Below are 68709 nucleotides of genomic sequence, written 5' to 3'. Positions count from 1 at the left end.
GTCATGAGCTCCGTGCTTTGCTTTCTCCTCTTCTGGAATTCTGCTGCTCTCCTTGGTATTGAAACTGCACTCCTTGGTAGGTGAACTTGGTCCTGGCTGGATTTCTTGTTGATCTTCTGGGGGAGGGGCCTGTTGTAGTGATTCTCAAGTGTCTTTGCCCCCAGCGGAGTTGCACCGCCCTTACCAGGGGCCGGGCTGAGTAATCTGCTCGGGTTTGCTTTCGGGAGCTTTTGTTCCCTGAGCGCTTTCTGTAGAGTTCCGGAGGGCAGGAGTGAAGATGGAGGCCTCCCAGTCTCCAGCCCAGAGGAGCCAAGAGCCCGGGGCCCCACTCTTCAGTGCACCCTCAGAGAACAGTGCCCAATTACTCCCATCACCCTGGCCTCCGGCAGCGCTCCGAGCTGACCGAGCCTGCGACTGGTTCAAGGTAACCCCGAGTTTAGTGCTCACTCCTTGGCTCTGTCTCTGTAGCCGGCTTCCCCATTCTAATACCTGTAAACTCTGCAACACTCAGACACCCCCGATCCTTCTGTGACCCTGTGGGACCTGAGGCCATGCTGACCCCGCGTGGGCTTCACCCCGGTTAAGGCTCTGGAGCGATGTCCCTCAGCAGAACAGACTTTTAAAAGTCCTGATTTTGTGCTCCATTGCTCTGCCGCTTGCCGGGAGCCGGCCCCTCCCCCCACGGTCTATCTTCCTGTCGCTTTGGATTCACTTCTGCACCAGTCCTACCTTTCAGAAAGTGGTTGATTTTCTGTTTCTAGAATTGCTGTTCTTCTCTTTGATCTCCCGTTGGATTTGTAGGTGTTTGCAATCTTTAGATAAGCTATCTAGCTGATCTCCCGCTACCTGAAGTAGTCTCAGCCTGCTACTTCTCCGCCATCTTGACTCCGAAACCTAAAGCTGTTTTTTTATTGTGGTAAGAATGCTTAATATGAACCCTACCTTATTACCAAATTTTAAAATATGCAACACAGTGCTGTTCACTAAAGGCACAATTCTGCACGCAGATCTCTAGAATTTATTCACCTTGCAAAACAGTAACTTTTTACCTGTTAAATAACTAAAGCTGGTTTTAAATTGTGCTCCATAATTTGTAACCCTTGGAGCTTGTTTAATCAGGAGCTGCATTTTAATAAAAGCCACAGATGATCAGTATGTGAAATAATTTTTCCAGAAACACTTCTTTAAAGAACCTGTATTATTTTTCCAGAGAAGAATACAAGAAATTATTTTTTTAAAAGATTTTATTTATTTATTTGACAGACAGAGATCACAAGTAGGCAGAGAGGCAGGCAGAGAGAGAGAGGAGGAAGCAGGCTCCCTGTGGAGCAGAGAGCCCGATGTAGGGGTTGATCCCAGGAACCCGGGACCGTGACCTTAGCTGAAGGCAGAGGCTTTAATCCACTGAGCCACCCAGGCGCCCCAAGAAATTGTTATTTCATAAAGAAATAAAAGAACCCAAGAAATAATTATTGGTTTTGGAAAGTGAATTATGAAACTACAGTATATAGTAGGATTCTTTTTCTCTCAGTCTTATTGAGATATAATTGACATACAACTTCGTATAAGTTTAAGGTGTATAGCATAATGATTTGATATATGTATACACTGAAAAATGTTTGCCATCCATCACCTCACCTAGTTGCATACCTTTTTCTTTGTGATGAAAACTTTTAAGATCTACTCTCTTAGCGACTTTCAAATATGTGATATCATATTGTTAACTGAAGTCATCAAGTTTTACATTGTATCCCCCAGAACTAATTTATCTTATAACAGGAAGTTTTTTATGTTTTGACCACCTTCACCCAATTCCCCCACCCTTCATCCTCTGCCACTGGCAACTACAAATATGACCTCTGTTTCTATGAGTTTGATGTTTTAAGATTCTATATGTAAGTAAGATCATATAGTATTTGTCTTTGTGACTTAATTCACTTAGCATAATGCCCTCAAGGTCCATCCACGCTGTCACAAATGGCAGGATTTCCCTATTTTTTATGGATGGAATACTATTCCATTACATACACACGCACAGACATATCACATCTCATTTTCTTTATCCATTCATTTGTCAATGAACACTTATGTTGTTTCCATGTCTTTTTCAGATAATTTGTTGTTAGTATATAGAAATACAGTAGCTGCACTCCAACCAGTCTTAAAGGTTCACTTGCTTTAGGCTTATGCACACTTTACTTGCTGACCTAAATCCCTTGATCTGTAACAGAACTAACTTGTGTCTCTGAGAATTGCAAACCACTGGCCTTGAGGAGTGAAGGACCAAACTTTCCCAGAAGATAAGCCCTGACCATATTCAAAAACAACTGCCACAGATGCCAGTAAGTCTGTTCAGGGTCATGCTGACAATACGACTAAGTGCCTGGGCACCTGCTTGTCCTTTGGGTAGCACCCTTCCTTTAAAACATTTTCCCATGCCTTTTCCCCCATGCCTTTCCCTTTAAAACCCTCTGGCTTTAAAAAAAAACTCCCTTTAAAGGTTTAAAGGAAGGGGAATATGGTCTTTTAGACATTAATCCACCATCTTCCCACGTTGCTGACTTCCTGAATAAAGCAATTTTCCTTTCCCACCATGACTTGTCTCTTGAGTAATCAATTTTTGAGCTGCAAGCAGGCAAACCTGAGTTTGGAAACAGTTCTCTGTCCTGTAACAATACTACTGATTTTTATATGATGATTTTTATATCCTGCAACTTTACTGAATTATTTATTAGATTTAACAGGTTTTTTTGATGGAGACTTTAAGATCTTCTGTATTTAAAAATCATGTCATCTGTAAATAATTGTTTTCTGATTGTTCTATAGATCCATTGTTCCTTGCTTGGTATCTTGCTGTCTTCTTTTGTAATTTGAGGCTTTTTGTAGCTTTGTGCTCTCTTTTGTCATAATCATCTGTGTAACAAACTACACATTTTCGTAATCATTGTGTAACTACAGGGTTTTTTTTTTGTGGTTTCCATGATGCTTACATAAAATCTTATAACACCTTATTTTAAGCTGATAACTACCTAACTTTGACAGCATTCCTAGACTTTATACTTTTACTGCAGCAACCTCACATTTTAAGTTATTGATGTTACAATTTAACTATTTTTATATTGTGTATACAATAGCAAATTGTTATAGTAATGGTTATTTTTAATATATATTTTTTTAAAGATTTTATTTATTTATTTGATAGAAAGAGAGAGAGAGCATGAGTGGAGGGTGGGGGCTCAGAGGGACAAAGAGAAGTAGACTCCCCACTGAGCAGGGAGCCCAATGTGGGGTTGATTCCAGGACCCTGAGATCATGACCTGAGCTGAAGGCAGACACTTAGCCAACTGAGTCACCCAGGTGCTCCATTAATATATTAATATACTTGGTTTTTAACTTGTATACTATAGTTGTAAGTAAATTACACATTGCTATTAAAATATTAGAACATTGGTTTTGACTCTGTGTTAAACTTACCATAAGTTTTACTCCTATATTCATGTTTTTATGATGTTAATGAACATTTTTTATGTCCACTTAAAGAGATGCCTTTAGCAATTCTTGCAAGCAGGTTAATCCAATTATTTCTAAAAAATAGAATGCATATGCATAGGACAAGACTGTTAGGATAAATGGTGAGTTTTATTTGCAGATGATTCCCAAAACATTTTAAACACTAGATTTTGTCCCAGTTTCATCTAATAATACAGTAAAATATCAATCAATATAATCCACATATGAACTCTTTGGGGTCCTCAATATTTTTTAAATATTTATTTATTCATTTTTAGAGAGAGCGAGAGAGAGAGAGAGAGCACATGAGTGGGAAGGGCAAAGGGGGAGGTAGAGAGAATCTCAAGCAGACTCCATGCTGAGCACAGAGCCCAGTGTGGGGCTCAATCTCATGATCCTGAGATCATCACCTGAGCCAAAACCAAGAGTCAGATGCTTAACCAACTGTACAACTCAGGTGCCTCACTCAAGGGTCCTTAATAATGTTTAAAAGGCAAAAGTCTCCTAAGATGAAAAGTTTAAGAACTGTTGCTCTAGGTGAACCTCAAACATTCCATATATGTTGGGTATCTGTGTTGTCCTCTAAGCCCTAAAAAACAAGAATCCTACATAAGCTCTATGACATGGGTTTGCAAGAAGGGCAACTGGAGTGAGGATCAGAAGCTCTGAGTCCCAATGTCTGTGCCATTGTGATTATAATGTGCACATAAGCTCGGTGTTTGGTATCCTGAGCCTCAGAAAGACCAATATATTACAAGAAACACAATGATAAATATGCTGGGAAAGATGCACAGAAGAGTTTCCTGGGTCCTATAGCCAGAGGCATTGCCAATGACAGGACATTGGGTGAGTCAATTCTTGTCTACAGGCGCAAACTAGGATGAAATTGTAGAGCCTGCCCAGTTCTCCTGGCATGTTGTGGAGACCCACAAAATTCCAGCTAGGCAAGCACTCTTGGTTCTCAGCAGGGTAAGAAGGAAGGAAAGAACTCTCTTAAGGCCAAAGAATTATTTTAAGTATAGATGAAAAAGTTTAACAAAACAAAAGGAAAACTGCATTCAACTTTTACTCTGATATACTGAGAAGGAAAGGAATGAGCTTTGTTGAGTGCAAGGTCAACATTAGATCTTATTACTAATGCTCCTTATTGAGCTCTATTAATGTAAGTAGAATACAAAGGTCACCTCAAATAATAGTCCCCTTTCTTCTAGAGAATTAGGAAAAACCAACATTACCCAGTGCATGTGGCATGATTTCTTTGGGTTTTTTACTTTATTGCCAGATTTTGTGAGGGAAATTATGTTCTGACCATTCTTATTCTCTCAGAGGTAATTTGGCTTTTTAATCTTTTCCTTTGCCTGAGGTTATTTTTAGGTCACTGCTCTTGAAGGAGATGTTTTAAAGTTAGAAGAGAAAGTTAATATGAATATAATTGGAAAAAATACTGACATTTGGATTTTTTCCCTATTTTGGAGACCTGCAGGGGAAAAAGAAAAGAATCTGAGCCTATTTTGTTTTTTGTTTATTTATTTCTTTTTAAGCTGTAAGTGCTTTATTTTTTATTGTCATTATTATTAATTCCAGCATAGTTAACATAGAGTGTTATATTAGTTTTAGGTGTACAGTATAGTGATTCAACATTTCCATATATTACCCAGTGCTCATAAGTGCACTTGTAATCCCCACCACCTATTTCACAAACACCCCACCTACCTCCCCTCTAATATCCATGTTTGTTCTCTATAGTTAAGTTTATTTATTGCATTCTCTCTCTCCCTTTCCCTTTGCTTGTTTGCTTTGTTTCTTAAATTTGACACATATGTGAAACCATGTGGTATTTGTCTTTCTCTGACTGACTTATTTCACTTAGCATAATACCCATTAGTTCCATCCATGTCAATGCAAATGGCAAAATTTCATTCCTTTTTATGGCTGAATAATATTCTTGTGTGTGTGTGTGTGTGTGTGTGTGTGTGTGTGTGTGTGTTTCACCTCTTTATTCATTCATCTAACCATGGACTGATTCTATAATGTGGCTATTGTAAATAATGCTGCTATAAGCACAGGGATGTTTGTATCCCTACAGACTAGTACTTTTATTATTTGAGGGGGCAGATACCCAGTAGTATGATTACTGGATCATATGGCCATTCTATTTTCAACTTTTTGAGGGGCCTCCATTCTGTTTTTTACAGTGGCTGTACCAGTTTGCCTTCCCACCAACAGTGCACAAGCGTTTCTTTTTCTCCACATCCTCACCAACTCTTGTTTCTTGTTTGATTTTAGCCATTCTGACAAATATGAGGTGATCCCTCATTGTAGTTTTGATTTGCATTTCCCCAATGGGTGATGTTGGGCATCTTTTCATGTGTCTGATGGACATCTGGATGTCTTCTTTAGAAAAATATCTGTTCATGTCTTCTGCCCATTTTTAAATTGGATTATTTGGCTTTTGGGTGTTGAGTTGTGTAAGGTTTTTTGTTTTGTTGTTTTGTTTTTTTAGATAGTAACTCCTTATTGGGAATGTCATTTGCAAATATCTTCTCCCATTTAGTACATTTTGTTGTTTTGTTGATTGTTTCTTTTGTTGTGTAGAAGCTTTTTATTTTGATGTAGTCCCAATGTCAATTTTGCTTTTGTTTCCCTTGCCTGAGGAGATATATCTAGAAAGATGTTAGTTATGGCCCATTCTAGAGAAATTATTGATTTTGCTCTCTTGTAGAATGTTTATGATTTTAAGCCTCACACTTAGGTCTTTAATCCATTTTGAGTTTATTTTTGTGTATAGTGTAAGAAAGTAGACTATTTTCATTCTTTAGCATGTACCTGACCAGTTTCCCAGCACCATTTGTTATAGAGACAATCTTTTTCCCATTGGATATTTTCCTTGCTTTGCCAAAGATTAATTAAACATATAATTATGGGTTTATTTCTGGGTTTTCATTTCTGTTCTAATAATCTATGTGTGCATTTTTTGTGCCAGTACTATACTGTTTTGATTTCTATAGCTTCGTAGTATAAATTGAAGTCAAATTGTGTAGCTTGCTTTGGGTAGTATAGACATTTTAAAAATATTTGTTCTACCAATCTATGAGCATGGAATGTCTTTCCATTTCTTTACATCATCTTCAATGTTTAATAGTTTTCAGAGTATGGGGAGGTTTTTTTTTTTTTATTACTGACTCAATCTCTTTGCTGGTAATTCGTTTGTTCAAATTTTCTATTTCTGCTTTAGTTTTGGTAGGTTATGTGTTTCTAGGAATTTTTCCATTTCTTCTATGTTGTCTAGTTTGTTAGTATATAGTTTTTCATCATATTCTCTTACAATTGCTTATATTTCTGTGACATTGATTTTTATTTCTCCTTTCATTTGTCATTTTACTTACTTGAGTCCTCTCTAATTCTCTCTCTCTCAATATCTCTCTCTTTTGATGAGTCTGGCTACAAGTTTATCGATTTTGTTGCTCTTTTAAAAGAAACAGCTCCTGGTTTCATTTATCTGTTCTATTCCTTTGTAGTTCCTATATCATTTATTTCTGCTCATGGTTCTTGATTTTCTTTGGTGACATAATTGTATTCCTTTATTTTTTGCTTATCTGTTAGTGTTTTTGATTTGTGGTTACTATTTAGTTAATATATAACCTCTGCATATAACAGTATGTATTAAGCTGATGGTTGCTTAATTTTCAACTCATTCTTTATTCTTCTCCCCTCCATGTTTCATATATTTTGTATATGTTACATCCTTTTATTTTATTAATCCCTTGACTGATTTTTGCAGAAATAGTTATTTTTACTGCTTTATTGTTGTTTTTACTTTTCATATTCTCCCTTATGGTCTTTTCTTTCCATTCAGAGTCCCCTTTAATATTTCTTGTAGGGCTGGTTTAGTCATCATGAATTTGTTTGTTTTTTATTTCTCTGAGAAACTCTATATATTTCCTTCTATTCTGAATGATAGCCTTGCTGGATAGAATATTCTTGTCTGCAGATTCTTCCCTTTCAGTACATTGAATATATAAAGACACTATCTTCTGGTCTGCAAAATTTGTACTGAAAAATCAGCTGATAGCCTTATGGAGTTTTTCTTGGTACATACCTGTCATCTTTTCTCTTGCAACTTTTAAAATTCTTTATCACTATTTTTTGTCATTTTAATTACCATGTGTCTTGCTATGGACTTCCTTGGGTTAAAATGGTTGGTGAATCCTGGACCTGAATCTGGATATCTGTTTCTCTCCCCAGATTTAGGGAGTTTTCAGCTATTACTTCTTCGAATACATATTCTGTCCCCTTTCTCTCTCTTCTCCTTCTGGGACCCCTAGGATGAGAATGTTATTATGCTCAACAGAGTCATTGAGTTCTCTAAGTCTATTCTCATTATTCAGTATTTGTTTTGTCTCTTATCTGTTCAGCTTGATTGCATTCCATTAATCTATCCTCCAGGTCATTTATATATTGCTCTGCTACCTGTAGCCTACTATGTATTCTATCTATTGTATTTTTAATTTCATTTATTGAGTTCTTCATCTCTGATATGTTATTTTTTTTTTACCCCTGATGTCTTTCACCTTTTTCTGAAGTCCAGTAAGTAACTTTATAATCATTACTTTAAATTCTCTATCAGGCCTACTACTCATTTCTGTTTCACTTAGATCTCTTGCTGTGATTTTCTTGTGTTCTTTCATATTTCTCTGTCTCCTCATTTTGTCTACCTCTCTGTGTCTGTTCTCTGTGTTAGGAAACTCAGCTATGTCTTCTGCATTTTAAAGTAATGGGTTTCTGAAAAAGAGATCCTGTAGGGCCTTGCAGTGCAGTGTCCCTTTTCATCAGAACCTAGCAGTTCAGGGGAGACTCCTATTTGTGTTGCTTGTGCCCTGCTATTGTGTCTGAGTCACTTTTCCTTTCAGTCCAGACTTCTGCACTGACTCCCTATCTGTTGAGGGCTGTGCTTGCTGTGTTAGTGAGACTAAATGTGGGCTGACTCTGAGAGGGTGTGACCACAGGAGGGCTGGAGAACAGGGTGGTGGTTTTAGCAAAATTTGCCAGGAGCTGCTAGTCCTAGGCTTAATCCTTGAAGTGCTGTGGCATGCATTAGCCACAGTGGTGGTGGTCAGGTGTACAGCAGCTGGACAGGGCACGGTTCACATTGCATTAGCAAAATTCATGCTGATCCGCTAGTCCTAGGCAGAACCCCCCAAATCATGATGGCTGCTCAGGGCTTGGTGTGTTGGTGCAGTGGCTGTGCGGTGTACCCAGTGTTAAAAAGAAAGCTGCACTGAGCCCAGGATCAAGGCATCAAGGCCAGCAGGCTTGGAGTCGGTGAGTCCTTAACGAGAACTCATGGGCAGGGCACACTTCTAGTCAGTTGAGGAGCAGGTGTCTGTGTAGTGCTGCCTCGTGCAGGTGGCTCTGCGTTTAAACTTGGTGGAGTAGGAAAATGGTGTGTATCAGCTCCTTTGTTCCTGGAGAAGTCCCCCAACTTGCCCTGAAACCCTTATAAACATATCTCTCTTACATTTGTCCCAAGCATTGTGCTAACTGTGGATTCTATGTTGAGTTTTTGTGGACTGTTGTCTTTTTATGGATGGGAATACAGCTATCACTGGCTTTCCTGGCTAGCTCAGTGCTAAGTCAGCTGGCTTTTAAAGCTCCAGGCTCTAAATCATGCTGGTTATACAAACACAGAATTCAGCCTCTCTGGTTTTCAAAGCCAGACAATATGGGGATTTGTTTTCCCCATGGCTTCCTGGTGCTTTCCCTTCTGTACAACTACAGCTCCCTCCCTACTGAAGGCAGCTCCTGGCCAGTTTCTGCCCTTCATAAACCTTCTGATATGGCTTCTTCTCGACATTTAGTTGTGGAGTTTGTTCTGCCTTTCTTTGGATTACTATGCAGTTTATTTACTGGGATGTGAGTGGCACCTAGTTATAAGCACGAGATGGGGTGAGGTTAAGCTCCTCCTACTCTGCCATCTACCTGGTACCTTCCTATTTTGTTGTTCAATAGCATCTGAATTCTAGCACATTCTTTGCACAACAAATGAATTTCCCCATTTTTGTGACTCATTAGCCAGTAACTATTTACTGACCACCCACCAGTGACAAAAGAGCAGTGAAAAGTAACATGATAAATGTAATAAAAGGCTTCAGGGTCATGAAAATAATGATGTAGTAGTTAAGCTGCAACTTAATAGCTACATAACCTTATGTAAATGACTTTATTTTTTAAATAGTTTCCTTTCTGGATTATAGATGAAAATGGTGAAATAAGATGCCATACAGAGTGCTTAGCATAGTGCCTGGCACATGGAAGATAATTAAATCTGCCTTCCCCTCAACCTTGGTTTTTGTGCTCATTGCTACAACTCCTGGTACTTGCCCACCAGATTGTGTTCTATTGTGAAAAAGATAAGCACATTACCAGTATTGTCATTCTCCTAGGTTGTTGTTTGGGTATCTATGTTAACAATTCAGCATAGGCACCGTTATCAGTTAAGGTTTAAACTGGCTAGTACCTGGACCACAGGAAAATGCTGTGTATAAGGGAGAATTGATCAAGTGTTAAGAGCACAGTCACTGAAATTAGACAAAATTATATGGGAGTTCTGGCTCTGTCACTAATTAGCAATATAACCTCTGAAAGTTTTCTTAACTTTGTCAAGTCTTGGTTTCTCCATCTATCAAATAAGGATAATATATCAGGGACTTTACAGAATCAGGAAGGAAATAAGCATACATTTACATTATATATAAATTTTGGCACCATTTTTGTGTTGTAGAATGATTAGGGAGATACAATTGGGAAAAGGATGAAAATACCATCCATTTCCATTAAAAGATGTGTGTACATTCCTGCTTCCTGTTTTTGTACCCTCTTGGTCAGCAGCAAAGAAGCAAGAGAATTTCTATCCTTCAAATTACAGAGAGACACATTCCTACAAAAGAACAAAGCAAAATAATGATTCTGCTGAACAAAACACCATAATGAGAGGTAGAAAATCTGGGTCCCAGGGCTATATTCACCACATTCCTACCTTATGACATTGAGTATGTCACTCCACCCCTTCTTACTTCCATCAGAAACACTAATACCACATAGCCCTGATGGTCATCCGGAAAAAGCATAATGAAGAGAGGCTTGTTCTATTTTTTTTTTTTTTTGTGGGAAGGTTTTTTTTTTTAATTTAATTTCTTTTCAGTGTAACAGAATTCATTGTTTATGCACCACATCCAGTGCTCCATGCAATACGTGCCCTCCATAATACCCACCACCAGGCTCACACAACCTCCCATCCCCTGCCCCTTCAAAACCCTCAGATTGTTTTTCAGAGTCCATAGTCTCTCATGGTTCATCTTCCCCTCCAATTTCCCTCAACTCCCTTCTCCTCTCCATCTCACCAGGTCTCTTTGTTATTTCTTATGGTCCACAAATAAGTGAAACCATATGATAATTGACTCTCTCTGCTTGACTTATTTCACTCAACATAATCTCTTCCAGTCCCATCCATGTTGATAAAAAAGTTGGGTATTCATTCTTTCTGATAGAGGCATAATACTCCATAGTGTATATGGAGCACATCTTCCTTGTCCATTCATCCGTTGAAGGGCATCTTGGTTCTTTCCACAGTTTGGCGACCCTGGCCATTGCTGCTATAAACATTGGGGTACAGATGGCCCTTCTTTTCACTACTTCTGTATCTTTGGGGTAAATGCCCAGTAGTGCAATTGCAGGGTCATAGGGAAGCTCTATTTTTAATTTCTTAAGGAATCTCCACACTGTTTGCCAAAGTGGCTGCATCAACTTGCATTCCAACCGGCAGTGTAAGGGGGTTCCCCTTCCTCCCCATCCTCTCCAACACACGTTATTTCCTATCTTGTTAATTTTGGCCATTCTAACTGGTATAAGGTGGTATCTTAATGTGGTTTTGATGTGAATCTCCCTGATGGCTAGTGATGATAAACAGACACTTCTCCAATGAAGACATATGAATGGCTATCAGAAAGGATGAATACCCAACTTTTGTAGCAACATGGATGGGACTGGAAGAGATTATGCTGAGTGAAATAAGTCAAGCAGAGAGAGTCAATTATCATATGGTTTCACTTATTTGTGGAGCATAACAAATAGCATGGAGGACATGGGGAGTTAGGAGAAGGGAGTTGAGGGAAATTAGAAGGGGAGGTGAACAATGAGAGACTATGGACTCTGAAAAACAATCTGAAGGGTTTGAAGAGGTGGGGGGTTGGGAGGTTGGGGGAACCAGGTGGTGGGTATTAGAGAGGGCACAGATTGCATGGAGCACTGGGTATGGTACAAAAACAATGAATACTGTTATGCTGAAAATAAATTAAAAAATGATTTAAAAAAAAAAGAGAAGAGAGAAGAACCACATGGTCCTCTTTTTGATGCAGAAAAAGCATTTGACGAAACCCAGCATCCATTCCTGATTAAAACCCTTCAAAGTATAGGGATAGAAAGAACATTCCTGAACGTCATAAAATCTATCTATGAAAAACCCACAGCAAATATCATCCTCAATGGGAAAAAACTCACAGCCTTCCCGTTGAGATCAGGAACACGACAAGGATGCCCACTCTCACCACTCTTGTTCAACATAGTATTAGAAGTCCTAGCAACAGCAATCAGACAAGGAGAAATAAAAGGTATCCAAATTGGCAATGAAGTCAAACTCTCTCTCTTCGCAGATGACTCATGTCAACTTTACATGGAAAACCCAAAAGACTCTAGCCCCAAACTACTAGAATTCATACAGCAATTTAGTGATGTGGCAGGATACAAAGTTAATGTACAGTTGCTTTCTTATACACTAACAACGAAAACACAGAAAGGGAAATTAGAGAACTGATTCCATTTCCTAGAGCACCAAGAACCATAAGATACCTGGGAATAAACCTAACCAAACAGGTAAAGGATCTGTACTCAAGGAACTATAGAACACTCACGAAAGAAATCAAAGAAGACACAAAAAGATGGAAGAGCATTCCATGCTCTTGAATTGGAAGAATAAACATTGTTAAAATGTCTATACTGCCTAGAGAAATCTACACTTTTAATGCATTCCGATCAAAATTCCACTGGTATTTTTCAAAGAGATAGAGCAAACAATCCTAAAATTTGTATGGAATCAGAAGAGCCCCAGAATTGCTAAGGAAATGTTGAAAAAGAAAAACAAAACTGGATGCATCACCTTGCCTGATTTCAAGCTTTACTACAAAACTGTGATCACCAAGACAGCATGGTACTGGCATAAAAACAGACACATGGACCAGTGGAACAGATTAGAGAGCCCAGATATGGACCTGCAACTCTATGGTCAAATAATCTTTGACAAAGCAGGAAAAAACATACAGTGGAAAAAGAGAGTCTCTTCAATAAATGGTGCTGGGAAAATTGGACAGCTATATGTAGAAGAATGAAACTCGACCATTCTCTTACACCATACACAAAGATAAAGTTGAAATGGATAAATGACCTCAACATGAGACAGGAATCCATCAGAATCCTAGAGGAGAACATAGGCAGTAACCTCTTCGATATCAGCCACAGCAACTTCTTTCAAGATATGTCTCCAAAGGCAAAGGAAACAAAAGCAAAAATGAACTTTTGGGACTTCCTCAAGATCAAAAGCTTCTGCACAGCAAAAGAAACAGTCAACAAGACAAAGAGGTAACCCATGGAATGGGAGAAGATATTTGCAAATGACAGTACAGACAAAAGGCTGATATCCAGGATCTATAAAGAACTTCTCAAACTCAACACACACAAAACAGATAATCATGTCAAAAAATGGGCAGAAGACATAAACAGACACTTCTCCAATGAAAACATACAAATGACTGACAAACACCTGAAAAAATGTTTATCATCATGCTTGCTCTATTTTATTCTAAACTAATTCCAAAGCTAGAATAATTAAAATGAATGCAAGTATATGTAATTTAGTAAAATAGAATAGAAAGTCCAGAAAGAGATCAAATTATTTATTTTGAAAGTGGCATTTTCAAATTACATAGTAAAGAATTTTTAAATTATTTTATTAAACATTCAAAAGAAAATAAAGTTATATTTCTTTCCTCACAGCATATTATGTAGGATATAATGTCAAATGATAACAGTATTTAAAGTAATATATTCATTAAGATGCAAATATTTAATAAAAAAGCAAACAAAACCTCTATTGCACCTATACATACAAAACATTTGGGAAGTACTTCCTTGAGTTGTTTCATTTGAATCGTGAAGTTTGCCTGATTAGTAATGAGGTGTACAAATGATAACTAAAGATGGAACATGCTCAAATTCAATGCATTGTTTCCACCATAGTTTGAAATATATCAAAAACCATACATTCTATTCGAGACATTTTTTCCACTTCTTGGTGGCAAAGGCTGTCCAAAGAACTGTTTAGTTCTCAATTTACATTTTTTAAAGATTTATTTATTTATTTGTGAGGAAGAGAGAGAGAAGCGGGAAGCTGAGGGAGGGGCAAAGGAAAAGAATCTCAAGCAGACTCCATGCTGAGCATGGAGCCTGATACAGGGCTCGATTTCACAACCCTGAGATCATGACCTGAGCTGAAATCAAGAGTTGGATGTTTAACCAACTGAGCCACCCAGGCACCCCTTCAATTTACATTTTAAAGATGAGGAATTAATTGACATTGGGGAGGTTATGTGTTTTAATGAGCACTGGGTATTATGTAAGATTGATGAATCACAGACCTGTACCACTCAAACAAATACATTATATGTTAATTAATTGAATTTAATTTTTTTAAAAAAGGAAAAAAGTTGGGGAATTGTTCTTTCAATATCTAGGGCCTCATACTTCATATATCCTTTCCTTTATTCATGTAATAAAGGAACACTCAATAAACTAAGTGCCTAGTTTTTTTCACTGTAGAATTTTAGGTGGTAGTGAGGGTGTTATGCCAAGTAATAATCAGTTATGCCCCTTGATACTGAAACTGTTTTATTGCCTTAACCAAAGAGTGTAGAGAATGTCAGTTTTGGGGGAAGGAAGAGATGTCTTCGTTAGTTACTTTTTGTTCCTCCAGTCACAGAAAATCACAACTGTCTAGGGAGGTACAACTTAATAAAAAAGATAAAACATTTAACAACCAATTGTTTCTGTGGCTGGTTAAATAAAGATAAAACATGATCATTTTTAAATGTTTTTCTTCTGACAAAATTTATTTGATATGGTCACTTTTTCAGAAAGTCTGATGTCTGAATGTAAAATGATTCTTTGAATTGCCGATAATGTATGCAACAACCATCTATGAATTTCCCCTTCCAATGACCAATTCCTCCAAAGAACAAACAGCTTTTCTTTTCCCATTATTTACTTACAGAGTTTGTGTCTATCAGATTTCTTGGGTTCTGGCTGTTTTGTGATGTACATACTCCTGTTAGCCTTCCAACACCCTGGGAGATTATCCTGCCTTAATCACCTTAATGGGGGAAGCATCTGGCTTCTTTAAATATCTGCTTTACTTTGGGGATTACTGCAGGCTTTAGCTCTGATTTATACCTTCTGATTAATGACATTTTTGTAATTCCTAGACTAATATGGGTGCTTGAAATTTGACTATGCATCTTGCTCCAATAATTAATCACTGGAGAAGTACTATTTAATGATTTTTTAGTGAATATATGTTCATCTGTTTGTATAATAAATGCTTCCTTATCATATCCTCTCCTTTAGTTTATAGTTTTTACTACACAAGTAGTATTTGCATACCTAACAAAATTATAAATAAGGAAAAAATAATAAAACACTTGAGTCCTTCCAGCTATAATCAGTTAGCTTTTTGGTATGTGATTCCAGTTTTTCTCTTTGCAAATAAACTACTATTTTTCAAAAATAAGATCATGCTTCTCTAATTTCCCTTTCTGTATTTTCATTGTTAGTGTATAAGAAAGCAACTGATTTCTGTACATTGACTTCGTATCCTGCCACATTACTGAATTGCTGTATGAGTTCTAGTAGTTTGGGGGTGGAGTCTTTTGGGTTTTCCATATAAAGAATCATGTCATCTGCAAAGAGAGAGAGTTTGACTTCTTCATTGCCAGTTTGGATAACTTTTATTTCTCTTTGTTGTCTGATTGCTGTTGCTAGGACTTCTAATACTATGTTGAACAAGAGTGGTGAGAGAGGGCGTCCTTGTTGTGTTCCTGATCTCAACGGGAAGGCTGCAAGCTTTTTCCCATTGAGGATGATATTTGCTGTGGGTCTTTCATAGATAGATTTGATGAAGTTCAGGAATGTTCCCTCTATCCCTATACTTTGAAGCGTTTTAATCAGGAACAGAAGCTGGATTTTGTCCAATGCTTTTTCTGCATCAATTGAGAGGACCATGTGGTTCTTCTCTCTTCTCTTATTCATTTGTTCTATCACATTGATTGATTTGCAAATGTTGAACAATCCTTGTAGCCCAGGAATGAATCCCACCTGGTCATGGTGGATAATCTTTTTAATGTGCTGTTGGATCCTGTTTGCTAGGATCTTGTTGAGAATCTTAGCATCCATATTCATCACTGATAATGGTCTGAAATTCTCCTTTTTGGTAGGGTCTTTGCCTGGTTTGGGGATCAAGGTAATGCTGGCTTCATAGAAAGAGTCTGGAAGTTTTCCTTCTGCTTCAATTTTTTGAAACAGCTTCAGGAGAATAGGTGTTATTTCTTCTTTGAACGTTTGGTAGAATTCCCCAGGGAATCCGTCAGGTCCTGGGCTCTTGTTTTTTGGGAGGTTTTTGATCACTGCTTCAATCTCATTACTAGATACCAGTCTATTCAGATTGTCGATTTCTTCGGGTTCAATTTTGGGAGTTTATAGTTTTCCAGGAATGCATCCATTTCATCTAGGTTGTTTAGCTTATTGGCATATAACTGTTGATAATAACTTCTGATGATTGTTTCTACTTCCTTGGTGTTAGTTGTGATCTCTCCCTTTTCGTTCATAATTTTATGAATTTGGGCTTTCTCTCTTTTCTTTTGGATTAGTGTGGCCAATGGTTTATCAATCTTATTGATTCTTTCAAAAAACCAACTTCTAGTTTCATTGATACGTTCTACTGTATCTCTGGTTTCTACCTCATTGATCTCAGCTCTAATCTTGATTATACAGAAAAGGAAATTAGAGAAGCGATTCCATTTAGTATAGCACCAAGAACCATAAGATACCTGGGAATAAACCTAACCAAAGTGGTAAAGGATCTGTACTCGAGGAACTACAGAACACTCATGAAAGAAATTGAAGAAGACACAAAAAGATGGAAGACCATTCCATGCTCTTGGATCGGAAGAATAAACATTTTTAAAATATCTATACTGCCTAGAGCAATCTATACTTTTAATGCCATTCCAATCAAAATTCCACCAATATTCTACAAAGAGCTGGAGCAAATAATCCAAAAATTTGTATGGAATCAGAAGAGACCCCGAATCACCAAGGAAATGTTGAAAAACAAAAATAAAAACGGGAGGATCACATTACCTGATTTCAAGCTTTACTACAAAGCTGTGATCACCAAGACAGCATGGTACTGGCATAAAAACAGACACATAGACCAGTGGAACAGAGTAGAGAGCACAGATATGGACCCTCAACTCTATGGGCAAATAATCTTCGACAAAACAGGAAAAAATACACAGTGGAAAAAAGACAGTCTCTTCAATATATGGTGCTGGGAAAACTGGACAGCTATATGTAGAAGAATGAAACTCGACCATTCTCTTACACCGTACACGAAGATAAAATCAAAATGGATAAAAGACCTCAACGTGAGACAGGAATCCATCAGAATCCTAGAGGAGAACATAGGCAGTAATCTCTTTGATATCAGCCACAGCAACTTCTTTCCAGATATGTCTCCAAAGGCAAAGGAAACAAAAGCGAAGATGAACTTTTGGGACTTCATCAAGATCAAAAGCTTCTGCACAGCAAAGGAAATAGTCAACAAAAGAAAGAGGCAACCCACGGAATGGGAAATGATATTTGCAAATGACAGTACAGACAAAAGGTTGATATCCAGGATCTATAAAGAACTCCTCAAACTCAGCACACACAAAACAGACAATCATATCAAAAAATGGGCAGAAGATATGAACAGACACTTTTCCAATGAAGACATACAAATGGCTATCAGACACATGAAAAAATGTTCATCATCACTAGCCACCATGGAGATTCAAATTAAAACCACATTGAGATACCACCTTACACCAGTTAGAATGGCCAAAATTAGCAAGACAGGAAACAACATGTGTTGGAGGGGATGTGGAGAACGGGGAACCCTCTTCCACTGTTGCTGGGAATGCAAGTTGGTGCAGCCACTTTGGAGAACAGTGTGGAGATTCCTCAAGAAATTAAAAATAGAGCTTCCCTATGACCCTGCAATGGCACTACTGTGTATTTACCCCAAAGATACAGATGTAGTGAAAAGAAGGGCCATCTGTACCCCAATGTTTATAGCAGCAATGGCCACGGTCGCCAAACTGTGGAAAGAACCAAGATGCCCTTCAATGGACGAATGGATAAGGAAGATGTGGTCCATAGACACTATGGAGTATTGTGCCTCCATCAGAAAGGATGAATACCCAACTTTTCTAGCAACATGGACAGGACTGGAAGAGATTATGCTGAGTGAAATAAGTCAAGCAGAGAGAGTCAATTATCGTATGGTTTCACTTATTTGTGGAGCATAACAAATAGCATGGAGGACATGAGGAGATGGAGAGGAGAAGGGAGTTGAGGGAAATTGGAAGGGGAGGTGAACAATGAGAGACTATGGACTCTGAAAAACAATCTGAGGGGTTTGAAGTGGCAGGGAATGGGAGGTTGGGAGAAACAGGTGGTGGGTATTGGAGAGGGCATGGATTGCATGGAGCGCTGGGTGTGGTGCAAAAATAATGAATACTGTTATGCTGAAAATTTAAAAAATGTAAAAAAAAATAAGATCATGCTTTAATAAATACAGATCTCTGATATTTTTTAATGATGCACAAATTTAATGTTGTGGGAATATTGTAAATTATTTAACTAATCTATTTTTGGATATTTGGAATATTTCTAGTTTTTTTAGTTATAAATAATGTTGCAATTAACATATTTATACATGTCTTTGTTCACTTTTGTAAATATTTGTTGGATATATGTTTATTAATTTATCATTCAAAATTATGATCATTTATATTTTAATAGACATTGCCAAATGACCACTAAAAGGAATTATGCCAAATCATCCCCTTCTATCTCCAATAGTATATGAAATTGCCTGATTCTCAGCCAACAGTAATTTTCAAATTTGACTGCACATTAGAATCACCCAGGGAGCTTTTTAAAAATTATCAAAGCCCGTGTTCCTCTCCAGACCAATTAAATCAGGAGTTCTGGGAACAGGAACTTGAGCATTAGTATTTTCTAAAAGCTATCTATATGACTATAATGCAACCAGGTTTGAGAATAACTATTCTATACCTTCAACAAAAATGAAAAATATTTTTTTCATACCTTCAAATTCTACATCTAGAAACTTTCATAGAAAAACACCTGTACAAATGAGTGTGTGTACAGTCCAGGACTCTGGTTTTGACTGAAAGAAAATAAGGCAAGAGAAATGAAAAGGATGGCATTAAAAATGCAGAAAATAATGAATTTTATATTTGTATTCAAAACTCCTACTTGGGGTGTCTGGGTGTCCCAGTCAGTTAGGCATCTGCCTTCGGCTCAGGACATGATCCTGGCGCCCAGGGACTGAGCCCCACATTGGGTTCCTTGTTCAGAGGGGAGTCTGCTTCTCCCACTCCCTCTGCTTCTCCACCCAGCTTGTGCTCTCTCTTGCTCTGCTCTTACAAATAAATAAATCCCTACTACATTATTCTTCGGCCTTGTGTGTGACATACTTATGCAAAAGTGGAATTTATGTAATTTCTCAGACTATGTATTTGAAGATATTATATAGAGCCTTTGACAAATTATGTAAAGCCTAAACACTGGGGAATCTTTTGGTGAACATGAAAAAAATTACTACTGAAAAAACATAGTAGACACTGACACTGTCAGTGTTACAAATATGCAGAAAGGCAATTCAACCACCAGATGCCAGTTTCCTTTAAAAGCCAGATGGATGGATATCTATAGAAGTGACTACAAAAAAAATTTAACTGGGGAAACCCTTTCCCAAACACATTCTTACTCATAACCCCAAAGTGCAGCTGCTTTATGTATGGCGCACACATACAGATCCAACCCAATCACCCACCACCTGAACCTCTGCAGTGCCTTCTGAGGCATTTTCAGGTAATGAAGAAGTGGTTTGAAAACCACTGTTTGGGGGGAAAGTATCCCACCTGGTATACTGGGAATGGGTTACAGGTGTGCCAGAGATACTTCTACCTTCAGTGCTTGAAGTGATTGGAGTAGGGAATGGGGTATTAAAATAACTGGTAGTGATGTCTTTAATGGAAAACAGATGGTTCTGTTTATCCCAGCACAAATATCATTTTCTATGTGTACCATGACATGATAAAGAATTGGAAGCTCTGATTCAGAGAAAAGAAATATTCAGTGTATAGCCACGGGCATACAATAATGGTCCTGGTGTCCTTGTGTGACTCAGAAACTTGTTCTGAAGGCAGTTCCAATGTTTCAAATCATAGCATAAGTGTATGGCTTTGCATGGGGACAATTGTAAAAGACAGTTCATGTGCACTTACATTTTGATGTTTGTGAAGGGAGATAACCAATCCCATATCATAATGTCATTATATAGAATCAAGATGGTTCTGAAAAAAAAAGATTATTTCTTCATATTCTTAAGTGAGATAATTTACAATTGCACCAAAACCATAAGATACCTGGGAAAAAAACTAACTAAAGAGGCATAGGATCTGTATTCTAAAAGCTACAGAACACCTAGGAAAGAAACTAAGGAAAACACAAAAAGATGGAAAAACATTTCATACTCATGGATTGGAAGAATATTGTTAAAATGTCCACACTATCAGAGCAATCTACACATTCAATGAAATCTTTATCAAAATTCCATCACCATGAGAGACTATGGACTCTGAAAAACAATCTGAGGGGTTTGAAGCGGCGGGGGGTGGGAGGTTGGGGGAACCAGGTGGTGGGTATTAGAGAGGGCACGGATTGCATGGAGCACTGGGTGTGGTGCAAAAACAAGGAATACTGTTATGCTGAAAATCAATCAATCAATCAATCATAAAAAAAGAATATAAGAAAAAAAATTCCATCAACATTCTTCACAGACCTGGAACAAATAATCCTAAAACTTGTTATGGAACCAGAGAAGATTCCAAATAGCCAGAGGAATGTTGAAAAAGCAAAGCAAAGCTGGTGGCATCACAATGTCAGACTTCAAGCTATATTACAAAGCTGTAATCATCAAGATGGTATGGTACACCAGTACCAAGAAATGAACTGTTACAGCTTGCATTCCCATCAACAGTACAAAAGGGTTCCTCTTCCTCCACATCCTTGCCAACATTTGTTGTTTCCTGATTTGTTAATTTTAGCCATTCTGACTGGTGTTAGGTGGTATCTCCTTGTGGTTTTGATTTGTATTTCCCTCATGCCAAGTGATGTTGAGCATTTTTTCATGTTGTCTGTTGGCCATTTGTATGTCTTCTTTGGAGAAATGTCTGTTCATGTCTTCTCATTTCTTGATTAGATTGTTTGGTTTTGGGGAGGTGTAGAATGTGATAAGTTCATTATAGATCTTAGATACTAGCCCTTTATCTGATATGTCATTTGCAAATATGTGCTCCCATTCCAAAGGCTGCCTTTTACTTTTCTTGACTGTTTCCTTTGCTGTGCAGAAGCTTTTTATCTTGATGATGTCCCAATAATTCATTTTTGCATTTGCTTCCCTTGCCTTTGGAGACATGTCTAGCAAGAAATTGTTGCAGCCAATGTCGAAGAGGTTGCTGCCCAGTTCTCCTCCAGGATTCTGATGGATTCCTGTCTCACATTTAGGTCTTTCATCCACTTCTAGTTTTTTCTAGGGATGGCATTGAATGTGTAGATTGCTCTGGGTAGCATAGACATTTTTTAAAAAGATTTTATTTATTTGACAGAGAGATCACAAGTAGGCAGAGCGGCCTCCCCGCTGAGCAGAGAGCCCAATGCGGGGCTCAATCCCAGGACGCTGAGATCATAACCTGAGCCGAAGGCAGAGGCTTAACCCACTGAGCCACCCAGGCGACCCTAGCATAGACATTTTAACGATATTTATTCTCCCAATCCATGAGCATAGAATGTTTTTCCACCTTTTTTAATTCATTTATTTGAGAGAGAAAATGAGAGAGGGAGAGAGGGAGACAGCATGAGAGGGAGGAGGGTCAGAGGGAGAAGCAGACTCCCCACTCAGCAGGGAGCCTGATGTGGGACTTGATCCTGGGACTCCAGGAACATGACCTGAACCAAAGGGAGTCACTTAACAAACTGACCCACCCATGCACCCCTTTCCAACTTTTTGTGTCTTCCTCAATTTCTTTCATAGGTGTTCTGTAGTTTTTAGAGTACAGACCATTTGGTTAGGTTTATTCTTAGGTATCTTATGGTTTTCGATGCAATTGTAAATGGGTTTGATTCCTTATTTTCTCTTTCTTCTGCCTCATTGTTAGTAAATAGAAATGCAACTGAGATTAAGAATCTCTTATGGGTTGCTGGATGAGGGGGGTGGGGGGTGGGGTAACGGGGTGATGGACATTGGGGAGGGTATGTGTTGCAATGAGCACTGGGTATAAAACTGATGAATCACAGACCTGTACTCCTGAAACAAATAATACATTAAATGTTAATTGAATTTAAGAAAAAATAAACACATCAGAGGGACTAAATCATAAAAAATAAAAAGATAAACAAGCAGTACCAAAAAAAAAAGACATTAAAAAAAAAAAAAAAAGAAATGCAACTGAGTTCCTTGCATTGATTTTATATTCTGCCATGTTGCTGAATTCCTGTAGGAGTTCTAGCAATTTTGGGGTAGAGTCTTTAGGGTTTTCTATACAGAGTGTCATATCATCTGTGAAGACTGAAAGTTTGATTTCCTCCTTTCCTTTTTGGATGTCTTTTATTTCTTTTTGTTTTCTGATTGCTGAGGATAGGAGTTCTAGTACTCTCACAACAGAGGTAAGAGTGGACATCCTTATCCTGTTCTGACCTTAGGGGAAAAGCTCTCATTTTCCCCCCATGAGCTAAATTCAAGGGGCCAGATGAAATGAGATCCCCTACTCTTCCACCACATTGTCTCCCTCTACCTTAAAATACTTTTTATTGAAGTGTAATTAACATAGTGTTATATTAATTTCAGGTGTACAGTATAATGATTCAATAATTTTATACATTACTCAGTGCTCATCATGATAAGTGTACTCTTACCCCCTTTTATCCATTTCACCCATCACCACTATCCCCCCTCTCCTCTGGCAACCACGAGCTTGTTCTCTGTACTTAAGACTTTTTTTCCTTCCTTTTTTTGATTTGTTTCATTCCTTAAATTCTACATTTGAGTGAAATCATATGGTATTTTTCATTCCTTGACATATTTTAGAGCTTTCCACAAGTACTTAACTGGGGTGTGGGGAGTAGAGTAGCAAGTCTCCCCTTCCCACATGGACGATTAACAATTTCTGGAGAAGAAAAAAATACCTCAGGATTTTTATACTCTATTTTATTTTGGGTAACAAGACCATGACAGCCAAGTTTAGTTTGTTAAATGAGGTATTCAACATACACAAACAGTTTGCATGTTTCTGCTGTTCTCTCCTTTAAGGAAACCTTGGCAATGACTATTGAGGGGAACATGGCACCTCTAGGAGATAAGTAGCCAGAGCTTCTTTCAGACATTTGCTGACAGGGTACATAACTCTTGAGAGTAGTTGTCCAGAGTAAGCTAAGGTGGCCCCATGACCTTTTAAAGCAAAACCTGCAGGTTGATTTACTGAAGACTTTTATAAACTCATGATTAATTATGATGCTATTCTGAAGCTTATCTAAGAATGACCAATCTCTTTAAGTACATAAAATACAATTAATTATATAATCTTTACATAGCTGTGACTGGAAAGCAGTTTTGCTCACTGCAAAGCTTGTGCTTGTTTCATTAATAATACCTATTCTTTCCTGAGCTTTACTTGTGTGTACATATCACATGCTAGTCTACTGATTATAGCTGTTGCCGGAGTGTGGGTCCATAACACAATTCAGGACAAAATTCGGTAAAATAATGTCAGCATAGCTAAACTCTTCACACTTCTCTTTTCAATTTAGTTCACAGAGTGTAAAGCGATACAATTTTTCCGGTTGTCAGCCGGTGGTGCTTGTGAGGGCCTGAATCTGAAGATCACTGGGGAAGAGTGGCAATGAGGGGGGCATAAGTAAGATAGGGAAAGTGATATATACATATATATACTCCACTCCCTTCTCACTAGGTGATGGGGTCCATCCTCACATCTCTAGAATTAACCCAATAGAATACAGAGGTGTGATTCAATTGTCACATTCATAATATGGAATATTATGTAAACTTTAAAATGTTATAAAAATGACAGAGAGAGGTTTCTTTTTCTTTTGCCCCTCAGAGTAGCAAAGACTGATAATATTGATAATTTCTGGCAAGTATATGAAGAAAGAGATATTCATGCTCCATAGATTGAGTGGATATATTTTAGAAGTCAGTTGGCCAGTATGTCAACATTTGTAAATATTCCATGAGAAGAAATGCAGCCCCTGACATCTAGGAGCTGGCCTGGCACTCACAGCAAGGCCTTGGTATTCTCTTATTGGATATAAACAACTTCACAGAACATTAATATCAGATAAAGTCACTCTATGACTGTGAGGTCTCAAGAGTAAAACAACACCACTGTGTAATCATGTATGAATACTGGGAGACATCGTCCAAATCACAAAAATAACCAAACACCGCCCCCTTATTCTGGCTAATATGAGTGACTTCTGCTTCTTTACCTATCACAACTGTAACCCTGGCCTAGTCTTCCCCATTTGTAAAGTAAGATTTATTTAAATAGCAGATCATGCTTCAAGTACTCATGCTTCCTGACAACTTTCAAACTACAGCAAAGCCACACTTCCTCAAATCCTCCTCTAAGTCACCAACACAAGTCCTAATCCTGTGATAATTCATTTCTAAAACCCTCTTATTGAAGTATCACATGCTTTGCCATAGGACATGTTCTTTCTCTCTGCAACCACGCTTGTTCAAATACAGGCATATTCCTGGTGGTGTTTGGCTGGCGAGCATTGCCATTCACGATCTTTGACAAAGGCGTTCAACTTCAAGGAATCTCTCATACAGAAATATTCAAAGAGGCATAAAGATATAAATGGGGATACATCAATTTTCACAGAAAAATATGAATATGAAAGAATATACCAAAAAGTGTGTTGCATAAGTACAAAATGCTGCTGAGAGAAATTAAAGGAAACCAAAATAAGTAGATCTATTTTGTTTATGGGTCAGATGATTCAACACTGTTAAGATGTTAGTTCTATTTAATCTATTGATTTAAAACTATCTCAATCAAAATTTTGGCTGGAGTTTTTGTAGAAATGGATCAGCAGATTCTAAAATTTATATCTAAAAGCGACAGTAAAAATAACCAAAATGACTTTGAAAAATAACAAACTTAAAGGACTCACATTGCCTGATTTTAAGACATAAAACTACAGAAATCAACAGTGTGGCACTGCAATCAAGATACACAAGTAGATCTACAGAACAGAACAGAGTCCAGAAACAGATCCATACACAGAGGGACAACTGATTTTTTTGACAAAAATGCAACAAAGACAACTCAAGGGAGAAAGAAGTCTTTTAAGTGATGCTGCAACAATTGGATATCGCTATGCCAAAAAATGAACTTTGACTTAAAACTTGGACCATATACAAAATCTCAAAATAGACCAGACCCAAATGTGAAACCTAAAGCTATAAAACTTTTAGAATATAGGATAAAATCTTTGCAACCTTGGTTAGGCAATGGTTTCTCATAGGTAACAGCAAAATACAACTGGTAAAAGAACTGCTCTTTATCAAAATTTAAAACTTCTATTCTTCAAAAGTCATTTTTTAAAAGATTTTATTTATTTATTTGACATAGATCACAAGAAAGCAGAGAGGCAGGCAGAGAGAGAGGGGGAAGCAGGCTCTCTGCTGAGCAGAAAGCCTGATGTGGGGTTCGATCCCAGGACCCTGAGATCATGACCTAAGGTGAAGGCAGAGGCTTAACCCAGTGAGCCACCCAGGTGCCCCCAAAAGTCATTTTTTAAGAGTTAAAAAAAATCCATAGACAGGGAGAAACTATTTGTAAAACATATATCTGATAATAGACTTGTATCCAGCCTATATAAAAACAACTTTTACAAAACAACCAAAATGAACCACCCAGTTTGTTTGTTTTTTTAAAAAGAGCAAAACATTTACATGAACTTCACCCAAGATATATGGATAGCAAATATACATATGAAAAGATGTTCAACAACATTTCTCATTAGAGAAATGCAAATTAGAACTATGATGAGAAAGAAAACAGAGGCAGTGAAGTCTTGGGTATCAGTCTGAACAATATTTTCTTGGACCTATCTCCTCAAGCAAGGAAAGCAAAATTAAATTAATGGGACTATATCAAACTAAAGCTTTTTTTTTAAAGATTTATTTATTTATTTGGCAGACAGATCACAAGTAGGCAGAGAGGCAGAGAGAGAGGAGGAGGCAGGCTCCCTGCTGAGCAGAGAGCCCGATATGGGGCTCCATTCCAGGACCCTGGGATCATGACCTGAGCCGAAGGCAGAGGCTTACCCACTGAGCCACCCAGGCGCCCCCAAACAAAAGCTTTTGCACAGCAAAGGAAACCATCAGCGAAATGAAAAGGCAACCTACTGAATGGGAAAAGATGTCTCTAATGGTAAAAGTGGTAAGGGGTTAATATCCCAAATACACACACACACACACACACACACACACACACACACGCTCATATATATACATATAATGTATATATATATAAACTCATACAACTCATACAACATATAAAAAAACAAAACACAATCCAATCAAAAAATAGGCAGAGGACCTGAATAGATATTTCTCCAAAGAAGACATACAGATGGCCAACATGAGAAGTTGCTCAACATTACTGTTCTTTGGGGCAATGCAAATCAAAACCACAGCATTAGAGTGGGAGACATACCATGAGAGACTGCAGAATCTGGGAAACAAACTAAGGGTTTTGGAGGGGAGGAGGGTGGGGGGGTTAGGTGAGCCTGGTGGTGGGTATTAAGGAGGGCATGTATTGCATGGAGCACTGGGTATGGTGCATAAACAATGAATCTTAGAACACTAAAAAAATAAAATTTTTTAAAAAACCACAACATCAGTTTACACCAGTCAGAATGCCTAGTATCAAAAAGAAATAACACATATTGGTGAAGATGTGGAGAAAAGGGAACCCTGTTGCACTGCTGATGGGGATATAAAATGGTGCAGCCACTATGGAAAACAGTATAGAGGTTTTTCAAAAAATTGAAAATAGAATTATCATTCAATCCAGCAATTCCTCTTTTGGGTATTTATCTGAGGAAAATGACAACAGTAACTCAAAAAGATATATACACTTCTGTGTTCATTGCAGCATTATTTACAGTAGCCATGATATGAAAGCAACCTAAGTGTCCATTGATAGATGAATAAAGATATGGTATACATACAATGGATTATTTTACTCAGTCATATTTTACTCAGTCATACAAAAGAATGAAATCTCGCCATTCGTGACAACATGGATGGACAGAGAGAGTATTTTGTTAAGTGAAATAATTCAGACAGAAAAAGTGAAATACTATATGGTATCATTTATATGTGAACCTAAAAAACAAATGAGCAAAAACATTAACAGGCTCATAGATACAGAGAATAATCTGGTGGTTGCCAGAGGGAAGGGGGTAGGAAGGGAATTGGCAAAATAGGGAAAGGGGATTAAATGGTACCAACTTTCAGTTATAAATTAAGACACAAGGATATAATGCACAACACAGAGAATAGAGCTAATAATGTAACCACTTCATATGGTGACAGATGGTAGCTAGACTTATCATGGTGATCACTTTGTAACACATATAAATGTTGAATCACTATGTTATATACCTAAAACTAATACATCATTGTATATCAACCATACTTAAATTTAAAAACAACTACAATGAGATACAGCTAAAATTAAGAAGACCGACCATATGAAGTATTAAAAAGCATCTGAAGAAATCAGAATTCTCACATACTGCTGCAGGAATGTAAAATAGTACAACCACTTTGGAAAATGTAAAAGTTAAATGTACCTACCATATGCTCTAGGCATTCCACTCCTAAGTATTTACCCAAGAGAAAAGCAAAGCACATGTCCACAGAAACAGTTGTATACAAATGCTCATAGCAGCCTTTATTTGTAATAGCCCAAATCTGGAAACACCCCAAATCTCCATCACAGGTCAATGGATGAACTGTGATATAATCATAGAGACTACTTGGAAATAAAAAAGCAATGAACTACTGATAAACATAACAACATGGATGGGTCTCAAATAATTATGCCGAGTGAAAGAAGCCACACACCCCTGACCCACTCCCCTAAATATATACTGTATGGCTCCATTTATATAAAAATTTCAGAAAATGAAAACAATTGTATATTGTCAAAAAACAGATTAGTGGTTGCCTGGAGACAGGGAGACATAGGGAAATGTGGTAGGGATAAAAAGGGGTATGAAGAAACTCTGGGGGTCATGATGGGTATGTTCAGTATCTTGACTGTGGTGATAGTTTCACCTATGTATACATACATCAAAATGTATTAAATGGTATACTGTAAAGATTTCTTTTTAATGTAGAGACAGAGAGCATGAGCAGGGAGGGGCAGAGAAAGGAGGAGAGAGAATCTTAAACAGGCTCCACACTCAGTGCAGAGTCTGATGCAGGGCTCAACCTCACCAATCCTGAGATCATGACCTGAGCTGAAATCAAGAGCTGGAGGCTTAACCAAATGAGTCACCCAGGTGCTCCCAAATTATATACTTTAAATATATAAGGATTAATGTATGTCAATTGTATATCAATAAAGCTATTAAAAAAAAGCTTGTGGTAGATCTGCATAATACTAAGTTGGAAAGATAATTATAAAGATGAGGCAAGTTGCAGAATACTACTCTTGTTTTTCCAAAAAACTAAATGTGTGCATATTATTAAGAGGAACATGCATGGTGCACTTGGGTGGCTCAGTCGGTTAAGTGTCCGCCTTCAACTCAGGTCATGATCCCAGGGTCCTGGGATCGGGTCCCACATCGGGCTCCCTGCTCAGTGGGGAGCCGGTGTCTCTCTCTCCCTCTGCCTGTCATTCCCCCTGCTTGTGAGCTCGTTCTCTCTCCGTATCAAAAATAAAATAATTCTTTAAAAAAAGAGGGACATGCAATGAAATATTAGGGCACTATGCACTAATTGTTCACACAGAAGAAACATTAAGTGATTAAAAAATATGTTATAGAAGCACATTTATTGATATGGAAAGATGCCCAAAATATATAGTCAGGGGGGAGAAAGTTACAAATAATTTACAGTATGATCTTGTTTTAGTTTCATAACTACTGAAAAATCTCAAAGCATATAACCTAGTATTTTCACACATTCTCTTCAGTTTACACCAGCAGTTGTAATTCCTACCATGAGTTATCTGATAAAGGCTGAATAAGGGGAAAACACTAATTCCTCTTACATTAAACAGCCTACAGCAACTCCTGCCTTCTTTACATGTTGAGAGCACATTCAGCAATTCGTCTGTATATTTATGGATATATGTGAGTGCTATTATCTTTTTGTGTGCATATGCTTTATTTCTGCAATTACAAATTTCAATGACATTTTCTTTTTTTTTTGCCATTAGAAATAGATCCAAGCAAATAATAATGAACAAGTTTACCCTACTTAAGATGAACTGGTTCACTATCTTAAGTAAAATGTTAAAAAGTTGCCCATCTACACAAGATTAAAATCAACAGATGTTTTCAGCTTACAATGCAATACTCATTTGATATTTCAAAAATGGTCTAGCACAAACCTAGAGACTGTCGCAGGTAATGTCATGTTAAAGATGTGATTTTATAATGTACACACTGGTAACATTCAAAACATTATGTAAGGCTCTTTAGGAATACACAGCCTATTAGATTGTTCAAAGCATTCACTTTTATTTCTGGCTCATTTTACATTCTTTCAATAATTACTTTAACTTCACGGAAAATGGCCATCAGTGTATTGTAACTCATGTGATCGACAACTACAACTGAACCCTTTCTGATATGCTCCTTTATGTTAATAAATATGGCCACAGCACTAACGAGATTGGCTTTTGCCTCTTTCTGGTTAAAGATGAGTTTTAATGCTGCTAAGGCCTTTGTATTGATCATATCTCTGGCTGCAGCTGGATTTTCAGACATATTCAAAAGTACTTTTAAAACAAGATTTCTGGTTTTACGATTTCCCAAGGATAGCAAATGGAAAAGCTCTGCAAAGCAATTGGCAACAATGTGGTGATGGTTAGAATCAGCCGTCAGTTGTCCTAGTATCTTTAATCCAGATTGCTGTCCGGGTGAGTTCAAGGGAAAAGACATGGTTTCCTTACACATATGCTTAACATGTAATTCAATCTTGCGTTGTCTCTCATCCCCAGAAGGAGGATTCAGAGTAATTACGGCCTTCTTTCTTATTTCAGAGGAAGGAAAACTGAGCAAGCTTTCAATAAGCGTCACTACACCCACCTCATTAATAAACTCTTGGGCAAAGGGATGAACATTAATGATCCCCATTGCAATTTGAGCTATTTTATGAATAAGAGGATCAGTAGTTGACTTAAGTAAGGTAACAAGTTTTTCAAATTCCTTAGAATCCATGTAGCATTCCATTTTGCAAGGGCAAGCAAAAGGCTTAATCCCATTCACTTCCCTGATTCTGATTTGGCGTCTAATCTCCTCTATAGTCTGGATGCAAGGGCCAGAACCAAATGGGTACTCAGGGACAGGCTGTGAGCATGAAGTAGTGCTCCTAGATGGGCATGTTGTTTCCACAGGCAAAGAAGGGGTATTTTCCTCAGCTGAGGCCAGGACAATATATGAAGGAGGCTTTGTCTCAAATGGGACTTGGGATCTAAAGCCTAACACTGCTGGAGTTACTGCAGGAGCTTTGGGCCAGATAGTTACCTCAGACCAGTCCTTGGGCCTATTTTTTTCATTAATTTCATCCACAGGCTGGGGCCTAACTATCCTGCTCACAGGTCTAGGATTAGGATCAAAACTGGTTTCATCTCCATCCCAAAACCAGTTCCCAATAACATTTTCTTCCTCCTCCTCCTCAGTCCCTGGCCTAGGTTTATAGCTGGCCCCAGCCACAGGTTCTAACTTTTCAGCACAGGTTGGGGGACCTATACCAGCTTTACCTTCATCCTTAGCACTAGAACAATTACTCGTCTCTTCTCCATTCCAAAACCAGGAACCAACATTGGCCTCTTCCCCAGCCCAAAACCAGGTATCAATACCAGCCTTATCTTTATATGTGGACCTGGACTCAGCATTAACCTCAGACACAGAAGACATCCCAGATACTCTAGTGGCCCCGTCTTCAGCTTTGAGACTGAAATCTGCCAGGGCTCTTTCCTTTATCTCAGTAACAATCCTGTTCTTAGACCTTGCATTCATCATCGTTGTTGCTGCATCAGCTTGAGACCCTGCCTTGGCTGTTGCTTTGTCCTGGGTCTTGACTATAGCTCTGACTATGCCAGTAGACTCCCTCTTCGCTTCAGCTTGTACACCAGCCCTTTTTTGAGTTTTGGCTTTGTTTCTACTCTCATTCTTAGCCCCAGTCATGGTTGAAGACCAGTTATATAGATAGCCCTATAAAATCTTGGTCTTGGTTCTCAATGTGTCCCAGGTCAATGCCTTAACACTCTTTCACTGGGTCAGACGTAAACTTTGTAGCAAGAGTTATTCATTAGCTCAATAGTCACACAGTCCCCTTCCAAAACACATAGCTTCTGTCAGTGATACAGAGACAAGCAGAGGAATTCAGCCTGAGTGAAGATGATGGTTTCTGAGTACAGACCTGTTGAAGGTGATGATTTGTCACTCCAAGGTCACTATAGCCACCACTGCAGATGGACCGGAGGTGGAAGAAGAAAATGAGCTTTAAGTCTCTTCCAACTGTGTTTCTCCATGCAGACAGCCACACAAGACATGAAAATAGAGATGGATTACATGACAGAAGTAGAATAGTAGAAAACTCTGTTACCTTATTTTATCCCTTCCACACTCCCACTAATGCCCAACAATGTACTGCCCAAGCACTAACACACTCTTCTCTCTCTATCACATAGGAGCAGATGATGGAAAAGCTTGCTGAAAGTGAGAAAGGCTAAAAAACATCCAGCTCCTTTGGTATACACCACTATAGTCTACAGGTCTACCAAGGTAGGCCTCACACCAACCTATACTCATCTAGTGCAATTTGTTCCCCCTTCATTACTTCTAGGAATGAAAAGTCCTATAGCCAATACACAGGCAGACCTACGGACAAAAATACAGGAGCCCTGGAATTTTGAGTATTTGGTAGACAGACATGTGTTCTGAATTCTAAACCCAATATATGCCTTTTCAAATCTAGAACTTTGGTTATATAATGTTTCTGGCCTCCTTTGTCCTCATGGCTTCCCACCCCATTTCCTGATCATCTATCAATTACCCTCTAGGCACAATGCTGGCTTAATTTATCCCCATTTCCTATACAAATGTGAGGATAGAAGTGTCTGGAGAGTTGGAAGACAATGGCTCCAAGATATGATCTGGTCTCACCTACTTGCCAGTAGCCCATTTCTATCCCCAATAAATAGGGCTGCTCATGCTCACACTCACCTTGGACCCAAATGAATAGTTTTCGTCCTCTTGCTTAATTCAAAGTGAAAAACTACCTACAGCTTTCTACAGGAACCTATAAAGAAATAAACTTAAGAATAAATAAAAAGCAAAAGAGAGAAAACAGGAGATTAAGCTATCCCAACACCCATCACAAGAGTTATAACACATACTTTTGTTTATTTGAGGCCATGTTAAATGTCTCCCACCTGTCTGCTCCTACCAGATGTTTCTGCATCCATTCCCCCAAGACCTGCAGCTTTTCTAATTATACTTCCTCCCAGTTTTTAATCCTGTCATTTTCCCAGAAGAAACCACACCTCTTTCCCGGGACAAATTATAAGATGGAAAAGTGGACAGTGTAATGTAGGCAACTGTATTTAGAAGGCACTCAGTAAAAATATTAATGACTATTATTTCAATACCATCTTTGCATGCCCCTACCCTTTCCCCATGCATACAAAGACCCTACCTCATTGCCACCTATGCCAGCCAGCCTACACAGTAGGGGTCCTCAGGAACTTCTACCCTTCCCACCAAAGAACAGTCCTTAGCTGGAGAAGAGCCCGTTCTGCAAAAAGGACGATGAGCACTCACCAAAACATCAAGAGAATATATTGACACTGCCAGGAAAATACCAGGTTAACAGACAGATACCCAGAGTTCAGGTCCTAACATCACCTTTGAAGAATCAGGAAATAAGTTTAAACATTCATAGGGTCTACAATGACCCTTCAGAAAATATTCCCCTCTATTTTGACCCACCATTCCCACACCTCAACATATTAAAGGGGGCTGCGATGTTGAGAAAAAGGATACTGAAGGAGAAAGGTGTATTAATACTACACTATTTCTTTACACGGACCCTTCCTGTGAAAGGTGATCTACTCTTCACCGGGTCATTTCCTTGCGTTTACTTAGGTGCAAGATATAAATATGGAAGGCAATATTATGAAGTAGATAAACACTTCATTTTGATGTCTTCATAACCTACCCACTCAAGCGCTCTTTTGCTAAATGCGTCAGACCCACCACACAGAAAGCATTTGGCATCAACCAGGCGCCTATGGGAAGGGACAGCACCCAGGGCGCGGGGCCCAACAGGCCCTTTTCCAGAATCAGGGACCGAAGCAGCGACGCCACCTGCCGCCCGCTCGCGCCAGCTGGGCACAGAGCTCCGACGCACCCACCCCGCCCCCGCACCCGCCCCCGCAGGCTTCCTGGGCACTCCACACCCTAGCTCCCGCTCCGCCATTTCTTCCGCAGCAGAGCCCAACCGCCCCCGCAGCCACAGCTCTCTGCCCACACAGACACCGTCGACGGCGGGTCGAGGGCGCCTGGAAAGCTGGCCGCGGAGTGGCGGGCGCAGTTCGCCTCCAAATGATCCGAGGGAGCCTCTCCGGCCAGCCCCCGTGCCCCGGACCGGACCCAGGCCAGTCGCCGCCTCTCCTCGCCAGGGGTCCCGCGGCGTTGCGCACCTCTCTCAGGGACCAGCTACGACAGGGTCGCCTCCTCCTTGCCAGGCTGTCAGGGTCTGGGGTCCGGGCAGCCTGTAAGCCAGGCGACAGTGGGGGTCCCCCGCCTCCCCCCACGACACCCCCACTTGCCCTCACAGGCTCAAGGTGCAAGTCGTCGGCCTACCCTCCTCTCGGAGCTCTTCACTCGGATTCCCACCGCCTTGCGTGCAGCCAGAATCGCAAAGAGGCGTCCCGCCCCCCGCGCTGCTGCACCAAACTAGGCAGGGGCTGCGCAGGATGCGGCACGAAACGCTCGCGGCGAGGGTGTCGGGAAGGGGGGCGGAGGGATACGGCGCGAACAAGCTCGACGCCCCCTCCCCGGCCCACCCTAGTTCCGACCCAGAGGGGGCGGGGCCAGGAGGAGCCCGAGCCTAAGGGGGCGGGCTCACGGCAGCCCGCCTCTGCAGACCTCCGCAGGCGACCACCCCCTCGTTGCTGGCACTGCAATCTATGGGACCGGGGGACGATTGGCGGTGGGGGCTGGGATCCAGAGGTCGGGGGCGGCGGGGAGGGAAGGTGTGCGGCTGACAGCAGCGGATGGATATCAACCGCCCCTCGGTGTGTGAGAACCCCCAGGCTGCTCAGTGTCTGTCCGCCTCCCTGTCCCCACTTCCGTCCACCATCCTAATTGGAGGCGGGTGGGCCAGGGGCTCTCAGGACAGCAGGCTGCGAGGAGAGAGGCGGCCTAAGGCCCGACTGCCCCGGAGGTTCTGGGGTGGATGGCCCTCTCACTTTCTTCCTTCATTGCTTCGCGGGGCCACGGAAGGGAGGAGGGCGGGGAGGACCCCCACGGAGGCCTCACCACCACGCCTTTTCTAAAGGAAGGCAGACCTACACCTCGACCCTGAGAAAACCAACCCCTGCCCTGCGCCCATTCTTTCTGCCACGCTGCTGTTTCCCTGCTCCTTTAAACTGGTAGCATGCTTTGCCATTTTGCAGTCCCCACAGTTGCCCAAGGAGGGCCTTTTTTCCTTGTCAGGACCCGCAATAGGTCCTAGGCTCTTTCCTGTCTGTTGCCCCCATGGTCAGGGGTCGGGCGGCTCCTAGCTCCTCTTCAGCTGTCCTATTAAGTCTTCTCTCGCAGTCACATCCAAGCTCTCATGATCTTTGGCCCTGTGGAGATGTGGCGGGGATTAGAACCAGCTTGGATCTCAGCCACTGCCATATACACTTGTCTAGTTTATCCATCAAAGCTGTTAACATATTAAGCATACTTATTTTAAATTTCCTATCTGATATTCCGAAAATCTGCATTATACTTGTGAGTCTAGTTCTGATGCTTGCTTTGTATCCTCAAACCGTGTTTTTTCTTGCCTTTTAGCATGCCTTTTAATTTTGTGTTGAAAGCTGGATATAATCCATTGATAGGACCTAAGATAAGCGGACCTTTAGTGAGAAGTTTTAAGTTAAGCAGGTTAGCAGTTGGGCTGTGGATGATGTTTGCTGTAGCTGTAAGTGCTATGGTCTTCAAATTCCTCTAGTGTCCTTGTTTTTATCTCCCCTCAAAACTCTGGGCTTCCCTAATTACTCCTTGCAGAGTCTACTTCTTGCAGCTCTTTTAGCTCTACTCTACTGTTAGAACACTGGAGGCTTGTTATCAATGTGATAATGTGTGGAGGAGAGGAAATGTTCTATAATCTTATGATTAAATTCCAGTGTTTTGTGGGCCTGTGTCCCTAGGCTATGACCTTCACAAGTGTTTCTTAGCTTCTCTCTCTCTTATGTGAGAATGGAAAGCTAGAGTGAGCTGGATGAGGAGGAATACCTTTTCCTCAGCTGAGATAAGGCTCAGGGAAAGGCTTTTTCACTGGAGAGTAGGCCTTTATCACGGAGATGATTCATGATGTATTCACAAGAGTGTATTTTCCCCTTCCATAGCCATGAGGGGATCTTTCTGGGATGTTCACTTGTGAGAACCTGCTGGACTTCCTAGAAGTAAAGCCTGCTAAATCCAAGTCTTCAGCACCCCCACGGGTTTCCCACTCTCAAACTATTCCATATTCAGTCTCTAGCAATTTGTCAAAATTACCATTAAAGTGTTCTCACATGTTTATGTTTCTAGAAGTTTCTGCTCTATGTAAGGAGAGTTAGGTTGTGCCTCTCCAGATTCATCTTGTCTCCAGAATTTGGGGTGATTATTTGTCCTGCAATCTCAGTTCTTTGATGGGTCTAAGATAAGTCATTGATTCTCAGTCTGTTCACTTTTTTTTTCCTGTTTAGAAGTACTGGAGCAGGGGCACCTGGGTGGCTCAGTGGGTTAAAGCCTCTGCCTTCGGCTCAGGTCATGATCCCAGGGTCCTGGGATCAAGTCCCACATCGGTCTTTCTGCTCAGTGGGGAGCCTGCTTCCCTTCCTCTCTCTCTGTTGCCTCTCTGCCTACTTGTGATCTATGTCAAATAAATAAGTAAAATCTTAAAAAAAATAAGTACAGGAGCAATGACTTTCAAGCTCTTTTCATGTCCTAAATCAACCTGGAAGTCTGGCATATGGATTTCAATGGGGTAGCTAAAGACGAGTGAACATAGCTTTTATCCTCTTCCTTTTAACTATGTATTCGATCTGGGAATAAAGTTGCTTTTGAAAACTGAGCTGTTCCATAAGTATTGGCTCTTTTCCCTCCCGGGTATAGAATATTTATATGGCTCCCTGAACCTGACATCTCAGCCCCTAAGTTCATAACCTGGAGTGCAGATTAGAGTTTAGACTTCCAGAACCAAAGTTCTTGGTGGTGAGGTCTGAGTAACTGTGACTTAACCCTGGGAGGGAAAAAAAGCCACCTCTGTCACCACCACTCTCACCAAGAGGCAGTGCTCTGTACTACTAAGCGCTTGCTTAGACCAGAATGGCCAGTTCCTGAGTCTTGGAAGCACTTTTTAAAGTGCTTTGGGACTTGGCCAGATTTTGGAGCGAGGCAGTCCAAAACTTGAATAGAGACTACCATTTACTATTTGTGTCACTTTGGGAAAGGTACTTAATGTTTTTATGAGGTTGTTTATAACTACTTCACAGGATTCTGGTACACACTAAATTAGGAAGTATCTGATATTCTGAAATATATGTATGTATCAGGTCTTTCTAGTTCCTTTTAAAATTGTGATCCAGTCATATTATGAGGTGGGCTAGGAAAAGTAGGAAAGAATAGATGAGAACTCCATGGTTGCTTTTAGTGGTCATAATTGATAAGATACTGCCACTGTGCTCTTTGTCACTGTAACCTCAGTACTTTGTATACTGCATTGCTTACCATAGCCCCTTTCTAAAACAATGTCATTTTTGCATAAGTACACCTCCCTCCTCCTTGTAGTCATGTAGCACAGGGAGGCTGATCCCAGTTCCAGGGGTGAGTTGGCTTACTCTAGGGCAATCTATCCCTTTGTTACCTTCTGGTCCAGGAAGGGGGATGGCATTACTCAATGAGGCATTAGGAGGAGACTGCAGGACTTCTGAAGAAAGTGCCCTCACATATAAGAAAAGGCCATCAGGAAAGCTTGTCACCTTTTCTTCCTCAGGAAGTTGCTTGACATCTGGAACTGTTGAGCTCTCAAGTCTCTACCTTTGGGACAGAAGTTGATGATGTGAATGAAAGAGATGGAAAAAAGTGGAGTCCTTAGCTGAATCAAACAACCGTCATGGTTGCTCTGCCTCAGGACTTCCAATCTGTAGATATTAATTTCCTTATTAGGTTTGTTTTTGTTGAGATCCTTGTTATATGAGAATAGAACAATCCTAAATAGCATGTATGCTCAGGCACAAAACAACTCTTCAGTGAGCAATAGTTCCTGACTTTTGTCTGTCAGTGAGCACCTACCTCTTAAAACCAGCATCAGAAACTCATGTTTGCACATGAAAGGAAAACTGTAAATTCTGAACACCTTGCCTAATGATTGCTAGAGGTCTGACAACTGTGACTGGCTTCTGTTCAATACTGAAAGGAAAGCCTTAGGCAGAAAACCCAAGCCTTTACTTATCTAAGGGGCTCAGAAGCACATTAAGTGCTTGAGCTCAGTTTCAGTTCAGAAAATCACTGTGTGAAAATGCACCCATGAAATATCCATACTGTAGATATTAGAGATTATCTGCTTTCAATTCAAGGGACTGTACTGAGGTCAAGAAAGATAAAGTGATAGTCTCAATAGTCAGAAAAAATTGGTTAACTTTCCCCAGGTGCACTGCACTAAGCAACACAGGTATAAGAAGAGGTGAATATTTGGGATTTATCAAGAGCTGAAATTTTGCCAGGGCAGCGAGGCCAGGCACTAGAGGATGAGGTAGGAGAGTAGTAAAAATTATGGACCATGATGGACCATTAAATGGAAAAGGAAGGAAAAGCTGGAGTAGGCTGATACACAGAAAAGAAGAAGCTAAAGACAAGAGGTCTAATAACACTCAGGTTTAAGTTTCTTTATAATGAATAAAGTACTTTGTTACAGACTATAAGAAACAAAATCTGATGATTAATTAAGATAGTGATGATGATGTTGGCAGCTTTTAGTGAATATTAGCACTAGAGGGATATAGATGGAGCATAATGGTAACACATACCAGCTCTAGATTCCAACTACTAAGGTTTGAATCTCAGCACCTCTGCTAATCAGTTCAGTGACCTCGGGCAAGTTCCTTAACCAGTCTGTGCCTCAGCTTCCTCATTTGTAGAATAGAGGCAACAACAGCACCTACTCCCTAAGTGTTTTGAAGATTAAAAAGTTAATACATTTAGAACCCTTAGAAGAGTATCTGGTTCATGTAAAGCACCCAATAAATCTTAATACTAACAATAATTACTATTGTATGTAGTAAAATGTTCAAGCATTGTGGTCAGACAGAGGTTTGATTCATACTTCAAGTGTCCAAATTTCTTCTTCTATCTACCCATCCTTCTATACTAGTTCTATCTTACTCATAAAAAAGACTCCAGGACATGGTATAAAGAAACAAATGCTAAAATAGGGCCAAACAAAATACTATATAAGTACAAAGGATGGAGGAATTACTTCTTACCAATGTACAAAGAGTAAGGGTGAAGGTATCAGAAAGACTTCAAACCCTAGCATTTGAGACTGAGCCTAAAAGGATGATTATGTTTCCCATAGGCACAGAAAGGGCTGCAAGAGCACTGAAGATTAACGGAACAGTGTGGGGAAAGGCACAGAAGTAGTAAAGTGCAAAGTGTATTTGGGTTGGGCAAAAGCAGTTAGCCTAATATGGCTTAAGTGTGGGCAAAGTGGAGAAGGGCCTGGACTAGGGTGAGGCATCCGACAGTGAGTGCCTCTTTAAAATGTGTCCTTATCTCATTCTAGTCCTGGCTCTGATTTGGGAGAATGTATTGGGAGATGGAGATAGAAAGGTAGAATTGTATGAAAGGGGGCAGGGCCTTGAATATTTTATAGCTTTCATTCAAGGTTGCTGTTTTAAAACAGGGCAGAGTAGAGGGTCAGTGAGTGATAATAGTCCAGCCATATTGTTAAAAGTTACCTTTCTTTCATTCATGACTGGACTGATGACTAGTCTACTCTAATTTTATCCCCAGGCAGCAACATTTTAAGTCCAGTAACATCTGAATGGGCCCATAATATTTATCTAGAAAAGGTACAGAAACAAAAGGGCCATATGAGTGATGAGGTTTCTATTTCAACCACACCCTAGGAAGAAACTGAGGGATGATCCTGGCCCCAACAAGTCATACCCAAGGAGTGTTCAGAACAGAGATAATCACCCTCATACTTGGGGAGACACACACACACACACACACACACACACACACACACCTACCACACTTACCCTGCCCTTTGGCTGAGATTGAAAAAATCCACAGGTGTTAATTGGCTACTTATCTGCTTCAGGTTGTGCGTGGGACTTAGAGGTATCTAGCCAGGCCACAATGTGAAGTACCTCAAATATAAATGCAGTATTCCCAACAGGAATTCTAGGTAGAGGGAGCTCTAATGAGAAAAAAATATATATAGAAATTAAAGAGAACTTTAAAAATGATTTAAGGGGCTCCTAAGTGGCTCAGTGGGTTAAAGCCTCTGCCTTCGACTCAGGTCATGATCCCAGGGTCCTGGGATCGAGCCCCGCGTCGAGCTCTCTGCTCAGTGGCGAGCCTGCTCCCTCCTCTCTCCCTGCCTGCCTCTTTGCCTACTTGTGATCTCTGTCTGTCAAACAAATAAAATCTTAAAAAAAAAAGAATTTAAAAAAAATAAAAATGATTTAAATTGCAGGTGCTTGCCACAAAAACACATGCTACTTTTTTCACCCATAATATACTGGTGGCCTCTGTCTCCCTCATTTTAACTTGTTTATGTATGATACACTGGATTAGAGACCTATACTAATCTATGGATGGCTGCTAAAAATAGGGACACGTGACATCATTGTTCTGACATCAGTTTTTTGGCACCAACTACCTGGACTTAGCATCAGATTCCAAGGGTGCAATCCCAATCTCCCCAAATACTGCCCCATTTCAGATCAGATGCCAGTTACAAGTCATGGGGGTCGCTCATACTTCTGAGTGACCAGTTATAAATTCAGGGTTTCCCATGACCTCCTCGGGTTTGATAATTTACAGACCAACTCACAGAACTGACTAAAAGTTCTATATTTAGAATTCTAGTTTTATTATAAAGGATACACATAGAATAAGGTCTGGAATGGTCTTATAGTCACAAACCCTCTTCCCATGGATTCATGCCACATCAACATCCCTGGATATCAATGTTTTTACCAATCAGAAACCCCCACAGAGTCCTGAGTTTTCACTGGGGTTTTGTTTATAGACATTATCCATTAAATCATTGGCCACATGATTGAACCCAAAATCCAGCCCCCGCCCCACCGACAATTCCAGCTCACCTAAAGTTCCAACTCTAGTCACACGGTTGGTCCTACTTGTGACCAGCCCACATCCTGAACCTATCTAGGGGTCTATCAAAAGGGTCAGTTAAGCGTCTGCCTTCAGCTCAGGTCATGATCCCAGGGTCCTGGGATCAAACCCCACATTGAGCTCCCTGCTCGGGGCAGGGGGAGTCTGCTTCTGTCACTCCACTCTGCCTCTCCTCTCTGCTCGTGCTCTCACTTGCTCTCTCTCAAATAAATAAATAAAATCTTTATTTGTATATAAATATATTTTATATTATATTATATTATATAGGTGTAAATATATAAATATATTTATATAGAAATATATTTACATATATACATGTACATTTTTGCATATATATATATTTATATATATAAATGGGTATGGTGAATTTACATATTTATAAATATATATATAATATTTATATTTATATTTAATTAATATAGTATATATTTATAAATTCATAAATATAAAATATATTCAAATATGTGTGGGTGCATGCATATATATATATATATATATATATATAGAAAGAGAGAGAGAGAGAGAAGAAAGACTATAATCTGAACGTTGGACCCAATACTTACATTACCAGAATTCTGGAAAGTGGGGGCTAAGAGGATAGTAACAAAGCAGGCAAGAAATAAGAGAAGAGGAGGTAATCCTAGGCCTCAATCTCTGTAATTTTACCCCATGTGCTCACTGCTTAGTCCTAGCTTTTAAATGTAAACAGGAGGGCCTCAAGTATTATTATGGTATGGTTTCAACTCTATACTGAGTATAAAAATAAGGATATGAGAGGGCTTGGGAAAACTCATTTTTCCTGGCAATACCTTCCTAAACTGCATTGGTATCCAGTGATGCATGGTGGGGGCATTCAGTTAGAAAGATGTCAAGGATTTATTAAGGGCTGAAAACCAGGATGAGACCAAAGAACAAGCCCCAGGATGAGACCAAAGGAACAAGCCCTAAGAAATGAGCAGAGAACAAATCACAAGGAAAAGAACAAAGTGTCTACAGAGAGAAACATGTGAGACCATCCATAAAATGGTTTCTGTTAGTGGTTCCCAGAAAGAACCTCCTCTGAGGCCCAGGACAGGGGTGGGTGGTAGGGGAGGGAACCTCAGATCCAGTATCAACTGTTGTACTCCTACAGGGGAAGGAGCTGCTGCCTGGGGCTAAGATTCAAGGATCCTCTTGGGAGCTGAAGAACTTGGTGGTATCCCAATGAGAAATTCCATGTAAAGGGCCTGAAGCTTCTAGGTTTCCTTCTCCTGAGTCTGTTCCCCCCTCTTCCCTAGAGCTTCTCAGACTGGGGTTCATTCTACTCTTTGATCTTTTGGAAGCTGGAATTTCGGAATATAAGGCAGATGTAACCTGTCTCCTTTTCCCCCACCATCTCCCAATTTTGATCTGGTCTTAGCCATTCCCAGTATCTGGAAGACATATAGACAGTAGAGAGTGAGTGTCAACTAGGTGACAGAAGGAAATTGACCGTATAATTCCTATTGTTGAGAAAAATTTTTCCTCTACCTTTTAAGATTCTTCCAGCTGGAGTAGGAATTAAATTGACAAGACTGATTAACAGGAGAAATTAAAATATAACTTCATATATATAGGGAACCCACATATACATGAGATTCCCAAGACGGTCAGCCAAAATGAGTCAATCTGTCATACCTAACTAAGAGAAAGGTTAGCGATTTGGGACTTCAAAGGGAAGGAAAGCAATTCAAAAGGAAAGAATGAATGTTTCGTAAACAAATGTTAGTGGGACCATTAGGAAACATGGGACATAGAAAGGAACTTTAACAGATACTTTTGCTAAATTCCTCCCTGTAAACCACCCCTGGTTCATATCATACTAAAGTTATCTATGGTAGTAGCTCTCTTCCTGGAGTGGGTTCACAGCCTAAATTATTTTTAGGCAATTAGGGAGGTCAAAGTTTCCTCTGGAGTCTTTTGCGCCTTAACTATTTTCAGCTCCAAATAATCCACATACCAAAATGAAACATTTTGGGGCAGCCTGCCCTAGGCACCTGCACTATTCTCACAACCGCTTTCCAGATCCAGTGCCTCAGGAGTTCAGGAATTGTCACTTCACTATTTTCTCTCTCTAGGCTCCCCTGAAGCCTATTTCCTCCATGTCCACCTCCCACACCCACAAATAGAAACAGTGTCACACAGAGCTGGGAAGGGAGGCTGGGAGTGGGGCAGGGATGTTCAAAAGGAAGGACAGAGCAGAGAGGAGGATCGGGGGCACTCCCTGCACCCACACCTAGTCTCAGCCACCAACTCCCACAGATGCCATTTCCCGGCCTTGCACCCACTTCCTCCAACAGCAACCGCTGCTTCTCTCCACGTCTGCCTCCCTCAGGATCACTGCCTGCCTCTTGAGATCTCAGGAAAAAGACTGACCCCGGCTAAGACGCTGGCAATAGGCCGAGGGGCTCTGCCCTCTACCAACAAATGCTGTTAATTCTGATGGCCCAAGACATTCCTTTCCAGGTTAGCTCAGCATGCGGAGACAAACACCCACCTACCACAACGCATTACCACTCCTCCCACAGCAGTGTCTCATTCGTCAAGTGTATGTCCTTCCCGCCCCTTTTCCGTGCTGCACACCTCTGTTTGCCCAGGAGAGAGCGTGGTCACGTGAGCCACCACCAGCCTCACGTGACCATGCAGTCAGCTTGCCTGCTGCAGCCCTGCAGCATGGAAGGCAGAATCTTCTGCCCCTGAAGTGGAGATGCTTGCTAGAAGAATCTGAAGCTTTGGTCCCTGGTGAAGATAGAGAGCTGAAGGAAGGCTGGATTTGGAGCCAGAGCTTCCAGCACTAGAGTTAGACCTGGGCCCTGCTCTGTTAGGAGCACAGGGCTGGTGAGGAATATTTGATGAGGAGTTTGGAAACGAACTGATTTTTATTATTCTGTATGACACTCGGGCAACATATTAACACACACACAGACAACAATCGACCTTGAAAAATATTGATAAGCAAAACAAGCATTTAAATTCCAATGCCCACTACCAGGACCATCCCTGTTAATGTTTGTGGTTTCTGAAGGCAAGCAAAACTGCCACTTTGCCGTGCTTCCATAAACCTTGAATACCAGAGTCAGAAGAAATTATACAAATCTTGGCTAAGGACAGCATGGGTTACTGGATATTATTCCAGTGTAGTGGTGGGCTTCACTTTCTATTGAGGAAGTTTTCAACACTGAGAAGATGATTTTAACTTGTAGATATTTTGTCTAACAGATATGGAAATGATTTATGTTCAGTGGACAGATAACATCAATGGTTACAATGGGTTGTCCTTAAAATATCAGCTAGTTTTGTCTTTAACCCAGAAATTACATCCTAACATTAATTTTCTGTGTGAAATTTAATATACATATATTTTGTTTATATTATTACATTGTGTACGTATGCACATCTCCTTCAACCATTCTTCATATTCTTAGTTCCTCATGTTGAAAAAATCTTTCACGTAATTTCTAAATTACAAATTATAATTTTACTTTTAAAAATGAGCATTCTCAGACAAAACAGAAATAACATTTTCACCATGTCTAAAAATCTATTTCCACACAAGATTTTAAAATGGAATCTAATTTTCCATAATCACTCTTCTGTTTCACTAGACATAAAATCATCAGTGTCATTACATGCCAATAACTTTTATTTTTTAAGATTTTATTTGTTTATTTATTTGCTAGACAGATTACAAGTAGCCAGAGAGGCAGGCAGGAAGCAGGCTCCCCACTGAGCAGAGAGCCTGATTCGAGGCTTGATCCCAGGACCCTGAGACTATGACCTGAGCCGAAGGCAGAGGCTTTAACCCACTGAGCCACCCAGGTGCCTCCCAATAGATTATTTTCAAATGCTGCATGGTATTTCCTTACTACTTTCTTTGGATGAGGATCATCACGAAAGAAATCTTATTCCTGACTCCTTTTGTGTGCTGTTCTACTCTTTCACTCTTTAGGTGGCACTGGAGCAACAACAGTATTAGTTGAAAAATGTGCAGATCTCGCTGACTTAGCTTTTCAAGCTTGCCTCATTCCAGCTGCATCCTTCACTAAATTTTACCTCATTCAGACAGAAAGGGTAAAACCATGCTGCTGAGACAGCAGCACTTTTCTAATCAATTTTCTTCACATCACCATAGCTCACTTTGAAGAATGACTTAATGGTCTGTCTTAGCCTACACTTTAGTGACCAGTTTAAGTTGGTCCTTCTTTGTTGAAACATTTCTTAAATACCACAGCCTGCAGAAATCTCTCCTTAAACTCCAGATATGGGATTTTTCAATAAAGGTGTTTGTCATACTAATATCTCTATTTGTAAATGTGCAAAATGTATCTGTACCCGGTTTCAAATTGAAGGATCACTTCTGCCAATTTCCACATAGACCTTTATTGAAAACACAGACTTGAATAGAGAACCACATGTTTAAACAACAGATAGCAGGGTAGCGTACACAGGTGACTTAGTTTATCAGAAGCTCAATACTGAAAATATTGCAATCTGGACAGCAAGACAAGTATCAACAAATATGTTTTCAGCTCTAATATTCATTTGGCCACAAAATGATCCAGCTCAAATCAAGAATTGGACAAAGTTAACATCAGCATTAAAATATAACTTACAACATAAAACCAGACTTTGAAAACCAAAGCACTACTCAGGGCTCTTTGGGAACATAAGGCTGATCAAAGGCAGGTGGTTATTCATATTAACTTTGTTGTCCCACCTCAGGATCATTTTGATTGTCTATTTGGACTTGCAGTTCCTTAGCAAGCTTCTCAAATTCATGGAATGCAGAAATAAGCGGCTCAAGATTGAAATCATCATCAATTAAGGACATAGTTCCATTTTTTATAATATTACTGATATTCTGAAACATCTTAATAACAATTTGAATATTATCATTTGTCTCTTCTATGTTAAAGAGACCCACAAATATTGACAGAGCTTTGGCACTGAATAGTTTTTTTGCCACAATAGCATTTTCAGACAAATTCAACAGCATTTTCAGAACGTGGAACTTTGTTCTTGCATTGCCTGTGGTTAATAAGGAAAGAAATCCAGACATATAATTGGCAACCAGTGTGTGGTAGTCAGTAGTCATTGTGAGATGTCTAAGCATCCTTAATCCAAGCAGCTGCTCAGGGGAACCCACACTATGAGCAAGGGTTTCCTCACACACTTGACATATGAATGTCTCAATCATGTTGAGATTTGGATAAGGTGGAGCCATGTGAATCATATTTTCCAAAAAACTTGTCCTAACTCGAGAGGAAGGATAATTGAGCAGGGTTTCAATAAGTGAGACAACACCTGAATCCCGAATGAAATCTCGGGTAAATTGAGAAGCACTTCTCATACCCATTGCGATTTTAGATATTTCATGAATAAAAGGATCTCGGATTTTGTCCATTAATAGGAGGAGTTCTTCAAACTCTTCAGTACCAATTTTAAGCTCACACTGTATGCAGCTGCAGGACCAACTCTCAGCCTCTGCACTCTCCCTTGCCTTAAGATGCTCCCGAATCTCCCTGACTGACCTGTAGGATGGATCATACTGAAATGGGAATTCAGATTCAACCTGTTCAGACTGAAGCAAAGATTCCTGGTCTTCTCCTTCTGGGGTAAATTCTGCATTCTTGGGCTTTCCCTCAAACATTTCAGAGAATACAGATGCTGCTTCTTCAGGAATTCTAAAGGAACTTGGGGATGGGAAGCCAACCCCATGACAAAAGCCAGGTTTGAATTCAACAGTGACCTCTTCCCAGGTTTGGGGCCTGGATGATGCCTTAAGTTCCTCCTCAGCTGAATCTCTGAATCTGGAATTGGCCCTGTACACAGGACTGGGATTTAGGTCAAAGCAGGCCTCATCTCTATCCCAGAACCAGGACCCAAATATGGCCTCTTCTTCAGACTCTGGTCTGGGCTCTTCTCTGGCCACAGCCCCCAAACTAGACTTTTCCTCAGTCCAGAACAAGGATCCACCAATGGCCCCCTCCTCGGCCCCTGGTGTGGATTCACAGATGGCAGAAGCCCCAGCCTCCATACCCGCCTCCTTCTCTGCCCAGAACCAGGACCCAATAATGACTTCCTCTTCAAACCTGGGTTCTTGTTTGACCCTACCACTGTTAGTAACATCTTTCTGGGCCCTGGGCTTCAAGATAGTATTAGGCTCTTCCTTGTCTCTGGTCCTGAATCTATTATTGGCCTCTTCTCCAGGCAAAAACCAGGACTCTTTATAGTACTCATCTTCAGACTCAGACTCAAAAAAGTCCTCTCTCTTTGTCCGGAGCTTGGACCTATTTGCCTCATCCTTAACTCTGGGCCTGTACAAGTTATTGGTGTTTTCTCCAGTCCACAAGCAAAATGGATTGCCAGACTCCTCTTCAGACCCAGACCAAGAATCAATATAGGGATCTTGCTTGGATCTGGGCCTGGACCTGGGGTTAGGCTGATGTTTAGCCCTGTGTCTGGACCTGGTATTGGCCTCTTCCCTGGGCCATGATCTGATACTGGCCTCTTCTCCAGCCCAGAAAGAAGACATTGTAGAGGTCTCATCTGCTGACCAGAATCCAGATTCATTAGAGGCCTCCTCTCTGGCCCGGGGTCTGGGATAGCACCAAGACCCCATATTAGCTTCCTCCCCTGATCCAAACCAGGGCTGAATTCCTGTCTGAACCTGGGGGACAGGAAATGTCTCAGTGTCCACACTGACCAGCTCCCTATCCACAGGCAAGGCCATAGGTTTAGCAACTGACCCAGATTCAGTACTGACCAGTGGCCAAGTTACAGCATTGGTCTGGGTCAAACCTTCTGTTTGTGACATTGCCTCAGCCCCAAACTCAGTCTGGGCCCAAGCTTGGGCTTCATCCTTGGGCCTTGCCCCAGGGATTGCCTTGGCCTCAGTCTTAGGACGTGCTCCCCCTATTGCCCTCGCTTCAGCTTTGGGCCTTGCCCCAGCATTTGCCTGGGACTCGGTTTTGGGCCTTGCCCCAGCATTTGCCTGGGACTCCGTTTTGGGCCTTGCCCCAGCCACTGCCTGGGACTCAGTTTTGGGCCTTGCCCCAGCCACAGCCTGGGATTCAGTTTTGGGCCTTGCCCCAGGCATAGACTTTGCCTCGGTTTTGGGCCTTGCCCCAGGCATTACTTGTGCCTGGGTCCTAACCTTGGGTCTGACCACCAACGGGACTTCATTCTCTCTTTCAGCCCCACCCCCAACCTCTTCTCCAGCCTTCTTTTCAGGCTTTGCTTGGGCAGCAGGTTCAATCTCAGCCCCAGTCATGGTATGAGTTACAGAGGAAGCCCAGTCGAGTAACACCAACCCGGTCTCAGCCTCTACCTAAGATCTATCTTCACACTGTGATCTTTCAGTGATTCAAGTGGTATAGTTGGAAACAAATGTTAGAGTCAACCACCAGTCCAGTAATCAACCTCCTTCCGAAGCCTAGCCTCAGTCAGTGTCACAAAGTGCAGAAGAGGCACAACCAAGCTGGGAGATGGTGGGTGCAGACCTGTTGAGGGTGGTGATCAGCAGCAATTCCAACTCCACCAGAGCTGCCACTGGAAGCGGATCTACGGAAAGAGAATGATACGGTGCTTTAAATCGCTTCCAACTGCATCACCCCATGCAGAGATTCACAGAACCTGAACCTTGAATGCTTAGTGGGACAACTGAACTATCAGAAAGTCTGTCACCCTCATTTTACCTCACACATTACTCCCCAGAGTTGCCATGTTACTTTGCCTGCTACAAAACAGGTGTGAGGTTAGTGGGAAAGTGGGAAAGTCTGAAGAACCCCTAGACTAGACCCTATCGCTCCTGGACCAATGTTGATCACCACTTCCCCACCAAAATTTGTACCCACTCTCATACCAACCTGCACAGTGAAATTTCTCCCTCCTTGCTTTGTTCCAGTCGTATTAAGCCCTATAGCAGAGAGCAGGCTGTCCTATGAGGAAGTAAACATACAGGAGAAAATGAAGTCTGATGCTTGGTTGACAGACACACTGAACCCCAAATAAAAATGTCTCTTTAAAGACCTAATTTGTCTAATTTTTCCTATCTCATGGTCTCTGCTTCCGGGTCTTCTCCTCGCATTCACAATCCAATCCACACCTACCCCAATGTTCCTAATATCTCCTGCAGGAAATGGACAAGGGATGCTGTGGCAGTGTGCAATTCTGGCAGAGTAGGACAGATGGATCAAACACACCCAAGTGGATCAAAGATACCTGCTATGATCTTACTCTGCAACTATCCCCAGAATTTTTGTCCTTCACACAAACCTCCAGAGATTTGAGCCAGTCTCCTCCTCCTTCCCTTCCTTGCAGAAGTGAGCAGCTTTAAAGCAGGCCTATGGGCAAACAGATGAAAAAGCAAGAGGGTCAGGAGACCGTGGTAGCACCTGGGCACTGGGTGGATGCTTAAACACCAAGGATGGTAGTCCACATATTATTTGTTTTTCAAACATTTAGAGTCCTCTTGGTAGAATATTCTCATTTTACATAAGGTCTATTTCAGAGTTCCAGGCATCGACATCTTCTCTTGACGTCACACTCTTCACATTGCCCCTTTCTCCAATTCTAAAGATTCACCACTAGGTGCACCACATCCCACTGACTTGCGCAGCATAAATTGGGGGAAGGGTTCCCGCATATTCTAGAAAACAGGTTGTGCAGTGGCACCTGTAATTATGACTTGCGTCTCACCCTCACCTCCTAGCCCATCTTTTCCTGCCTGGAATTCTGGGCGGAGGTGAGGGAGGAAGGAAAGGGAAGTGCTTAGAGCTAATACAAAGGGGGAATTTTAGAAGGTACTCCTGGTTGCCTGACCTGTTGTGGTCGCAGTCACCCCACCCCTTTTGGGTCTTCACTCATGGCTGATGCCCATCCCCGCCCCCCCCCCAGTCCCACACACCTCCAGAAATCCAGGCCATTGTCCTGCTCTTCCTTTTTCTCAAGCCTTTCCTGTATGGATGCACCCTACGGGATGAAATCGCCAGAGCTAACACGCAGAGAGACGACTTTGGCATCAAAAAGGCGCCTGTGGGAAGGGACAGCACCCAGGCGCGGGGCCCAACAGGCCCTTTTCCAGAATCAGGGACCGAAGTAGCCGACACCACCGGCCACCCGCTCCCGCCAACTGGGCACAGAGCTCCGACGCATCCCCCGCCAGCCCCAGCGGCCTCCCTGGGTGCCCCCCACCCAAGCTCCCGCTCCGCCATTTCTTCCGCAGCAGCCTTCCCCCGCCCCGGCCGCCGCCACAGCTCTCTGCCCGCACAGACACCGTCGACGGCGGGTCGAGGGCGCCTGGAAAGCTGGCCGCGGAGTGGCGGGCGCAGTTCGCCTCCAGAGGATCCGAGGGAGCCTCTCCTGCCAGCCCCCTGCCCCGGACCGGACCCAGGCCAGTCGCCGCCTCTCCTCGCCAGGGGTCCCGCGGCGTTGCGCACCTCTCTCAGGGACCAGCTACGACAGGGTCGCCTCCTCCTTGCCAGGCTGTCAGGGTCTGGGGTCCGGGCAGCCTGTAAGCCAGGCGACAGTGGGGGTCCCCCGCCTCCCCCCACGACACCCCCACTTGCCCTCACAGGCTCAAGGTGCAAGTCGTCGGCCTCCCCCTCCTCTCGGAGCTCTTCACTCGGATTCCCACCGCCTTGCGTGCGGCCAGAATCGCAAAGAGGCGTCCCGCCCCCCGCGCTGCTGCACCAAACTGGGCAGGGGCTGCGCAGGATGCGGCACGAAACGCTCGCGGCGAGGGTGTCGGGAAGGGGGGCGGAGGGATACGGCGCGAACAAGCTCGACGCCCCCTCCCCGGCCCACCCTAGTTCCGACCCAGAGGGGGCGGGGCCAGGAGGAGCCCGAGCCTAAGGGGGGCGGGCTCACGGCAGCCCGCCTCTGCAGACCTCCGCAGGCGACCACCCCCTCGTTGCTGGCACTGCAATCTATGGGACCGGGGGACGGTTGGCGGTGGGGGCTGGGATCCAGAGGTCGGGGGCGGCGGGGAGGAAAGGTGTGCGGCTGACAGCGGCGGATGGATATCAACCGCCCCTCGGTGTGTGAGAACCCCCAGGCTGCTCAGTGTCTGTCCGCCTCCCTGTCCCCACTTCCGTCCACCATCCTAATTGGAGGCGGGTGGGCCAGGGGCTCTCAGGACAGCAGGCTGCGAGGAGAGAGGCGGCCTAAGGCCCGACTGCCCCGGAGGTTCTGGGGTGGATGGCCCTCTCACTTTCTTCCTTCATTGCTTCGCGGGGCCACGGAAGGGAGGAGGGCGGGGAGGACCCCCACGGAGGCCTCACCACCACGCCTTTTCTAAAGGAAGGCAGACCTACACCTCGACCCTGAGAAAACCAACCCCTGCCCTGCGCCCATTCTTTCTGCCACGCTGCTGTTTCCCTGCTCCTTTAAACTGGTAGCATGCTTTGCCATTTTGCAGTCCCCACAGTTGCCCAAGGAGGGCCTTTTTTCCTTGTCAGGACCCGCAATAGGTCCTAGGCTCTTTCCTGTCTGTTGCCCCCATGGTCAGGGGTCGGGCGGCTCCTAGCTCCTCTTCAGCTGTCCTATTAAGTCTTCTCTCGCAGTCACATCCAAGCTCTCATGATCTTTGGCCCTGTGGAGATGTGGCGGGGATTAGAACCAGCTTGGATCTCAGCCACCTGCCATACACGCCTGTCTAGTTTCCCCAGCCATTCTTTGGAAGAAGGCCCCATCATGTACCTACTTCCCCAGGACTGAGCTTGCGGGTTCTTGAATCTTCTGATTCCTTTACCCCTACATCCTTCCTCTAGTCTTGAGCCCTTCCTTTCTGTGATCCACGGGGCAAACAGAGCAACGCGTTTAAGCACGACTGTGGTTGAGCATGAACCTGCTAGGGCCCAGGTGAAGTGCTGGCACTTTCACTATGATAGGCGGAATAAAGGTCCCTCAGTGATCCAGAAGCTGGAATAGGCAAGGAAGCAGATTCTGCCCGGGATCCCTTAGAGAAATGAAGACTGACCATCCCCTTCAATTCAGACCAGTGAGGTCCGTTTTGTGTTCCCAACATCCAAGGCTGTAAGCTAATACATTTGTGTTATTTTAAGCCGCCAAGAATGTGGTAATGTGTTACAGTAACAGTAGGAACTAAATTTACTCACCATCTTTTTTTGAAATTCCATTCCCCTTGATTTACTTTACTTGGCCCTAAACCCCTGGGAAGATCAATTTGGGGGCTCATCTCTTACCCCTATAACCACCTTCTCCAGCAATCCCCTGTCTCTGTTTTCTAAAGAAAAGAGACTTTTGCAATGGCCTTTTAGGTTCATCTTAGACAAAGTCCCCATTTGCTGAAAATCACTGATGGTTTTGATGATGAAAAGGAACTATATTCTTATCATGAATGTTCACATATTTTCCTTTAGGTTTCATTTATATTTAAATACTTATTATAACTGCATTATTTAAGTGATAAAAAAAATCTGGAGATGATTCTATACAATATCTGGACTGACAATGGATGTCAATTACCAGAGGAGGGCTACTTTTGCTGTGCTGTTTAAATGGCTTTAGCTGAACTGTGGATCATTTTTTTCTTTATTCCACAGCATACACTCTTGGGTGAATTCCAGCCTTGAAGAAGGGAGTCTGAGCTCTGCTGGGACCTGTGGGTGTGTGTGAATCTCCTTGCCTCCTTGAACTGTTCTTGCACTTTCTTAAATTCTCTGGTGCCTTTCCTTCATCCCAGAAATACATATGAATACCTTCTTTATTCTAGGCACTGGAGATACAGTAGAAACACAAATGAAAGAAATCTCTGTTCTTGTGGAGGCTACATTTACTTATAGTTTCTTACACAATTTCTTATCCTTAAAGTTTACAGATATATTCAAAATCACACCAACACAAACTTCTCTGATAATTCTAGATTTTGATTCCAAGATCTTTCTGACAGAGGGTTGAGTCTACCAATAGCTGACAGATTTTGCTGTAAGGCTTTTAAATATTTGTTGAACAATTTATTGTGAATTCATTTAAAGAACAGTCATTATTAAAAAAAAAAAAAAAAAGAGGGCACCTTGGTGGCTCAGTGGGTTAAAGCCTCTGCCTTCGGCTCAGGTCATGATCCCAGGGTCCTGAGATGGAGTCCCACATTGGGCTCTCTGCTCAGCAGGGAGCCTGCTTCTCTGTCTCTCTCTGCCTGCCTCTCTGTCTACTTGTGATCTCTGTCTGTCAAATAAATAAATAAAATCTTTTTTAAAAAAAAGAAGAGTCACTATTACTCATTAACATTTCTTGAACTGAGAAAGGCCCTATTTTAAGATCTTTATGTGCATTAACTTACAACAATAGTGGGCAATATGGAATATTATCAAAATATACTACAACTATCTTCATGTAACAGGTAAGGAAACCAGCTCAGATAGGTTAAATTTCATCTTTAAAGTCAGAAAGCAAGGAAAAAAGAGATTAAAGGATACTAATCTATGTCTAACTGCTAAGCAATATTTAATTCATCCTATAATGAATTCCAGTCTAACAGATTGCAGCAGCCATGGTTCCATATCCAGTGACTGCACTAGCATCTGTGTTACCCTGACTTGCTCCTGAAATCTAAATCTTAGAATCAAATAACCTCCAACTGTTAAGCCTGTGATATAGAAGCAGCTGTGCTAATTCATCATAACTACAGCTCTGTCCCCAGCCCCATGCCCCACTTCCCACAAACATGCATGTGAACTGTCACAGTGGCATACATCTTGCTTGGGACCAGTCATTCATGGATTACACTTTTTGTATTGTACCTAAAAAGTCATCATGAAACTCAGGGTCATCTAGATCAGCTTCTAGGAGTTTTATAGTTTTCATTTTATATTTTCCTCTGTGATCCCTCTTGAGTTAATATTTTTGAAAGAGCTAAGATTTGTGTCTAGGTTCTTTTTTTTTTTTTTTTTTTGCATGTAGGTGACCAGTTGTTTCATCACTATTTATAGAAAAGAGTGTAGTTTTCCCACTGAATTATCTTTATTCTTTTGTCAATAACTAGTTGATTATATTTGTGTGGATCTATTTCTGGCCTCTTTCTTCTGTTGTATTGATCTACTGGTCTTTCTTTTGGCAATACCATGCTGTCTAAATCACTGTAGCTTTATGGACATTACTGAAGTTGGGTAATGTCTGTCCTCTGCCTTTGTTCTCCTTCAGTATTGTATTTGCTATTTTTGGTCTTTTGCCTTTCCATATAAACCTTAGAATCAGTTTGCTGATACCCTCAAAATAACTTGTAGGGATTTTGAGTGGGATTGCATTGAATCTATAGATTAATTTGGGAACTAACATATTGAAAATATTGAGCCTCCCTATTCATGCTCATGGAAGGTCTTTCCACTTATTTAGATCTTTGATTTCTTTTATTGGTGTTTTACAGTTTTCCTCATTTGGTTTTATACATATTTTTGTAGATTTATACCTAAATATTTCATTTTGGTGCTAACATAAATGGTATTGTGTTTTTAATTTCAAATTCCAAATTTTCATTGCTGGTATATGAGAAAAAATTGAAATTTTTATATTAATTGGGTATCCTGCAAAATTGCTATCATTGCTCATTAGTTTCAGGCTTTTTTGTTGATTATTTGAGATTTTCTACAAAGATAGTCATGTCATCTGTGAACAACTACAGTTTTAATTCTTTCTTCCCCATCTGTATACCTTTATTTCCTTTTTTTCTCTCATTGCATTAATTAGGACTTCAAGTGATGTGTTAAACAAGAATGGTGAGTGGGGATATCTTTTCCTTGTTCCTGATCTTAGCAGAAAGCATCTTACTCTTATGTTAGTTGTAAATTTCTAGTAGATACTTCTTATTAAGTTTAAAGAATTCTCTTCTATTCCTAGTTTTTCGAGTTTTTATCATGAATGGGTGCGGAATTTTGCCAAATGCTTTTTCTGCTCTGTTGACATGATCATATCATTTTTCTTCTTTAACCTTTGATGTGATTGATTACATTAATTGATTTTCAAAAGTTGAACCATCTTGAATACTTGAAATACATTCTATTAGGTTGTAGTGTATATTCTTTTTATACGTTGCTGGGGTTTATTGGCTAATATTTTGTGAGGATCTTTACACCTATTTGCCTGAAATATATTGGTCTATAGTTTTCTCATTTTGTAATGATAGTTGTCTGGTTTTAGTATTAGGGTCATGCCAGTCTCAGAATTTTGGGAGGGAATTAGTCCCTCAGCTTCTATTTTCTTTGAAAGATTAGATAAAATTGGTATGATTACTTCCTTAAATGTTTTGTAGGATTCATCAGTGAACCTGAGCCTAGTGCTCTTTCTTTTGGAAGGTTGTTAAGCATTGATTCAACTTCTTTAATAGTTATAGGTTTATGCAGATTACCTATTTATACTTGTGTTAGTTTTTTTTAATCCCACTTTATTTTATTTATTTATTTATTTTTTATTTATTTTCAGCATAACAGTATTCATTGTTTTTGCACCACACCCAGTGCTCCATGCAATATGTGCCCTCCTTAATACGCACTACCAGTTTTCCATTGTGTTATTCACTCCACTGATTTGTACTATTTCTTTGTAAAATCTGAAAACTAGTCTATAAATTGCACCTATATTCTAACTAGTGTTTCCATTATATGCTATTTTTACTTGTTTATAGTATTTTACAACAGCTTTATCGAGATACAATTCATATGCCATACAATTCACCAATTTAAGGTGTACAATTCAATAACTTAATATATTCAAAGAGTTGTAAATTCATCAAAATCAACTTTGTAATATTTCATTACCCCAAGAATCTATCCTTAAGCTCTTAGTTGTCAGACTCCGTTGCCCCTGTTCCCAAACCAGAGGCAACAACTAATCTGCTTTGGTCTGTTCTGGATGGATCATATAAATGGAATCATAAAATTGGTGGTCCTTTGTTGCTGTCTTCTTTCACTTATCATGTTATAACATGTATCACTATTGCATTGCTTTTTTACTAAACATTATCCCATTATATGAATATACCACATTTTATTTACCAATTTATCAGTTAAATGGGCATTTGTGTTGTTTCCGTTTACTGGCTACTATGCCTGTATGAGCAGTACTATGAGCAATGCTACTACAAACATTTGTGTACATTTTACATGGATATTTGTATTCATTTCCATTTCCATTTCTCTTGGATGTATTCCTAAGAGTGGAATTGCTGGAACATATGGTCACCATTTGAAGAATTATCAGATGTTTACCAAAGCAACTGCACCATTTTACATTCCCACCAGCAATGCATGAGGATTCCAATATCTCCATATCCTTGCCAGTAATTACTATTAACTGTCTTTTATATCATAGTCATCCAAGTGGATATGAAATAGCATCTACTTATATTTTTGGTTTGCATTTTCCTGATGGCTGATCATGTTGAGCATCTTTTCATGTGATTATTGGCCATTTTAATATCTTCCTTGGAAAAACATCTAACCAAATCCTTTGACCATTTTATAATCGGGTTATTTATCTCTTTTTTATTGAGTTGTCCTTATTGAATTGGAACATTCTTTATACATTCTAGATCCATGCCCCTTACCAAATATATGATTTGTAAAACATAACATTCTGCGGGTTCACTTTTCACTTACTTGATTATGTCTTTTGAAGCACAAAAGGTTCTAAGTTTGATGATATCCAGTTTTCCTATTCTTCTGTTTGTTGTATTTTTGGTATTATATTTGACAAACCATTGCCTAATCCAAGGTCACATAGCATTATACCTATTTTTTCCTCTAAGGGTTTTATAGTTTTAGGTCTTATATGTAAGTTTTTGATCAACTTCAAGTTTTTATATATGATGTGAGGTGAGGGTCAAAATTATTTCTTTTATATGCACTTACTAAGTTGTCCCAGCACCATTGTCAAAACTAAATAAATGTGATGATTTATTTCTGGACTTTCAATTCTATTTAGTATTGATATATATACATATATATATATATATATATATATACCTCATATGTGTATATATACATATATATTGCATCTCAATATTGATACATACATACCTGTATCTCATATATATGTATATATCTCATATATATATATATATATATATATATATATATCTTTATGTGTGTGTCAAGACATACACAGAGTCTTGATTACTGTAGTTTTATAGTAAGTACTGAAATTTAATAGTGGGTCTTCCAACTTCATTCTTTTTTTAAAATTTGTTTTGGCAATTCTGGATCCCTTGAATTTCCTTGTAAATTTTAGAGGTAGCTTGTTAATTCCTGCAAAAAAAGAAGGCTGTACACATGCAGAAGAATAAAACTGGACCATTTCCTTACACAACACACAAAAATAGACTCAAAATGGATGAAAGACCTCAATGTGAGAAAGGAATCCATCAAAATCCTTGAGGAGAACACAGGCAGCAACCTCTTCAACCTCAGCCACAGCAACTTCTTCCTAGAAACATCACCAAAGGCAAGGGAAGCAAGGGCAAAAATGAACTATTGGGACTTCATCAAGATCAAAAGCTTTTGCACAGCAAAGGAAACAGTCAACAAAACCAAAAGACAACTGACAGAATGGGAGAAGATATTTGCAAATGACATATCAGACAAAGGGCTAGTATCCAAAATCTATAAAGAACTTAGCAAACTCAACACCCAAAGAACAAATAATCCAATCAAGAAATGGGCAGAGGACATGAACAGACATTTCTGCAAAGAAGACATCTAGATGGCCAACAGACACATGAAAAAGTGCTCCATATCCCTCAGCATCAGGAAAATACAAATCAAAACCACAATGAGATACCACCTCACTCCAGTCAGAATGGCTAAAATTAACAAGTCAGGAAACAACAGATGCTGGTGAGGATGCAGAGAAAGGGGAACCCTCCTACACTGTTGGTGGGAATGCAAGCTGGTGCAGCCATTCTGCAAAACAGTATGGAGGTTCCTCAAAAAGTTGAAAATAGAGCTACCCTATGACCCAGCAATCACACTACTGGGTATTTACCCTAAAGATACAAATGTAGTGATTTGAAGGGGCATGTGCACCTCAATGTTTATAGCAGCAATGTCCACAATAGCCAAACTATGGAAAGAACCTAGATGTTCATCAACAGATGAATGGATAAAGAAGATGTGGTATATACATATAGTGAAATACTATGCAGCCATCAAAAGAAATGAAATCTTGCCTTTTGCAATGACATGGATAGAACTAGAGGGTATTATGCTGAGCGAAATCAGTCAATCAGAGAAATAAGTCAATCAGATCATATGATCTCCCTCATATGAGGAATTTGAGAGGCAAAGTGGGGGACTTTGGGGGGCAGGGAAGGAAAAAGTGAAACAAAATGGGACCAGGAGGAAGACAAAACATAAGAGACTCTTAATCTCACAAAACAAACTGAGGGTTGCTGGGGGTTGGCGGGGGTAGGGAGAGGGTAGTTGGGTTATGGACACTGGGAAGGGTATGTGCTATAGTGAGTGCTGTGAAATGTGTAAGTCTGATGATTCACAGACCTATACCCCTGGGGCAAATAATACATTATATGTTAATAAAAATAATTTTTAAAAAGAACATTCTCCTACATAACCAAACTACCATTATCACTAGCAGTAAGATAAACTATAATTCCCTATATCTGATCCACTCTACATTAAAATTTTCCCAGTTGTTCCAAAATGTGGTTTATAGCAGTTTTAGAAACCAGATTCCAATCAAGAATCACACATGCATTTGTTGTTATATTTCTTGAATTTCATTTAATCTACAATAGTTTCTCCTCTTGACTTTTTTCCCCGGACACTGACTTTTTGAAGAAATTGTGATCATTATTTTGAATAATATCCTACATTATTAATTTGACTGAATAGTCATGATACTGTTTCACTTGTTATCTTATGCCCTATATTTCCTATAGCCTAAAACTTAGATCCCCAAGCTAGATCCATGTAACTATTTTTTCCTTCTCATTTTCTGGGGGTAGCATTCTACATTGACAGGTTTGTCTCTTTTACATTGAGGGTTTAATTCCATTATATTCTGGCTTCCATTGATGTAGTTGAGAATCAACTGCATGTATAAATGGTATTCCTTTGAAGACAATTTATTTTCTCTAGCTCTGATTATGTTCCTCTTAATTTTGTGTATATGAGTTCAATGTCTACAATTTTACTACAATGTGTTTAGATGTGTTTATCTTTTCCTTAAGTTACTTTAGATTCACTGGGCTTTCTAAAGATGTGGCTTCTATAAATATTTTTCTGCTTCTATATTTTTAATCAATTCTGAAATATTCTCAATCATTGTCTCTTCAAATGTTGCCTCTCATTCCTTCTCTTCCTTCTATATGAAATATTCTATCTCTTATTGCTAACTGCAGAAAAATTTAATCAAACCTAAATTCCATTTAATGCATTTTCTCTTCATGTCAATTTAATATGCTATAAAATATCAATTTCAATTCACTGTACTTTGCAGAATATCAATTTGTATTTATTTTCTAATCTATAGGATTTTTTGGGCACTTAATTGATAATTTCATTTCTTTTTTTCTAGAAACCTATTAAATATATTTAATACTCCATGATTGAAAATTGCAACCTCTGAAGTTCCTGAGAGTTTTGATTCTTAGATGACTAGGTCTTGAATCTAATTTCCCCATGTGTCTTTTGTGATTTTTGACTGTGAAGCACATATTTTCCTTGAAAATACATCTATTGTAATTCTTTAAGGCCTAAGGTAAAGGTAGCTTTCCTCCAGGGATTTGTTTGAGCAATGTACCTAGGCTCACAACTTTGATTCCAACCTCAAAATTGTCTACATGATATTTATTAGGCCACCCAAAAAGAATGACATGAAACTTCTAACTTGTGTGTCAGTTGGCTTGATAAAAAACTTATCATGGTTGTGATGTCACTGAAAATGGTGGAGTAAGAAACTCCAAAACTATGTTCTTTACCACAAGGAGAAATTAATGTGTCAAAACTGTCAAAATCAAATGTTTTAGAAAACTGTAATCTAAGAAAAAAAACTTAGAATAACGAAGGGAACATTTAATGAGGAAAAAAAAAACTGCTAACTTTCAACAACAGTGTTGTAGCCTTTTAACTTACACCTACCATCATACACTACCTAGTTCATAGGCATCCATGGGGATGGCTGCCTCTGTTACTGGTTTACCATACTTGATCCAGAGAGGCAACACAGACCTTATTCTAAAAGAAATGTGTTTTTGATATTTCACCTCTTTGAAGGTTTCCAGAGGCATTATCTGAGGAGTTGACTTTTTTTTTTAACCTGTCATGGAATTTTCTTAAAGAAGTGTCTTATCAGGCAGCACTTGTTTAAATCATTTATAGATAAACATACTGCTGCAACCACGTGGGACAAACAATATACAGACCAAGAAGTGTGGGAAGGAAAAGGCTAGGGAAGGAGATACATGGGAGAATTAGGGCTTTTGAAAGCACCCAGAGAAAACAAAAAAGTCTAGAAAGCCACACATATATCTAGGTAGAGGCACATGCTGAGAAAATACTGGAAAGATCCTAAGACTTTAGCTCCTCTTGACCTTTGAGTCACGTGGGCAGGAAGTAAAGGAAGAAAGACAAATGTAAACTGCAGATCTAAGCATTGAAGGGGTACCACAACACAGCAAAAACTGGGAGAGTGTCTTTTCAATTTTTTGGCTATAGATATTTAAGGAAATATCTGTCAAATTCCTAGCTGAACCCTAAGATAACAGAACAGAGATTTCAGAGACCAAAAATGACAAAGAATACAGTCTTTACAAAATCATTTAGAAAAGTCACTAAACAAACAAAAAGTTACAACACACAATTTTGTTTTATAGCAACAAAAAACTATGGAGAGGAAAGAAAACCCGATTTACAGAGTAACCATATTACAATATTCCATATGTCTAGTTTTCAACAGAAAATGAAGCATGTAAAGGAATAAGAAAGTCTGGCCCATTCACAAGGAGAAACAAAAAGTAGAAACAGTTCCTGAGTAAGCCCAAACACTGGACTTAATAAAGACTTTAAAGCAAATATCCTGAGTATGTGGAAGAAGTTAAAGGAAACCATGAAAAAAAGGCAACCAAAATCTGGAGAACAATGTCTGAAGAAATAGAGAATATTGGGGCACCTGGGTGGCCCAGTCAGTTAAGTATCTGTCTTTGGCTCAGGTCATGATCCCACATCAGGCTCTCTGATCAGTAAGGAGTCTGCTTTTCTCTCTCCCTCTGCCCCTCTGCTCTGTTCATGATTTTTTTCCACATGCACACTCTCCCTCTCTAAATAAATAAATAAAATCTCTTTAAAATTAAAAAAAAAGAAATAGAGAATACCAATAAAGAGATAGAAACCATAAAAAAGAAACAAAATTTCTGTAGATAAATAACAATACTTGGAATGAGAAATTCATTAGGAGGGTTTGAAAGCAGATTTGAGCAGTTAGAAGAAAAAAATCAGCAAACTTAAAAATAGATCAATTGAGATTATTCAGTTTGAGGAACGAAAAGTAAAAAGAATGGAGAAAAATGAACACAGCCTAAGATACCTAAGATACCTCTGGAGAAACATAAACATAAACATAAACATAAACATAAACATTAGTACACCAACATATAAATAATGGGAGTCACAGGATGAAAAGAGAAAAGGAAGCAGGAATAATATTTAAATAAATAATTGTTTAAAAATTTCAAAATTTTGATATATGAAATAAATCTATATATTTAAGTAGCTCAATGAATTTCAAGTTTGAAAAATAAAGATAGCCACACTAGCCATACTATAATCAAACTGTCAAAAACTAAAGGCAAGGAGAATCTTGAAAGTATCAGGAGAGTAACAACCTATGACAAATAAGGGATTCTCAGTGGGAAAAGGTCAATTTCTCGGGGTGTCTGGATGGCTCAGTCATTAAGCATCTGCCTTTGGCTCAGGTCATGATCCCAGGGTCCTGGAATCAAGCCCCACATCAGGCTCCCTGCTCAGCCAGAAGTCTGCTTCTCTCTTTCCCACCCCCCTGCTTGTGTTCCATCTCTCGCTGTGTCTCTCCCTGTCAAATAAATAAATAAAATCTTTTTAAAAAGGTCAATTTCTCATGAGAAATATGGAATCCAGAAGGCATTTGGATGGCATATTTAAATTGCTGAAAGAAAAAACTGTCAAATAAGAATTATATATATAGCAAATATATATCTCAAAGATTAAAAAAAAGGCATTAAGATATTTCCAGATAGATACAAACATTTCCTGTAGATTTGCCCTAAAGGAAATGCTAAAGGGAGTAGTACTTCAAGATGAAATGAAAGGACACTAGACAGTAACATGATGTCTTCAGAAGAAATAAGGAATATGGGTAAAGGTAAGTACATAGGTAAACATGAAAAGCAAGTATTAGCATACTATTAGTTTATAATTCTTGTTTTGATTTAAAATACAGATAGATAACACAATAAGTATAAGACTATGTTAATGGACAGGGCACACATGTATACAATTATTATGTAGCTATAACAAGATGGGGGGTTGAAGTCATAGGAATAGAAACTTTGTATATTATTGAAAGTAGGTATTAATTCAAACTAGGTTTTTATAAATTTAGGATATTAGTTGTAATCCCCAAGTTAACAAATAAGAAAACAACTAAAAAACATAGAAAAGAAAATGAGAGTTGAATCAAAATGTTTCACCAGGAAAAAAAAATCAAGTACAAAAGAAAGCAGTAATGGAGGAAGTGAAGAACAAAAAAGACATGACATATAGAAAACAAATAGCAAGGCATAGAAGTAAGTCATTCAGGGGCACCTGGGTTGCTCAGTGGGTTAAAGCCTCTGCCTTCAGCTCAGGTCATGGTTTCAGGGTCCTGGAATCGGGCCCCGCATTGGGCTCTCTGCTCAGTGGGGAGCCTGCTTCCCCTTCTCTCTCTGCCTGCCTCTCTGCCTACTTGTGATCCCTCTCTGACAAAATAAATAAATAAAATCTTTAAAAAAAGAAGTAAGTCATTCATCCTTAATAATTACTTTCAATATTAGAAGTTTCCTCTGGTAGTCTATGAATTTGTTTTAAAAGGATGAGTCCCAGCTGTATAAGTTGACAAGGAATGATACCTATTACATATTGTTAACAAAAAAGGGGGGGGGAGGAAGAATAGTTGCTGAATATTTTCTGTAGCAAAATTGTATTACTGTATTAAAAAAATTGTGCTCCCCCAAAAAATAATTACTTTCAATATAAGTGGATTAAACTCTTCAATCAAAAAGCAGAGAATGGAAAAATGGATTTTAAAATGAAGTCATGATCAAACTATATGCTGCCTACAAGAGATTCCCTTAATTTTAATTCCATTATAGGTAACATACAGTGTTATATTAGTTTCAGGTGTATAATATAGTGATTCAAAAATTTTATATATTACTCAGTGCTTATCAGGATGAGCATACTCTTAATCCCATTCACCTATTTCACCTAACCCCCCACCAACCTAACATCCTGTAACTATCAGTTTGTTACTATGATTAAGTCTATTTTTTGGAGTGTCTCTTAGGATATTTATTTTGTATCTTAAATTCCACATATGAGTGAAATCATATGGTATTTGTCTTTCTCTGACTTATCTTGCTTAGCATTGTACTCTCATGGTCCATCCATGTTGTTACAAATGTCAGGATTTCATTCTTCATTATGACTGCGTAATAATTCATTGTATATGTATACCATTTCTTCTTTATACTTTTATCTCTGAATAAACACAGGTTGCTTCCATACCTTGGCTATTTAAAATAATGCTGCAATAAGCAGTGGTGCACATATCAAATTAGTATTTTTGTATTCTTCGTATAAATACCCAACAGTGTAATTACTGGATCATAAGTTACTTTTATCTAATTTTTGAGGAATCTCCATGCTGTTTTCCACAATGACTATACCAGTTTGCATTCCCACAAACCTTGAATGAAGGGGCCTTTGTATCTACAGGCTTGCAACCCTGGTCGTTTCTAATGTTTTTGTTTTGATTTGTTTTGTTTTTGTTTTTATTTTTTAGCCATTCTGACAGGTCTCATTGAACTGTCTCACTGTGGTTCTGATTTGCATTTCCTTGATGATGAATGATGTTGAGCGTCTTTTCATGTGACAGTCATCTGTATGTCTTTGGAGAAATGTCTATTCATGTCTTCTGCCCTTTTTTAATTGGATTATTTGTTTTTATTTGGTTTTGAGTTGTATAAGTTCTTTATATATTTTGTGTACTATGTCTTCATTGGATATGTCATTTGCAAGTACCTTATCCCATTCAGTAGGTTTTTGAATTTTGTTGACTATTTCCTTTGCTGTGCAGAAGCTTTTAATTTTGATGCAGTCCCAATAGTTTATTTTTGCTTTTGCTTTTTTGGCCACAGGAGATATATGTGGGGAAAATGTTGCTATGGCCAATATCAGAGAAATTACTGTTTGTGCTCTCCTCTAGAATTTTTATGGCTTCAGATCTCACATTTAGGCATTTAATCCATTTTGGTATTTTTTTAATATCTTTTTTTAATTTTATTTTTTTCAGTGTTCCAAGATTTTTTTTTATGCACCAAACCCAGTGCTCCATGCAATATTTGCTCTCCTTAATACCTACCACCAGGCTCACCCAATCCCCACACCCTCCCCTCCATTTTGAATTTATTTTTGCATATTCTGTAAGAAAGTGCTTCAGTTCATTCTTTTGCATATAGCTGTCCAGTCTTTCCAAAACCATTTGTTGAAGAGACTGTCTTTTTCTGATTGCATATTCTTGTCTCATTTGACAAAGATTAATTGAAAACATAAATATATGTTTATATTATGGACTTTCAATTCTGTTCCATTAATCTATGTTCCTATTTCTATGACAGTACCATCCTGCTTTGATTACCACAGGTTTGTGGTAAAACATGAAATCTGGAATTCTGACACCACCACTTTTTAAAAATATCTTTTTTTTAATTTTTAATTTTTAATTAACATATAATGTATTATTAGCCCCAGGGGAGCAGGTCTGTCAATCGCCAAGTTTACACACTTCACAACACTCACCATAGCACATAACTTCCCCAATGTTATAACCCCACCACACTCTCCCTAACCCCCTCCCCTGGCAACCCTCAGTTTGTTTTGTGAGATTAAGAGTCTTGTATAGTTTGTCTCCCTCCTGATCCCATCCTGTTTCATTTATTCTTTTTTTTTAATTTCTTTTCAGCGTAACAGTATTCATTGTTTTTGCACCACACCCAGTGCTCCATGCAATATGTGCCCTCCCTAATACCCACCACCTTGTTCTCCCAACCTCCCAACACCCACCCCTTCAAGAACCTCAGGTTGTTTTTCAGAGTCCATAGTCTCTCATGGTTCATCTCCCCTTCCAATTTCCCTCAAACCCCTTCTCCTCTCCATCTCCCCATGTCCTCCATGGTATTTGTTATGCTCCACAAATAAGTGAAACCACATGATAATTGACTTTCTCTGCTTGACTTATTTCACTCAGCATAATCTCTTCCAGTCCCATCCATGTTCCTACAAAAGTTGGGTATTCATCCTTTCTGATAGAGGCATGATACTCCATAGCGTATATGGACCACATCTTCCTTATCCATTCGTCCATTGAAGGGCATCTTGGTTCTTTCCACAGTTTGGCAACCGTGGTCATTGCTGCTATAAACATTGGGATACAGATGGCCCTTCTTTTCACTACATATGTATCTTTGGGATAAATACACAGTAGTGCCATTGCAGGGTCATAGGGAAGCTCTATTTCTAATTTCATGAGGAATCTCCACACTATTCTCCAAAGTGGCTGCACCAACTTGCATTCCCACCAACAGTGTAAGAGGGTTATTCTTTTCCTACCCCTCAAACCCTCCACGTTGCCTCTCAACTTCCTCATATCAGGGAGATCATATGATAGTTGTCTTTCTCCGATTGACTTATTTCGCTAAGCATAATATCCTCTAGTTCCATTCACGTCATCACAAATGGCAAGATTTAATTTCTTTTGATGGCTGCATAGTATTTCATTGTATACATATACCATATCTTCTTTATCCATTCATCTGTTGATGGACATCTAGGTACTTTCCATAGTTTGGCTATTGTGGACATTGCTGCTATAAACATTGAGGTGCACTTGCCCCTTCAGATCACTACGTTTGTATCCTTAGAGTAAATACCCAGTAGTGTGACTGCTGGGTCATAGGATAGCTCTATTTTCAACTTTTTGAGGAACCTCCATGCTGTTTTCCAGAGTGGTTGCACCAGTTTGCATTCCCACCAATAGTGTAGGAGGATTCCCCTTTCTCCACATCCTCACCAGCATCTGTCATTTCCTGACTTGTTAATTTTAGCCATAAAAATATCTTTATTTAAATTCAATTCAGTTAACATATAGTGTATTATTAGTTTCAAAGGTAGAATTTAGTGATTCATCAGTTGCATACAATATCCAATGCCCATTACTTTATGTGCCTTCCTTAATTCCCATCACTCAATTGCCCCATCTACCCACCCACCTCCATTCCAACAACCTAGTTTGTTTCCTAGAGTTAAGTGTCACTTATGAGTTTCCTTCCTCTCTGTATTCATCTTATTTTATTTTTCCTTCCCTTCCCATATGTTCATCTCTGTTGTTTCTTAAATTCTACATATGACTGAAATCATATGGTATTTGTCTTTTTCTGACTGATGTATTTCACTTAGCATAATACCCTCTAGTTCCATCCATGTTATTGCAAATGGCAGGATTTTAATTTTTTAATGGCTGAGTAATATATATATATATATATATATATATATATATACACACACACATACCATATCTCATTTATCCATTTATCTGTAAATGGACATCTTGGATCCTTCCATATTTTAGTTATGTGGACATTGTGGCTACAAACCTTATGATGCATGTGCCCCTTCGAGTCACTATGCTTGCATCCTTTGGATAAATACCTAGTAGCACAATTTCTGGATCATAGGGTAGCTCTATTTTAAACTTTTTGAGGAACCTCCATACTGTTTTCCCGAGTGGCTGCACCAGTTTGCACTTCCACCAAAACTGAAAGAGGATTTTCCTTTCTCCACATCCTTGGCAACATTTGTTGTTTCCTAACTTGTTAATTTTAGCCACTCTGACTGGTGTGAGGTGGTATCTCTCTGAGGTTTTGATTTGTATTTCCCTGATATTGAGGGATGTGGAGCACTTTTTTAATTTTTTTTATTTTTCAGCATAACAGTATTCATTATTTTTGCACCACACCCAGTGCTCCATGCAATCCCTGCCCTCTCCAATACCCACCACCTGGATCCCCCAACATCCCACCCCCCACCCCTTCAAAACCCTCAGATTGTTTTTCAGAGTCCATAGTCTCTCATGGTTCACCTCCCCTTCCAATTTCCCTCAACTCCCTTCTCCTCTCCATCTCCCCATGTCCTCCAATGTATTTGTTATGCTCCACAAATAAGTGAAACCATATGATAATTGACTCTCTCTGCTTGACTTATTTCACTCAGCATAATCTCTTCCAGTCCTGTCCATGTTGCTACAAAAGTTGGGTATTCATCCTTTCTGATGGAGGCATAATACTCCATAGTGTATATGGACCACATCTTCCTTATCCATTCGTCCATTGAAGGGCATCTTGGTTCTTTCCACAGTTTGGCAACCATGGCCATTGCTGCTATAAACATTGGGGTACAGATGGCCCTTCTTTTCACTACATCTGTATATTTGGGGTAAATACCCAGTAGTGCAATTATGGGGTCATAGGCAAGCTCTATTTCTAATTTCTTGAGGAATCTCCACACTGTTTTCCAAAGTGGCTGCACCAACTTGCATTCCCACAAACAGTGTAAGACGGTTCCGCTTTCTCCACATCCCCTCCAACACATGTTGTTTCCTGTCTTGCTAATTTTGGCCATTCTAACTGGTGTAAGGTGGTATCTCAATGTGGTTTTAATTTGAATATCCCTGTTGGCTAGTGATGATGAACATTTTTTCATGTGTCTGATAGCCATTTGTATGTCTTCATTGGAGAAGTGTCTGTTCATATCTTCTGCCCATTTTTTGATATGATTGTCTGTTTTGTGTGTGTTGAGTTTCAGGAGTTCTTTATAGATAAAAACAAGAGCCCAGGACCTGACGGATTTCCTGGGGAATTCTACCAAACTTTCAAAGAAGAAATAACACCTATGCTCCTGAAGCTGTTTCAAAAAATTGAAGCAGAAGGAAAACTTCTAGACTCTTTCCATGAAGCCAGCATCACCCTGATCCCCAAACCAGGCAAAGACCCTACCAAAAAGGAGAATTTCAGACCAATATCACTGATGAATATGGATGCTAAGATTCTCAGCAAGACCCTAGCAAACAGGATCCAACAGCACATTAAAATGATTATCCACCATGACCAGGTGGGATTCATCCCTGGGCTACAAGGATGGTTCAACATTCGCAAATCAATCAATGTGATAGAACAAATGAATAAGAGAAGAGAGAAGAACCACATGGTCCTCTCAATTGATGCAGAAAAAGCACTTGACAAAATCCAGCATCCATTCCTGATTAAAATGCTTCAAAGTATAGGGATAGAGGGAACATTCCTGAACTTCATCAAATCTATCTATGAAAGACCCACAGCAAATATCATCCTCAATGGGAAAAAGCTTGCAGCCTTCCCGTTGAGATCAGGAACACAACAAGGATGCCCACTCTCACCACTCTTGTTCAACATAGTATTAGAAG

At 39.9% G+C, this 68709-nt stretch overlaps 2 protein-coding genes across 12 annotated transcripts; both read right to left on the bottom strand.

Moving 5' to 3' along the window:
- Nucleotides 1–29107: 29107 nt before the first annotated feature.
- On the bottom strand, nucleotides 29108–50626 carry LOC116862540 (protein BHLHb9-like). Of its 5 annotated transcripts, none has more exons than XM_032849877.1 (4): nucleotides 50523–50626; nucleotides 33002–33100; nucleotides 32530–32620; nucleotides 29108–31821 (listed from the first exon to the last, which is right to left on the bottom strand). In XM_032849877.1, exon 4 carries the CDS (start codon nucleotides 31486–31488, stop codon nucleotides 29833–29835), a length of 1656 nt encoding a protein of 551 aa, XP_032705768.1. In that variant the 5' UTR covers nucleotides 31489–31821; nucleotides 32530–32620; nucleotides 33002–33100; nucleotides 50523–50626; the 3' UTR covers nucleotides 29108–29832. The 5 variants fall into 5 exon arrangements, with proteins under 5 accessions (XP_032705768.1, XP_032705767.1, XP_032705763.1 ...); XM_032849876.1 differs by having other exon boundaries at nucleotides 29108–31829; nucleotides 32530–32605; XM_032849872.1 differs by having other exon boundaries at nucleotides 32530–32605.
- Nucleotides 45306–50628, bottom strand: GPRASP2 (G protein-coupled receptor associated sorting protein 2). 7 transcript variants are annotated; one of them, XM_032849870.1, is made up of 6 exons: nucleotides 50523–50576; nucleotides 50388–50443; nucleotides 49856–49920; nucleotides 49225–49292; nucleotides 48816–48887; nucleotides 45306–48510 (listed from the first exon to the last, which is right to left on the bottom strand). In XM_032849870.1, the coding sequence occupies exon 6, from the start codon at nucleotides 48218–48220 to the stop codon at nucleotides 45647–45649; it is 2574 nt and encodes an 857-aa protein (XP_032705761.1). In that variant the 5' UTR covers nucleotides 48221–48510; nucleotides 48816–48887; nucleotides 49225–49292; nucleotides 49856–49920; nucleotides 50388–50443; nucleotides 50523–50576; the 3' UTR covers nucleotides 45306–45646. The 7 variants fall into 7 exon arrangements, with proteins under 7 accessions (XP_032705761.1, XP_032705760.1, XP_032705759.1 ...); XM_032849869.1 differs by lacking the exon at nucleotides 50388–50443 and having other exon boundaries at nucleotides 50523–50628; XM_032849868.1 differs by lacking the exon at nucleotides 50388–50443 and having other exon boundaries at nucleotides 49856–49942; nucleotides 50523–50612.
- Between the last annotated feature and the right edge of the window lie 18081 nt (nucleotides 50629–68709).

Source organism: Lontra canadensis, unplaced genomic scaffold (genome assembly GCF_010015895.1).
Source record: "Lontra canadensis isolate GAN:19392208 unplaced genomic scaffold, GSC_riverotter_1.0 scaffold255, whole genome shotgun sequence".
NCBI lineage: Eukaryota > Metazoa > Chordata > Mammalia > Carnivora > Mustelidae > Lontra > Lontra canadensis.
This window is presented reverse-complemented; position numbering and strand designations above follow the sequence as displayed.

Coding starts and splice junctions, on each gene's coding strand:
- GPRASP2 (XM_032849869.1), bottom strand. CDS start 48,220: ATGACTGGGGCTGAGATTGAACCTGCTGCCCAAGCAAAGCCTGAAAAG.
- LOC116862540 (XM_032849877.1), bottom strand. CDS start 31,488: ATGACTGGGGCTAAGAATGAGAGTAGAAACAAAGCCAAAACTCAAAAA.